Raw genomic sequence first — 69,442 nt, forward strand, 5'->3', positions numbered from 1 at the left:
AGCTTGAATGAATTTCTTCTTCTTCTTCTTCTTTAATTTTTAGGTAATAGTTTACGGTTACAAGTTGATAGCTAGTTGACTGACTTCTCTCCTTGTTATTTCAGTTACAGGTTTATTATTTACCATACTTACCTTGGCATCAAATTGAACTACACCGAACTAGAATTTGTGCACTGTGAGTATAGATTAATTGAGTTTGTTTGCTTTTTGTCGGCCAAGTTAATTGCGCTCTCCAACCAACGGTGTACATGTTTAGTTTATCAAATATGTTACTAATGTAAAAATTACTTCCATTGAATTATAAATTGTCATTATGATGTAGTTCATATTATTCATTTGCTTCTTCATTGAAATTAAAGTTTTAATTACAGATTATCACCCAAAATTATGAAAATAATTAATTGAGAAAAACAATATAAAATTATATTGAATTTAACACAGTATGTGACAAAAGCATAAGTCATCACACATTTCAAGAATAAGTGACGCCCAAAGCATCACATATTGGTTCAACTATGGAATTTGAGCTGAGAATGTGTGAGGAAAGTTGGGTCACATATAGAGATAATAAGTGACAAATGAAAATTTTGTCACATATACTTTCGGTGACGTGTCATAGGTGAGGCCTGTTGTGACGCATGATATTCGTCACATATAGGTATGTGTGACGAATTTCAGTGTATATGTGATGAAACCCGATCCTCATAGAATCCATGTTTTCTTGTAGTATATATAATATCAAATCGACTCATTAAAATACATACGACATTACATGAACAAGGGCGCAAGGACAACACACACCTAAAACGCCTAGTTTACTGTGCATATTTATTTGAGGGGAACATGGTTTTTTGATCGCGGTAGTATGATTTTCGGGCCCTTTCCTCATTCTCTCTGCTAGCCTATTGGGATGGTATAGCAATGAACATGGGGATGCTACTAGAAAATATGGTCCAAATGAATCGCATATTAGTGTGATTTGGCGAGTAGAATCACTTGTATATATTTTATATTTTTTTTATTTGACGTTATCTTTTCGTAGTTTTACTTACATAAGGTAGTTTGCTTACTTAGAGCTTTCGCTGAGGATATTTGGATTTGAAGAAAATGTTAGGTAGACCAAATTTTTAAACCAAATGATCCAAACATCAATAACCACATCATTTGGTTTACCAAAATTTGATTTAAAAATTTAACCTCTTTAACATTACTTTTTTTGTTTTTTAAAAAAAAACCTTCTCTTATTAGCCACATAACGCAATCCACAAAATTGGCTTCTTTTTTGTTTTTGTTTTTTTGTTTTTTGAACAAACAATAATATTTGTACTAAGGGGGGACGGATAGATTTAGCCTCACAATGGCTTAACAATAATATGATTCAAAATTTACCTTTGACGATAATTGAACCTAAGACCTCTCACTTACAAGTGAATAGGAATATAACTAAACCATACTAAGTGACTTGTTAAAAAGAGAGAGAGAGAGAGAGAGAGAGAGAGAGAGAGAGAAACAAAGCAGACTTTTCGTAGTCGGCGATGATTGTATTGAAATTCAAAGTCGCATTTCTTGTGATATATGTATATATACTTATTGTCTAGTCGGAGAGAGTCAAGACTCAAGAAAACCATTTGGATCGAATACCTTATATGACTATCAGTGATAATAACGTATAGGCCGTTGACATTCAAGGAGATTCAAACACCTACCTTAGTTGACAAATCATCTCCACATATGGAGAAAAAAAACCAAAGAATGGAAAAATAAATAAGGGTGTGACCATAACCATCAATTAAAGATTTTTTTTAATTTTTTTTAAGTTGCTCACCTTGTAATTTGAATAATACGGGCTTATCTTTCTTTAAAAAGAGAGAGGGGAAGCGAACCACAGTTCTTCACTCTTTTTAGATTTGAAGGAGGTTAGTTGGGAATTATATTCTACTCATGGTCACGATTTGTAAAACTTTGTTTGAATGACAATGAGATTACAACTAGACTACTTGGGTGGCACTTAACTAGTTGTACTGGTTATGTGAAACACAAGGAGTCTAAGGGCCTTAGTACGAAAAAAGTCATGGAGTTTTATATATTGCAACTGATCTATTTAAATCCTTATCGAATATATACTAGTATGTAGAGTAATGATGAGACTTAAACTTATTAAAAAGATAGAGATTATCACTCTTTCTGATAATAAGATGGACCGAGTGAATCTCTAGCCATATGTATGGTTGCATAAATAGATGAAGTCTCTACTTCCTCACATACGCTCTTTGATATCTAAAACCCTATTCACTTAGAGAGGAGTATTTTGAGTGTTGGAAGTAGAAGACTTCTTCTGTTGATTCTTCAATGGCGATACCTCTAGGTAAGTTGATCTTATAGATTACAAGTTGTTGTGAATCTGATATTCATTTGGTAATCTTAGTGTTGTGTTGGTTTTCTACATTGATGTAGTTCATATATTCATATACTGCTTACATGTGGTATCAAAGCTAACCCAACATGGCTAGGGTTCCTTTATCTGTACATGGTTAACTCTCGATAAGAATGATCTATATGTTTGGATCATGTATCATTAAATGCTTCCGTTGCATACTGACAACTAAATTTGTATGATCATTATATAATTAACTATTACCATGTATACCTCTAGTTGTGTTTGCAATCTTGTGCAGAGAACATCATTGAAAGAACAGTTACAATACTGGAAACTCAATCAAGAAGAACTTTTGGATTCATATTTTATTTGTCAAAACCAAACTGATAAATAAGATTTGAATTGTAAACAAGTATTAGGTTTTGGGAAAAGATTAGGCGTAATCTTTCCTTCTGTTTGTTGACACCTAATGACTAACAACTATGAAAATTAACATTTGGCCACTCCTCACATGACATCCCTCAATTTCAACAATATTGAGACTTTGACAGGTTCTAACTACAAGAAGTGGAAGGAGGATGTTGAAATGGTTCTTGGCCTTATGGATCTCGATTTGGCATTAAGGGAAGAAAAACCTGCAACTATTACTGCAGAGAGCACTGCAGATCATAAGGCAAAGTTTGAAAAGTGGGAAAGAACAAACCAAATGTCACTGATGATTATTAGGAAAGCTATGGCTCCATTAGTTAAAGGGGGTGTTCCAAAACAAGACAATGCGAAAGACTTCTTGGCTGCAGTTGGAGAAAAGTTTAAAGAACCTGACAAGGCTGAAATTAGGACTTTTCTCACTCAAATTACTTCCATGAAATTTGATGGTGAGGAAAGTGTCAGAGAACACATTCTCAAAATGGTTGATCTTGCACAGAAGTTGAAGGAAGTACCCATGACTGACCAGTTCTTAGTTCATATGGCTTTGAACTTCTTGCCTCCAACATATGGGCAGCTCAAGGTTTCTTATAACACTCAGCAAGATAAATAGGGCATCGATGAACTAATTACTATGTGTGCACAAGAAGAAGATTGGCTCAAGAGTGACAAATCAGTAGATGTGAATTTTTTGCAAGGAGAAAAACGCAAAAGGGACTTCACTCAAGGTTCAACCGTGGCTGCTGATAAGAAGAAAAAAGAAATTTTTTCTTCATTTAAAAATGCTAACATCACCTATAAGGGATCTCATAAAATAAAGCACGTTAACACTGAAACTGAGAAAGAAAAGTGTTATTTTTGCAAAGAAACAGGTCACTTAAGAAAGAATTGCAATGGCTTCAAGAATTGGCTTGTTAAGAAAGGTAATGAAATAAATGTTTTTGTGTGTGTTGAGTCTAATTTAGTTTACATTCCTCCTAAAAGTTGGTGGTTTGACACAGACTGTTCTATTCATATAAATAATTCTTTGCAGGGCTTTTTAAAAACATGGGTGATAAACAATGAAGTCTACAATGTCTATGTGGGGAATGGGAGCAAAGTTGATGTCAAATCCATAGGAAGTGTCAAATTAGTTCTTTCATCTAACTTTATTTTAGACTTGAGTCTAGTACTTTATGTACCTTCCATGCGAAGGAATTTAATTTCTGCATCTAAGCTAGTTAAGTCCGGCTTTACATTTGTGGGTGACAGTCAAAGTGTAAAGTTTTTCCATTCAAATAATATGAATAAATTACTTGGCGAAGCTTATCTTAAAGTTGATATGTGGCAAATTAATTGTACTTATGAGATTGAATGTTTTAGTGTTGGTTCTAAACAAGTGCTCACTCATGAAAAAACCTTAATGATTTGGCACAAAAGGTTGGGGTACATCTTTAAAGAAAGGATCATCACACTTACAAAACAAGACTTATTGCCAAAACTTGATTTCAGCAACTTTAAAGAGTGTATTGATTGTTTTAAAGGAAAACTCACCAATACTAGGAAAATATGGTCAAACTGTAGCCAATCTCTACTAGAAATTATACACACTGATATTTGTGGACCTTTTTCAATTAAAATCATATGTGGAAAGTCATATTTTATAACATTTATTGATGATTTTTCACGGTTTGCATATGTTTTCTCATTTCTGAAAAATCTGAAGCCTTGAATTGTTTTAAAACATTTCATTTGGAAGTTGAAAAACAACTAGAAAAACATATTAAAATTGTGAGATCCGATAGAGGTGGTGAGTATTTTGGCAGGTTCACTGAGGCTAGACAACACAAAGGACCTTTTGCAACTTATCTTGAACAAAATGGCATCGTGGCTTAGTATACTACCCCTAGGACTCCTCATCAAAATGGAGTTGCTGAATGAAGGAATCGAACTCTGAAGGACATGATCAGGTCTATGTTTACACAGTCAAAGCTTCCAATGTTTCTTTGGGGATAAGCGCTGAAAACTGCAAATTATATATTGAATCATATACTGATCAAGTTCGTTGACATGGTACTAAGGGTGGGCAAACGGGTCTTGGACCCGCGGATCTGGGCGGGTTCACAAAATTAACAAGGTGAGGCGAGTTCAAAAGTCTGAGAAAACGGGCCCCCAGCCTGAACCGTGCGATGGAACAAGTCTGTAAGTCTTGAATCATACTTGACCCACCAAATCTCTATCTCTCTTGTCGGTCATAAACACAAACCCACCTTTCATCTCCCAAATCCCAAACCCTCAAAATCCACCTACAAAAAAATTAATATAGACTTCCAACCAAATCTCTCCCTCTCCTTGTCGACCACAAACCCTTCCTTCATCTCCCAAATCCCAAACCCCCCAAATCCACCTATAAATTTTAATAAAGGTTGAAGCTTTCACTCTCACAGGCACTGAGAAGGAAAGGCAGTGAAAACCCACATGGATTCAAATCAGGGAAGCTTTTGGTGGGATTTAATGGGAGACATCGGAGGATAAGCTTATGAGTACTTCAGCAACTAAGACGACATTTTGTAGACGGCGGTCATGTGGTTTTGGTAAATCCTGCTGTTCTCGATAAGGTTCTTCAATTTAAGAACACCATTGATGGTAGAACAGTGAGATTCAAATTCTCATTTTTTTAATTTTTTCGATGGTAGAACGGTTTGTGGTTTCAAAACAAGGAGAAGATGGTTGGAGACTTGAAAAACAACTCGAGTCTTTGCAGAAGTCAGGCATAGTAGAAAAAGAGTTCGTTGCATAGAAGGACGAGTTCTCTGGAAAATGACCCATGTGGACCCATATGAATCGACCCGTTTCATACAGGTTGGGTTAGGTCCGGTTCGACCTCTAAATTTTTTATTACCTAATCTGACCCGCCCCGTGTTATTTTCAAGCGGGTCGAGTCCGGTTCTTGCAATTTTGGGCCCAGCTCGTGCCCACCCTTACATGGTACCATTCGAAGCTTGGATTGGAAGAAGGCCAAGTTTTAATCACTTTCGTGTATAGGATTGTAATGCCGAGGCCAGATTTTATAATCCAACTGATAAAAAGCTTGATCCAAGAACCACCAGTTGCAAGTTCATTGGGTATTCTGAGAAGTCTAAAGGGTATAAGTTATATTGCCCTAGCAATCACTCGAGGGTCATAGAAACACATAATGCAAAATTTCTCGAAGATGAGGATGAGATTGACATAAGTACATCATCAGCTTCATCCCCAAAGTTCGAAGAAATCCCACATTATAGTGAGTTACTTGATCAACAAGCATCTACTATCATTATTTCCATTGACTTGCAACCACGTCTTTCTCATGACAACTTACATATATCCCAGGAAGATGAGATAATAAATGAGGAACAAGTGCCCCATGTAGGTGCTTAAGAAAATGAAATACATGCACCTGCACAACCAATTGAAGAATATTTCACGAATGCTCCAGTCACTATAGCTTTGGAATTAAATGTTCAAAAATCATAGCAGGTATGCAAGGTAGTGATGTTGCCTGATTTTGTGTATCTTAATGAGGTTGAACATACCATAGGTGATGAAGATGATCCCTTGTCCTACAATCAAGTTATAACAAGTGCACGATCAAAGTTATGGAATTAGGCCATGCATGAAGAACTAGAGTCTATGGAGAATAACAATGTGTGGAGTCTAGTTCCAAAGCCAACTGGGATAACAAAAATTGTTGGTTGTAAGTGGGTATTCAAGACAAAACGAGACTCACATGGCAATATTGACAAACACAAAGCAAGGCTAGTGGCAAAGGGTTTTATGCAAAGGGAAGGAATCGTGTAACAACCTGTCCCGGGATTTACGAAACAAAAAGAGTATTTTTGTATTTTCACTAAGTTTGGGGATATTTTCCTTTTAAAAATGGGTTTTGGGTCTTAAATGGTGTGCCCAAGGGGCCCACCCCTGATTTATCCCCCGGTTACTTCCCCTTTTCCTTTTTTTTTTCTGAATTTTTTAACTTTCTCTCTCTCTTTCAGCTCTCTCCCCTCTTCTTTCCCTCTCGAGCTCATCTCTCTCTCTCGGACTCTTTCCCGATCGACACCCACACACACCCAGTCACCCCCACACCCAAGGAGACTTCGACGACAACACCACCCTCCGATCCCACACTTTTTCTCCTTCTCACCACGGTGTAAATATTCCCCGACGAGTTATCATCATTTTCAACGAAGGTAGGTCAAAACGCCCTTCCATCTTTCTCCCTAGTAGTCTAGAAGGATTCATGGTTACTAAAATGTGATTTTGGTGAAGGTTTGGACATGAAAACACGTCAGGGAGACTTCCCCAGATTTCCAGCGAGGAACCCGTCACATTTGAGGTAATTTTCGGCCAAACCACGGCAAGTTGGCCGGTGTGTAAGGTATCAATCTCTTCATCTCGTTGAGTACTATAAATTTCCTTTTCGTTTCACCCAATTTCGTTGAGTATTGAAGAATTTATATCCATTTGAATCTTACCCAATTTTCAGCGACCTCAGTGGATTTCGAGGCATTTTCTGGCCAAAAAATGGCGAGTTAGACATCATGTGAGATACCATTCTCTTCTTCTCGTCGAGAACTATGATTTTTTTTTTTGAATCACTCGATTTCATTGAGTATTGACCAAGTTATGAGCGTTTAAAGTTTGTCTAATTTTCGGCCGAAATTCCAGCCTTCTCCTTCAATTGGTTTTGGCGACCCACATAACAAACGGGCCAAAGAACGAACCCGAGGGAGCCCAGCCCAAACCAGCGCCGAGCCCAACCTAAACCAATTCCCTAAGCCCAAGCAAATGAAACCCAAACCTTGTTAGTTTACGCCTTTGGGCCGTAAAGGACTCGGGCCTCAAGCCCGTTAATCTCTTTAAAACCCAACCCAAATCCTTTTATTTTTATTTATTTTATTTCAAGCTCAAATCCATTAGAAACCATTTTATTTATTTATTTATTTTATTTGTTTGAAATTAAACTCAAACTCTTAAAACCCAACCCTTTTTTAAAAAGCCTAATCTAAACATTTTTAACCTAGGGCCTTAAGCACTAAATCCTTTAACCTTTCAAACCCTAAACCCTAACCGGCCCAAACCCTTTACGTGGAATATTCCGTCAAGGAATATTCTCTGGAATATTCTATGGACTTTTACAAAATTTAACCGGGACCCTTTTTAGGATAATTCAACGTCCTGAATCCGTTTTCAACGTCTGTTTTCCCAAATTCAATTGTTGTAGTAGAGTTTTATTAATTGGACCCTTTATATGCTTAGGGGAAATTATTGTGGCGTTTCTGTCTTCGCTAGTTTGCGTGGCTCTTCGGCGGCTAAGTATCTGTAAGTGGACCCCTTCTGAAAATGCATGTTTTTAATAGTAGAAATGCATACATGCAAAGCATGATTTGATGATTACGTTTTATGAAACGTTTTGTGAGATAACATGCTTACTAAGGTTATTTTGAATTATTACTATTTTTCCTATAACTCGTGTTCTTATAGAATATCTAATGGATGACGATATGATATTTAGAACATGTTTAGAACACCTCTTTATAGTATAGATGATGGATGACTTTATACAATGAAGTTGTTTTTCAATATATATATGTTCAATGGTTTTGTACTTACCTAATGGTCCCTATTCCGCTACAGGACGAAGGGATAGATTCCGATCCGTCCCGGACGACGGTTTGGTGTTGGCATAGGGCCTGGAGTGTGTTTCCTCTAGCTATTTAGCACAGGGACGGGGAGCCGGCATCGGGCCTGTAGCGTATTTTCCTGTAATTGTCTGCTCAGAGACGGGGAGCCGACATGGGGCATGGGGGTTATCGGACATTCACTAGTGATTATTATATATACAAATTATGATTTGAGACATTGCACGGCATACTAGGTTTCGAAAATCTATGTTTATCATGATATATGTGTTTTCATAAAACCTGGGGGTTAGTACGTTAATAACTGTTTTATTATATATATATATATATATATATACACACTTGGTCCACTCATGTTTGTTTTGCGCCCCCTTCAGGACTTAGAATCGAGGCATACAATCCCGGCGTCCAAACACTTCCGCATCGGCATCTTCGAGTCCTCTCGATGTAGGACCCACTCCTTTGTTAATTCAATTTTTATATTAATTCTTTTAGTGTTATAGATTAGATGTGTGCTCTGAACACATTCCTTAAATGTATATTCTTGATTCTTTTATATTTATAAGTCTTATCCATCTTTTATTCTCAGCATTTGCACTCAATAAATGCCTTTCGTCACCCTCAGGTGTCGGCCAGCACGTGCTTATCCTGGTATTCGAGGAATATCAGGATCGGGGCGTGTCACATTACCCAGGGGAGTGGATCCTGTAAGCCTTATATGTATATTCTTATCTCTACCTAACACGAGGCCTTAAGGGAGCTCACTGGCTTTAAGTTCCATTGGAACTTCAAAGTTAAGCGAGTTCGCGCTAAAGCAATCCCATGATGGGTGACCCACTGGGAAGTTTTTGTGTGAGTTCCCAGAAACAAAACTGTGAGGGCTTGGTCGGGGGCCAAAGTGGACAATATCGTGCTACGATGGAGTCAAGCCTGGGATGTGGTGGAGGCCCGGGCCGAGATGTGACAATTTAGTATCAGGGCCAATCCATGGCTGGATGTGTGCCGACGAGGACGTCGAGCCCCTAAGGGGGTGGATTGTAACATCCCACATCATCCAGGGGAGTGGATTATGTAAGCCTTATATGTATATTCTCATCTCTACCTAACATGAGGCTTTTTGGAAGCTCACTGGCATTGGGTTCTATAGAAACTTTGAAGTTAAGCGAGTTCACGCAAGAGCAATCCCAGGATGGGTGACCCATTGGGAAATTCTCGTGTGAGTTCCCAGAAACAAAACCGTGAGGACGTGGTCGGGGCCTAAAACGGACAATATGTGCTATGGTGAAGTCAAGCCCGGGATGTGGTAGGGGCCCGGGCTGGGATGTGACAAATCGACTATAATGAGACATTTTCTCCAGTCTCAACAAAAGATTCCATGAGAATAATCCTAGCTCTTACGACACACTTTGATTTAGAACTTCATCAAATGGACGTCAAGATGGCATTCCTAAATAGAGACCTTGAAAAATATATTTACATGCAACAAGCACCTGGATTTGTTGAAAGGGGGAAAGAAATGATGGTTTGTAAGTTGAATAAGTCTATATATGGCTTAAAACAAGCCTCGAGGTAATGGAACAAGAATTTTGATCAGGTAATGGCAACTTCTGGTTTTCAAGGGAACAAAATGGATGAGTGTATTTATTTGAAAGTCCTTGGCTCAAGGGTCATATTCTTAGTATTGTATGTGGACGATATATTATTAGCTAGCTCTGATATTTCTCTACTACAGTCAACTAAGAGTATGCTCACTCAAAACTTTGACATGAAGGATTTGGGGGAAGCTCGATTCGTTTTGGGAATAAAAATTATAAGAGATCGTGCTAAGAAGTCTCTTGGTCTCTCTCAAAGGTAATACATCGATGAAGTCACTAAAAGATTCAACATGGACAAGTGTTCGAATGGAGAATTGCCTATTGGTAAAGGGGACAAATTGATCATTGATCAATGTCCCAAAAATGAATTGAAGAATGAGGGAATGAAAGACAAGCCCTATGCATCTCTTGTAGGGAGTCTGATGTGTGCCCAGGTATACACAAGATCGGACTTAGCTTTTGCAGTGAGTGTACTAGGTAGGTTTCAATCAAATCCTGGTGCATCTTATTGGGTTGCAGCTAAAAAGGTACTGAGGTATCTCAAAAGAACAAGAGATTTCATGTTAACTTACAGTCATGTGGACAAGTTGGAATTGGTAGGATTCATGGATTCGGATTTGGCAGGATGTGTGGACAACAGAAAATCAACTCATGGTTATATTTTCCTGTTGGCTAATGGTGCAGTATCGTGGAAGAGTGCAAAACAAATGGGTATTACGTCTTCAACTATGGAAGCTAAGTTTATAGGGTGTTATGCAGCAACTCAACAAGCCAATTGGCTTAGAAACATGATGAAATGATTGGAAATCATTGATAGTATTGAAAGTCCCCTGAAGTTGTATTGTGACAACAAAGCTGCAGTTTTCTTTTCGAAGAATAACATGAGGTCTTATGCTAGTAGATTGATGGATATTAACTAGTTAAAAGTAAGAGATGAAGTGAAGAAAGGGATTGTCGAAATTGAGTACATCAACACAAGTTTAATGGTTGCTGGCCCAATGACAAAGGCCTTACCAGTGGGAGTCTTCAAGAAACATGTTTTCAACATGGGAGTAAGAGAGCTCTTTGATTCAGTTAATGAGTGGGAGTAAGCACTTCATGAACTGTGTTGGTTTTGTTTCAGTTGTTAGTTGCCTTGCAATTCATTATTATCGTATTGATTTGTTTAAATGGTTGACTATGTTTCTACAAAGAATTTTGGTACTGGAAGTTATTTCAGTTTATTATGTGAACTGACATTATGAATTGTTAGTTCTTGACATCATGACTTAAAGGTAACATAGTATTTTCAAGTTAAATATGTATGGGATTACAGAGTGCAAAGTGCAGATAATGCGTGCTTTGTTTTCTGTGGTCTTATATTTTACTCAAGATGACACAGTACTGAGAAGGGTAAGTTGCAAGCTTTTGTGAACTCAATGATCATCATGATCTTATAATATTGAGGCATATCATTGACATTTAAGTGGGAGAATGTAAACCTTTGTTTGAATGACAATGAGATTACAATTGGACTACTTGGGTGGCACTTAACTAGTTGTACTGGTTATGTGAAACACAAGGAGCCTGAGAGCCTTAGTACGATAAGAGTCGTGAAGTTTTATATATTGCAGTTGATCTATTTAAATCCTTATCAAATATATACTAGTATGTGGAGTCATGATGGGATTAAACTTATTAAAGAGATAGAGATTATCACTCTTTCCATATGTATGGTTGTATAAATAGATGAAGTCCATGCTTCCTCACATACGCTCTTTTGATATCTAAAACCCTATTCACTCAGAGATGAGTATTTTGGGTGTTGGAAGTAGAAGACTTCTTCTGTTAATACCTCCAGGTAAGTTGATCTTATAGATTGCAAGTTGTTGTTTTTCCAGTTATTGTGAATCTAATATTCATTTGGTAATCTTAGTGTTGTGTTGGTTTTCTACATTGTTGTAGTTCATATATTCATATACTGCTTACACGATCAAGTAGACTCACAACTTACAAATTGTCGAACCCATTACCTCTCGTTATTTTCTTTAAGGAATTGATGTTCATACTTATTCACTGGGCAATTAGCAGATTAAGTGCATAGCGTACATAACAACAATGAAGCGCATCAAGGTGGTGACTATGGAGAATGAGACTCGAGGCTCTATGGGAAGAATACCCAATCTGATACTGACATGATTTCTTTAATTTGATACATTGTCAAGTGAGTAATGCAAGATAGATTAACTTTTTAGATCATATTTGTGTGTGATGTGTCACCAATAGAAAATAAAACATGTTAATTAACAATTTAACACTTAAGTAATAATTCAATCATCAACAACTACATTATATAATTTACAAAATATTGTTTAAATAGATGATCCTTATCATTACCCTTGTCATATTGTCAATGATAAAGTAATTGGAGTATGATTCTCTCCTCTCTAAATTCTCCTTTCCTTCAATCCCCTCCAATTTAAATAGTCATGATTAAGTCACATCAACATTTTGTGTCTACTTTTTTTATAAAGAGAGAAAGATAAAAAAGAAAGTTGGAGAGGAAGAAAGAGAAGGCAAGAGGAACTGAAGGGGAGATAATCCTACTCCAAATTGATTATTAAAAAAGTGTTGAGAGGCACATCATTGGCCGACGCTATAATTGGAGTTGAACAATCAACTTAAGTAATGGAGCTTACCTTAAGGACACTATTCCGATTGCTGCTATTAATGCTTGTATTTTAAGGTGGTGTTATCCACCCTCTATTTTATCTTTCATGCACTTCCTATCAATTTTTATGTTAATTTTGATCATCTTCAATTCATTTAACTCGGCGGTTGATAATCAAGAAAAGTTTATAGAAGGTAAAAAGAAGTGTGCATATAACACCACCTATTGTTTCTTCTATAGGTGTGGGTTGTAATTGCAATTTCAGTCTAACTTTGTGTATTTAATTTTCTATATAGAAATGGTTAATCCCTTTATTACCCACAAGTTTCACAAAAATTACACTTTACTACACTTACCGTTGAGAATTAAGCTGCTAACAAGCTTGAATTCATCCTGCAGAAGACCTTTGAAGAACAGAAGCACAGATGCAAAGTTTCTAAAGATACTAGTAGCCGTTATGCTTGAATCACTAACGGCCAGTTAAGGTTTCTATTTAGTTTGGCACCACAACTGTCTTATTCCTTTTGCAGCAAATATGTTGCTGGATCTTTCCCAAGTGGAATGACTTGAATGGCTATGGATGAGTCCCTGAAATGTTGGACTTCATCAATGGACCAAACTGCTAGGGTTTTGTATAAATGTTATGTACTGCACTCCCTAATGAAAACACACAGCAGCTTTTACATCTATGTTCTCTCTCAAATTTACGCAACTTTTCTGTGAAGCTTTCAAGCTTAAAGCTTTAAACTTATTACATTATCAACGTTAAAAACCATATGCTTGGTACCATTTCAAAACTTACTTTTTTTCGTTTCACTTTCATATCTCAAGTTTAATTATTTTTGTCACTTTAATACTTTTGTTAGCTTTTCTGACAAATGTTCTATTAACTGATACCGTAGTGTAACTTTAACCCCCCTCCCCCCCCCCCCCCCCAAAAATTTGTGCGACGTAGGGGTAACAAATTCAATAAATGCTAAAAGTTAATTAGATAATTAAAAATCAAGGAAAAAAAAATTTTCACTTCTCTCTTCCCCCTCACTTCGACGGTGGCATTGCCCACCACCCCATTCCCTCATTCTCCCTATCTCTCTCATTTTTCTTCTCTCTCTCCTCGATTTGTTCAAGGTCTTGAATGAAAAAATGGATATTGCAAGTGAACTAGACGCTGATTCACGGTTTCAATAGTCATGGTTGGTCGTCGCTTTTCGTCTTCGTCATCTTTAACTTCCTCTGTTCTCGACGCTATGGGTTCGTCGGCGTCAATGTACTTGGAGGCTTGGATCTTTGGCAAGCCTGCGCGAACCCACCGATAACGTTGCCGAAGAAAGGGACTGTGGTGATGTAACTGTTGAAGGGCCAATTAGAGCAAGTCTCAAATTTTTCGACTTCAACTTATGATCTCTAGCCCCAACTTTTCTATCGGGTTGTTAACGTCAAACTCCATGTCAGTCTCTCTCTTTCTCCTACTCCGTGTGACTAGTACAGAAGCAGCCCACAGAGAAACCAGATTTCAAATCTTAATCTTTGAACTTTGATTCCGTTGTCGGCTTCCCAATCGACGCCACAACTGAGGAGGAGGATGTGAAAAGAAAAAGAGAGAGAACTTGGGGGAAGAAAGAGAGAAGACTGAAAGAAAGTTTGAAGTTCCTCCATAAAGAAAATTAGCAATATAGGAGGCAGTCCAACTACTCATAAGCACATGCAAAGTTCATCATCTCGTGAATGTATGATTTATTCTTAACACGCTCCCTCACATGTGACAAATTTTTAATCTTAACACGTGGACAATACAACTCGGACGACATGGAGCACGTGTGGCTATTGGAATTTATGTTTGGGACAACCTATTTTGATACCATGGAGAAAATTGAGGTTCTACCATAACAAATAATTGGCAATATGAGAAGTAGCCCAACTATATATAAGCACATACAAAGTTTCTCATCTCATCGTAGAATTTATTCTAACAAAGATCAGACTACAGGGGCAACGCCCACGGCGTCGATGAGATAGGGAGGATCGTGGGTGGCTGATCTGGGGTGGGCTAAATCAATTTATGGTTTTGAATGATTTTATGGGTTTTTCTAATAATATCATTTTTTTTAAAGACACTTGGCATAATTTTAGGGGCCAAAACATGTCACATTATCAGTTAACGGATCGGTTAACAGCAAGTCTAACAGAAGTATTAGAAAAATTAAACTTTAGATTTGAAAGTTTGACGAAAAAAGCTAAGTGCAGTAAAGTGCGGTTTTTGTGAAAGTTGAGGGTAGTAAAATAGAAATTACCCAAAAAAACATTGTCACATAATATTATCAATTCACTCAAATTATAATATATAGCAGCAGTGGCGGAGTCAACTTAGGGGCATTGGCTGCCAATGACCCCAATAATTTCAAATATCTCCCATTTGAATTTTTATATAACCCCTATAATAGCTAAGGCAAACAACACAAAGAGACCATTTATTAATATTTTTTAATTAAAACGTACCAAAACTACAACCTTTTCAAAATGGAGAGAGCATTTTTAGTGATCAAAGAATTCACTTCGTATAAAAAATTAATGATTGAATAATAACTTGGTTGTATACAATGAAAAATGAATGGAAATAAATGGTTTAACGATAACTTGGTTGTATAGAATGAAAAATCAATGGAAATCAATGGTTTAAATGATTACTTGGTTATGTACAATGAAAAATGTATTTGATTCTATTGATAATGATGTTGTGATACAACATTCTAAAATATGAGAATATGTAGTTACCCATTATATATGAAAGTATATTTAGTTTTGAGAAGTTTTTATTTAGTTTTGAGATGTTTCTTGTTCGTGACCTCATTAATGTAAATCGCTGGCTACGCCACTGCATAGCAGTGGTTAGTTTATTTAGAGAAATAAATTAGTTTCAAACTACAAGATTGGAACTCAAAATCTTTTACTTTCAAATGAAAAAGATACCACTAAATTATGGTACTAGATGACAATATAAAAGTCTCCTAAACATAAACATGTTACTGTCGTATGGTATTTTATTGATAACATCCATCCACGACGGTGTTAGAATTAGAGAGGAAAAATCGTCAACAACTACGGCATGCATGCTTAAATTTAACACGGCTCTTGCAAGTGATCAAGGGAGCAATGTGCGCCCACAATCACAGGGCCGGGAATATGAAACTCTGAAATAAACACCTCTCTCATCCTCAGCCTCAAAGCATTTTGGTTGGATAATCCGCTGAGACTTGAGATTTGAGAGAGAGTTGATAGTTGGTTGGCGGTCGCTTTGTGCACACGTTTGCCTCTACGTAACCTAGGCTTGGTAAACGGGTTGTGTTTGTTGTGTTTCGTGTAATACCTATTATCTTAACGGATCGTGTCGTGTTACACCTGTTATCTTAACGAGTCCTTAATAGGTCGGGTTATTTTACCCATCATGTAAAATGACCTGACTCGTTATGATCCCTTAAGAAAAATATTTTTTTTTCCCTTAAATTAGCACATACCACATTGCCACGTAAATATTACTTCAAAATATAAAAACACATTTGTCCTTAAGTATTACATCTACACTCCAAAATAAGAGCCTAATAAAAAAAACACCAATACACTACTAGTCTACTACAAAATATCAAATGTACATGTAAGGATATGCAAAATGAAGGAGTTTTTCTTTTCAAGGTTGTGATGCCTTTCTTAGAAGTTAAAACCTTGTCAATGAAACTCAAAGCTTGCATGTTATTTCTTTTACAAAATTCTTCAATTTTCATCGATCATCATGGGAAAATTTTATTGGAACTTTGGCTTGATCTATTGCCTTCAAGAGTTATGTTGATGATGTTTTCAGTAAGGTTTTCCACATCAGAACTCTCTTCTGCATCAACTAAGTATAGAAAAACCAAACATTGTAATCATTCAAATTATGAGAAGTTTACCAAAATAATTCTGGAAAGAAATAAAACAATAGTATTGTACCATATAAAAATATATTACCTAATTTTCCAAATTTTCTGAGTTTAATTTAATATATATATATATGGTTATACATATATATATATATATGGATGTGTTATCCACACACCCATTTTTACTTCTCGCACACCCCTTGTTAATTTCTATTCGTTTATCTTCTTCAATTCATCCGATCTGACGGTCAAAAACAAAAAAGGTGTGGGAGAAGTAAGAAGGGGTGTGTGGATATCACACCCCTATATATATAATTATATATATATATATATATATATAATTATTAGAGTATTTTTAGGGGTATAAAATTGTTAAATTAATATTTTGCTTATCGTGTATCTGGTTACCCACATGTATACCAGGACCAACCCGTTATCTTAACATGTGCTTATCGAGTTACCCGATTTGTTATCTTGTCGACCCAATAACCTGTTATTTTCGTGTCGAGTTAACGGGTCGTGTCAGAAATTATCAAGCCTAACGTAACCCAACCACACAACAATAAATAGTCTATTGCGACTAAATAAGAGTATATATACACACATATGGGTTAGCAATGGTTGACAATTCAATTTTTTAACACACATTTTACAGGGTTTACTTTGTAACGCATCTCAACGATCTAATCGTTTATTTTTTAGGTCTTACCTCAAAGATCATATCTATAAAAATCACTCAAATCCGAAATCATATGACTCTCGGATTAAATGAATCTAACTTTAATGTTTCTTTCATAATCGTATTCGTATATTTTTTTTTCACTACAAATGAATATCTTAATGGTTTTGGATTTGTCTCATATTTTGTAAGGATCGATAAATAATAAATTGAGATATAGACAGTTCAAATAGCTAAAAAAATTACAGAATGAGTCCTACAATTGTGTATTTAAAAATGAGATTCGTAGATGCTAACCCTATATATATATATATATATATATATATATATATAGAGAGAGAGAGAGAGAGAGAGAGAGAGAGAGAGAGAGAGAGTGTGTGTGTGTGTAATGCTAGGGACACTAAATTTCTAAACCAAATTTTGTAAATCAAATGATGTGAATGTTGGTGATTAATTATTATTTAAATGCTGATTAATGAACTTATTTTCTATTAATAGTACATCACTTAATTTGTAAATTTGGTTTAATATTTTGGTCTCTCTAACATTATCCAATATATATACGCGTATATATTTGGCAACGTGAGAGAAACATGAGATCATAGCTGACATCTTTTGGGAAAAGTCATTACTTGCGTACAATACCTTGTGGCCTAGAATCATTGCCTGCCAATTATAGATTGCATGGGTTCAAATTCAATTTAGACTCTTGTAGTAATGGTTTTTTAGGTTTAGGTTGTAAGAGAGTGTCGTGTATAGGAGGTTGGAAAGTGATTGATCCATTATTGGGGCATGCATGCATAAAGATGGATAGCTAATTAGAAATGCTCACAAATAAATAAATAAAATGTCATCACAAAAGGTTTTGAATAACGAGAAAGAATAATCATGTACGTACATATTAGGCGGATGATTATTGAGTTACCAAGTCTAAGTGGAAGATGATACATACTGAGATAGATGAAAACTGAAACTAAAATTAAAAAAAGAATAGGAAGTATGGTGGATGAGGAAGCTAGTAGATTTTAAGCTGCAGGGAAATAAGGTACGTGGATTAAATTGCATCGTACTAATTAAACTAACTGTGTAAAAAAGTAGATGACAATAGAGCAAAGTCTAAGAATAGATGTCGAAAGATAAAATGCATGACAAGAGGAAGTTAAAGTATGTTCATTACCATTATGCTTAAGATAACTGTGAAAAGATAAATTGCTAGAAAATACAAGTACTAAGAACTACGGTATACTACTAGTTTATGAAGCGTAAATTATATTTTACGCTAATTTAACATTTCCGTCAATTTTACCGTCTAACGAGATGTTAAAAGATGATCTGACGTATACTTGACCCACTTTTAAGCACTTGTTAACTGTCAATTTCAATGTTTAGACTTTACTCTTTATTCTTTTAATCCTTTTATGAAATTGATAGTCAAGTTATGCTAAAAATATGGTCTAAGTCTATACCACATCATCACTTAACATCTAATTAAACAGTGAAATTGACGAAAATGTTAAATTTATACAATTTAAAAATCGCGTGATGTAAAGTATATAAAAATTAAAACCTCATAATTCATTTTGCAAAGGACACACAAACCTTGTGGTGTGAAATATGGTCAACCCTTTATGAAATGACAAAAAATAGTAAAGTGATGTTTTGTCTGACGTTGTGTTTCTCCCTCTGCAATTCTAAAGTAATTTACTCAATTAAGCAAAAGTAATTTTCTTAATTACTACGGAAAGTGAAAGTAGTCTATAGTGGAAATACGGTAAATTTCAAATCAGTATCTTAATTTTGAGGCATTAAGTTGATAAAAATTATGTGTTATGATTTCTTTATTAGAGAATTGAATGACGTATATCATTTGACCATGATCAAAATGGACTTAGATGCCATTCGGCTTTTCAAGCCTCATTGAGAATTAATCCAACAATTCGAGATGTGGAATACTCAGGTTTTGAACTTTAAAAAAAAAAAAAGTAATGTTCTTAATTAAGCAAGGCATGCATGCAACAAAATTACTTTGCGTGTGAGTGCTGTTTGTCTACGTAGGACATGACACGATATTGTATTTTCTGACCTGATCATGTAGGATATTGTTCGAAATTTAAATCCAGTGTGTCGGTGGAGATTGAAAGAGACAAAATCTGGATATCTGGCCAGCAAACACTAGTATAATAAGAAGACTATAATATTATATTTGTGTTGGTTGGGAAATAAAAATTACATTAGTACCTTGTTGATAAGTAGCTTGTTGATAAGAAAGAAAAAGATGCTGGCTGCTGAAACAAATCCGCCCATTACCTAAAGCAATTTATATAAATAAAATAGATAAAAATTAAAAAAAAATAAAAGGGAAAACTATCCAAAACATCATGGAAAAGTTTCGTTTAACTATAAAGACATTTAATTTTGAAAATACAAGGGTTGCCCTTGAAACCCTTCAGACACAATTGAATAAGCACACAAAACATGCAGTAGCCAGGACAGTATGCAGAATATTTCACATGAATCCACATGGCCTTCATTAAAAAGCAAAAGGAAAAGACAAGTTTGGCAGATGCCGAAATAGTATCAACAATTTCAGAAACAGTGCAAGGCTGGCAGATGCAGAAACAGTATCAACAATTTCAGAAACAGTGCACTATTCAAAAAAGTTGTTTGTCGTTTAGGACTTTGGTTTTGTATATAAGGGAGCTTTTCCTCCCATACACAACACACACCTCAATATCTCAACACAACAAACACAACACACCTATACACCTTTCAACCTCAACAACACACCTCTCAACCTCAACACAAAATACCTCAGCATCTCAACACCTGAACACCCTACTCTCACTCACATACTCTCAAGCATCCGTAGTCTTCATAGCATCCTTGTAAACACTTTCTTATAAACAACTATCTTTGTAAACATTCTATATATCAATAAAAGTTCAAGTGTACATATTCAAGCAATCTTCAAGTCTTAAGTAAGCTTTCTTTTCTTTTTTTAGTGTGTTTGTTTTATTAGACTTCTAGTCCAAAACAGGGAAACACTATTGTAGTTATATTATTAACCTGTTAAATTGACGATCATACTTTGTTCGAGCACTCTGTTATAGTTGAATGTTTGTCATACAAATAACTGGACATTAACCAGGGTACCTCTAAGTTCAGTCGTTAAGGCCTTATACATATATTATAAATGGCAGTCATGCTAAAACATGTCGACTTCCATGTGCAAGGTTTTATATCTAGTTGTTATAATGGTCATCCGACTATTTAATTGGGCCTGCTGTGCGAATCTGGTATCTCAATACGACACAATAGTTCATATATAAGTGCATGACGTCAGTAATCGTATACTTTCGCATAAGCAAACATATTAAACCAAGTGATCATCGACACATGCTGACACACGAGTTCATGCAGGGTTATTCTGACATGAACAGGACTGGGTGTAATAATGATATACGCTCTAGTGCTACAACCACGAGAAGACTGGCACTATTCACGATCACATACGAGTTGGAGTTTCCTATTGCAACCTGTACGATAGGACTAACACCTACGTGGATCCAAGGCGAGCGTACAGTGTGGATGTGAACATATACGTGAAAGACTGGCCCTAGCCTTGGGTGAGCACTAACACCGGTGCAACAAACGATGAGCATAAAACATAAATATAGTCATGCCATAGTGGTTCGATAGTTCTAATCAACATAATATCATTCATAGCTATAGGTATAATCATGGCATCAATAAACATATGCATACCTATGCATCCTGTAGGATTTATGATCACTTCGTAATTTTTTGTTATTTCGCTAATTCTTGTAAGCATTAGTCTAAGCTAGGCATAAGTAGTAAATTCTCTTTCAATGTATAAATGGAAACTAACAAATATGTATATATTATATAAAAGAAAGGACTCACTCACCTGAAATTCGCGTTCCAACTCCCTAGCACGAATATCAAGGAGTCACGAACGATCGTCGCCTAGAACAAATATCAAATCACGTCTCATAATTCTTATCGATAGAACACGTAACTTACATAAAACACATCCCCAAGGAAGTTCTAGAATGATTTGTAACCCATTGACCAAAAGTCAACCGTCGGTCAAAGGTCGACGGTAGGGTCCACAACCCTACGTAACTCGATCCAGAAGATCCGCACCTCAGATTTCCTATCCGTAACTTCACAAGAGTTTCAATAAGTATCTAGAACAACAACCTAAAGTTTCAGAATGATCCAACAGTTGGATCTCAACCAATAGCTAAAATTAAGTTGCAGCCGACGTTTAGATTTACAAACTTAGAAAACCCATCTGGGAAGATCCGTACGTTAGATTCCTGATCCGTCAGTTCCTAATATCCTTAAATACTATGTACTATTACGTATTAAAGTTTGGTAACGATCCAATATTTGGATCGTCGAATCATATATTAACTAAGTGGCGGCCCTTAACGGAAATATAACCAAACAACGGAATTTCATCAATCGGATGTCTAATATGAAATCGGGGAACCCATTTTAGCCTAGGAAGGTCAAGTGGTGTCTCTGCCCACGCGCCACCGCACGCGGTGGACGGCCACCTCTACTCGCCAGAAAATTCAACTATTTTAAAAAGTTCTGAAATTTTACAAGAATGAAGATCTCAATGAGAGGATACTTAGGCCGAAGTCCAATTCGGTCGAGAAGTGGCCTGAAAATGCCTCGATACCGCCCAAACCCTAGAAATGGGTGGGCTTCAATTCACCCTCTATGATGCTCCGCCATGCCAACCAAAGCTTAGGGCTTGTTCCTGGGTTCAAGAGAAGTCGACCCATGGTGGTGGTCAACAAAGTTTGCTTCAGGAATGGCAGATCGCCGCCGTGGGTACCCTCGAAGTTGTTGGTGTAAACTCACGAACCCTAGGCCTAAAATCCACTAATTAATGGATGAAAATGGAAGAGGGGAGGTCGTGGGATGGTTTCCAGGTGGTGGCGATGATCAATTAGTCGGGAAAACCGACGGAAAACGCAGCGGGAAGTCACGATACAGGTAGGGTCTCGCGAGAAGGAACCGGGTTAGGGTGATCCAATACTCTCTCTCTCTCTCTCTTTTCCCCTCCTTTCTCTCCTCTCCTATTGGTCATCTCCTCACCTCCTTCTTCTGGTTGGTCCATCCCCCTCCCTATTCTCCTTTCCTGATTGGGCAACAGCCCCTCCTCTTTCCTCTCCTTTCTCCTTTCTTTCCTCTGTCTTTTCTTCTCTTTTCCCTCAACTAAAATTAAAATAATAATATAATAATTATGAGAAATATATAAAATAATAAATAGTAATCTTTACAAAGTACTTTTCGGATTTGTAGTTCTGTAAAATTTTAACCGTAACTCCAAATTCGCTTCCGCTTGCGCCTACGCATCCGTATCGTCGAGTACTTCAGGAATACGATAAAATAATAGCCCATACGATTCACAAAATGACGGTCAATGAAAGTCAACAATCTCGCCTCTAAGGGTATTTTTGTCAATTCACTCATTTAAAATTTATAAAAACATAAAATTAGGGACGGGTTATCACAAAAATGGCAATCATCTATGACAAGGTCATAAGACCTCCTAAATCGAGAGACTCGAACCTACAAAATGTTACCATGCAATCTAATGTGGGACATTGTTGGTTTGACGGGTAAAGTATTGATATACTTTTCTACTCTAAGCTAGAAGTAGGGAATCTGAACTTAGGTGCGCTGGAGCATACTACTGTAATCAACTTAATTATCCCCATGTATGTAGTTTTCAATATGATTTATATTTAAACTAGTTTATGGAGTTGTATTCCACAATTTATCATAATCAATAATTTTTTATAGAACTTCCTTCTTTTCTGATGAATTTAGATTTTTTAGGATTTGACGATCATAGATTATATAGTGACAATAATATAATGCTCCAAGGCAATGTGGTTTTTTAATTAATCCAAATTATATACATGTGGTGAACAACGAATTCATGCTTTTAACTAAAATCTATACAATACAAATTTGCTACTGATATTATTGTCACACCGCCGTGATATAATCGGCCAATAACACATTTAAACGAATTTAACTAAACTAAATTCAAACTGATTTTTTTCCTATTCTTTTGTAATAAAGTTCGATTGACACGATTTTTTTTTCTTCATGTTGTTTTAGTTTTAAAATTTAAAACAGAATCTAGCCGTTATTAGTTACTTAGTTCCGACCAAAAAAAAAGTTACTTAGTTATCTTTAGCTTTTACCATTTGTAGGAATGTGGGCAAAATCATTGTGAATGCATGAATGAAACCCTCCTTTATTTACTTTCATCATGAAATGTAATGATAGATTGACTTTGACAACTCACGTACTTCACATACTTATCAAAGCGGCCGAATTTTCTTCCATGTGCCAAAATTTAAACAAAAAGAAAAAGACTATTTTGTTAGTCAGAACTGAAAAGATTTAGAGAAAAAAAAAAAAAAAAAAAAAAAAAAGTGTGGCGAGTCACAACAACCCAAAATTTGTCAAAGTAACCAAATGGAGTTCGGGCATTGGCTGCAGCAATCAAGAAAGTGCGCCAACGCCATACGTCCCCACAACTATTACCTTTTTGTCGGCAAGAAGACAATGCAGACATTAAACACGCACGAGATATAAACCTCAAGATGGAGAAAATGATTATTCCAAAGTCAAAAGGAATATGCAATTTTCCCCAAATTTTGTATGTATTTGCATGTTCATTTCACCTTGTGCAACTTTAATGACCAGGTTAAGTTCGTCAATCTTGAGCCTTTCAATAACTTGGAAAAGTCTTCACCCTCTTCGGTTCTTCCTCTCTCTCTCTACTCTCTCTCAACGCTCCTATTTCCCGTGTTTTGACTTTTTTAATTTGAAAATCTCACTTTCCTCCCCACCTGTACATATATAAAAAAACTCAACTCCTTTCTCATGTATCCTCATAGCGTTTCAAAGTTCAAACCAATTCACAACTACATCAAAAACCTTCGTATCAATCATCAGCTCTCACCTTTAATCAAAACTTTGTTTGTCAACCAAAAGTATCCTTTGTTACCTCTCAATCTCCCCAGGTTTTCTCATTTGGGTTTTGAATTTTTCGATTAGATGGACCAAGAAATCGACGTTCCCTCGTTTTTTCTCTGCCCCATTTCTCTAGAAATCATGAGGGATCCCGTCACAATCTCTACCGGGATCACATACGATCGGGAGAGCATAGAGAAATGGTTGTTCTCGAGCAAGAACAAGACTTGTCCCGTTACCAAACAAGTGGTTTCGGAGGATTCCGACATAACTCCAAATCACACTCTTCGCCGGTTGCTCCAAGCTTGGTGCACAATGAACGCTTCTCATGGCATCGAAAGGATCCCAACTCCAAAGCCGCCCGTCAACAAATCCCAGATCGCTAAGCTCCTCCGAGACGCCAAAAAGTCTCCAACCGGTCTGGCAAAATGCCTCCGCGAGCTTCGATCCATTTCGTCCGACAGCGAAGCCAACAAGAAAAGCATCGAAGCCGCCGGTGCAGGCGAGTTCCTTGCTTCAACGATAATCAACAACATCAAGAACGACAGAGAAAATGTCGAAAACGAAGAAGCTTTGAGCATCCTCCATAACCTAAATCTCAGCGAAGATGTTCTCAAAACCCTAATAGGCAAAGAGGGTGAGTTTGTTGAGGCCTTGATCAAACTCATGCAACGTGGGAGCTACGAGTCTCGAGCGTACGCTGTGATGTTGTTGAGATCAATTTTTGAGGTTGCTGATTCGACGAGGATGGCAAACGTAAAACCCGAAATTTTCGCCGAAGTTGTTCAGGTCTTAAATGATCAGATCTCACAACAGGCCTCAAAAGCCACATTGCAACTGTTGATCCAGCTCTGTCCGTGGGGACGTAACAGAATCAAAGCCGTTGAAGCAGGGGCGGTTATGGTCTTGATTGAGCTTCTTTTGGATACTTCATCTGATAGGAGAACCTTGGAAATGACACTCATGGTGCTTGACATGATATGCGGCTGCGCAGAAGGCCGCGCAGAGCTGCTGAACCACGGCGCAGGGCTCGCTGTGGTGTCTAAGAAGATAATGAGGGTCTCGAAGGTGGCCAGCGAGAGGGCAGTAAGGATTTTGTTCTCCATTTGCAAGTTTTCAGCGACGTCGAGTGTTTTGCAGGAGATGATGCAATTGGGTGTTGTGGCGAAGCTGTGCTTAGTTCTTCAAGTGGATAGTGGGAGCAAGACCAAGGATAAGGCTAGAGAGGTCTTAAAATTGCATGGAAGGACATGGAAGAATTCTACTTGTATACCAAGCAATTTGGTTTCTTCTTATCCATCTTGAAAGAGAGAGTTGTGACTTTCTCTATTTTTAGTAATTTTCCATTTTTGTGTACATAATTGATTTGTGGTTGGTTTTACAACAAAGAGATACAGACTAATGGACTGGATTACAGTTCCATATATAAATGTTTGATTGCGTTCATATGAATTTCTTTTCTGGTTCTGCCTTTTTGGGAAATCAGAATATCATTAATTTTCTCAATACCTTTGGAACTTTAAGGATGACTATATCTAGATCAATTTCTTGTTTTCGAAATTTTATTTAAGTCGTTTTGGTAAAGAGAAATCCAAATATAATAATTAATCCCCCATATTTTTAGCTGTTCTGGATCATCTTGTTCATGCAACTTGAAATTGATTGAGAGCTGGTCCAGCGCCGGAACCAACTGAAAATGAAGGGAGTAAGTAAAATAAAGAGGTTCTAGACTTGCTCAAAAAAGCCAGCCGGACAGAAAAAATAATCATATCTTCTTGCAAGTGCATTACACAATTAATTATTTGCCCATCTTTGTGGACTGATGTACTCATACTTTAATTCTTTATTCTTTCATTGATACCTTTATCCTAATGAATTCTAAATCTAGACTTAGCTAAATTAGTTAGAGTAGCGTGCTCCTCTTTCTGCATTCACGTAAGAATTCATTCCCGATCATTTTAATAAAGATAATGTATAATATCATATAGTTTGTAAAAAGAAAATATGTCCATGTAATGGATTAGCAGTGAGATTATTTCTATTTTGTTGTTTCCATTTCTTTCATTCTTTTGCAATAAGCGATAGCTATATTCTATTTTGTTTTTGAAAAGACACGGTAGAGTTTTATGGATACATATTCTTTAGTGATTAATTATTCGATCTAGAGGTAATTTGCACAAATAAATATAAACTTTTTTTGTCAGAACACAAACGAACATATAAGTGGTAATCCCTGAACGGCTAACATGCACAAACACCATCGGTACAGCTTCCTTCTTAGCAAAACAAAGTACAACCCATCTTGTATTTGACTTTCCATTATAAAAGAAACATTATGTGTGTGTGTGTGTGTATACACATATATATTATATATAATTTATAACGTGAATACTTGTAAACGTATAAGTTAAACCAACATATAATTTAGTTTATACTTAAGAAAACAAAAATCCAACATATAAGTTAAATCTACCTTTTAAACACGTAACGTTGCCTGAAACCAAATTGTAGAACACCAAATCACAAGTCAAACATTAATAGTATACATTAACATAACATTGTACGTTTTGCGTGTAATTCATCATTTACAGTGTGGGGAATAGATATTGCTAAGACATTGATGCATTTTCTTTTTTTCTTTTTGAAGAAAAAGTATGATATTAATTGATTAAAAGGATCATGCGCATACATGGGCCTCGATAAGAATCTTGTCGAGAATTTCAACCCAGTCGAAGGGACAAAAAGCGACCCACACAAACAGCTTGAAGGGCTATCTATCCTCAATAACCAATTGGTTCACAAATTTGCTAAAACTTAACTCAAGCAATTCTTCCATCTGGCAAAGTGCTTTCTTCAATCAACATGTCCAATATAAGGTCAGGTGGCTCCCCTATCCAATATTAGATGCACTTCCTTTATCTGATAGATATGTACAAACCCTATGATTTTTCCATCCGCTTCCAAAGTATATATAAAAGATAAGCACAAGAAAGAGGAAACTTTACCTTCCATCCATAAAGCGGTTGAGACCTGCAGTCTACACGTCATGGGTGGTGCAATACACACATACTTCCTTTTTATAATTTTTCTTCGCTACTTTCCTTTGTTTGTCTTCATTTCTTACTTTCGGCATTGTATTTCTTAAATTTTTTTTCACTTTCCATGCATGTTTCTTTTCTGCAACAAGCTTTCACATTAAGTAAGTCCCCTGCATCATGCATATACATATATACATATATAGGTATCCAGTTGTTAATGGTCATTGGAGATCAATCGAATATCTAATCCAATTAATTTTGTTAGCCATTAAATTATAGTTTGTAATCGAATCCAATGCCCCTTAATAATATGAGGATATTTGACTACCCAGAACAAAGTGTTTTGATTATACAATTTGCCGATTGTATCAAAGATTATAATATCTATAATTTTAAATGCATATAAGATCAAAAGAATTATGAAACGATCCATAAAAAAGTATGAAACCAACGGCTTGAATTAGATTGGAATATTTTAAAACAAAAAATATACTGAAAACTTAGATACAATGAGGATCCCCTTGTGTTAAGAATGAATTTCACATTGATGGGATGAATGACCTTATATGGGCTTATAAGTAAGTTGATCTACTCCCCATATTGTCAATTGATTTTATGATGGAACCTCAACTTTCTTCATGTTATCAGAGTAGGTTGTTCGACGTGTAAATCTCAACGGCTATGCTCCTCGTCACCTGATTATATTGTCCATGTGTTAGGCTTGAAATTTTGTCACACGTGAGGGAGCGTGTTGAGAATAAATCACACATTTCTCAAAGGCTACACTTGCTCCACATCACCTATTGTATTGTTCATGTGTTAGGCTTGAAAATTCGTCATATGTGAGGGAGCGTGTTGAAAATGAATCACACATTGATGGGGGGAAAGAACTTTACATGAGCTTATAAGTAAGTTAGGTTATTTTCTATATTATCAATTAGTTTAATACTGAAATCTCAACTTATTTCACCTAAAGACCCCTAAGAGCCTCATATCAAACTTACCTTTGCAAGCCACAACAGACGGAAGATGAGAAAAAGCAAATAAAAACATTACGCTTCACATGACCAAGGGTAGCTAATTCATCCACTACCAATATTGACTTCACGATAGACATGGTTGAAGCTGAACACCTGTAGATTAATTAAATTGGATTGTATGTATGTACAAGACATTTCCTTTTTACAAAACCTCAAGTATTATAGAAAACTGTTATAATTAAGAGTATAAATCTCACTATAAATAAAGAAAAGAAATTTTGCATGTGCTTATACATATTGAATTACCCTCTATATAGTTAATCAGTTTTATAATTAAACTTCAACTTTCTTAAAAACAAAAGTGTAATTCTGCTCGTAAATTATTTTATTCTTTCATTACAATGAACGGCGGCCATATATTCAGTTCCATGATAGGTGGGATGTCTTTCCAGCTGGGACTTTGACTAATACCATGAGATGTACTTGTGTTGGTATGGAAAAAATCCTCGCAGGATCCATGTTTTGAGGATCTCGTAATCGTAACCGTTCATCGTATATCGTGCGATCAGTTTTCGTTAGGTACTATTTATATTTAATTTAAAATTTAAAATTTAAAATGATTTCTGACCGTACGATATACGATGAACTGTCACGATCACGGGATCCTTAGGAAAAGAATCTGGCGAGAATCCTTTTCCGTGTTGTTATTGGTCTTATTGCCAACGGCATCCTCTTCGGATCCTTTTGATGAGGATCTTGGGGATCCGTGAATCGTGTACATTCATCATACATCATACGGTCAGTTTTTATTAGGTATTGTTTGTTTTTAATTTGAAATAAAAATATTTGAAATGATTTCTGACCACACGATGTATAATAAATGGACACGATTTACGAATCTTCGGAATCCTCACAAAGAGAATCCAAAGAGGATCCGGATTCGTCTTTTTGTAGTTTATGCTGTGTTGTAAAGCACATATAGCTGAGGAAGACACGATCAGCTTTTTTTGGTGCATCCATGTTTACGAGTGTTGTTATGTGTACTTCTTGTGATTTCTCCAATGCTTCATGATAGTGCATTCAGCTCAGGTTAAATTTTTATTTTTATTTATATATTGTCATAGTTAATTGTTTAGGGCATATAATTGATGACCCTTTAGAGTTATTGTTTTAGGTTTTAAGTATCCTAAAATCCAATATTTACAAAATTTGAAATTTAAGGTCAAAATAGTGATTATGCCTAGGAAATTTGATAAAGTGCTATTTTTTCGAGGCTCAAACATAAATTTTCTTTTCAAAATTTTGAAAAAAAAAAATTGTTTAAAAGACTTAAATATCCTTATAATTTTAATTGCATTATATTCAAGTCATTTGCCTATTTTTCATTTCTCGAGACCCTTTGAGAACATTTTGAGTGCTAGTCAAATCATCTCTTATCCCGAATATATATTTACTTGGTGCTAGGCGTCCAGATGAGCTCGAGTTGCTCTTGAGAGGGTCTGAAAAATAGGAACTAGACAAAGTTTTCCAATGTAGTTAGGTTTAGTTAAGTCCTTTGACACGTAAAAAAGGAGAAAAAAATTGTAAGAGTTTGAAAAAAAAGAGGGAAAAGGTCTTTTAACTGTTTTATAGACAACATTGTGGTTTGTCAATCCAATTCTTTTCAATTTGAGTGAATTGTTGCAGTGGTGAATATGCAAGTAGCATGTATCTCAGTTGGTTAAAAGTATTTGCCTATGCATTCAAGGTTCCATGTACGAATTGCTCACCCCGCTCCACGCTTTCTCAGTAAACTTCTAGGTATATCTTGTCCGCCAACCTGCACTATTCGAGGTCTGTCAGTCCAATTCTATCCACAAGAGAAAGTGCATTATCATACGATATTTAGTCAATCAAGTGGAAGTTTTGTAGCATGGTTGGTAGCCATTCTCTCAATCAAGGAAGCAAGCCAATAGCAATCCTCTCTCATGTCTATGACAGTTATTTAAATAAACTTAGTGTAGATTATCTTATCGTTTCTATAAAAAAAAAAAGTTATGGAGTGATCCCACAGGTAGAGGTGAATCTGCTATTTCACATCAAGGGGACATTTCAGAAATATGAAGCTTTATTTTCTTAATTTCTAATATGCATCATGTAGATTGATCATATTTTTCTATTTTTTATAAAGTGATATATTTACACCGAGGGGTGGCCATTTATGTGCTAATTTACGTAATGAGCTAATAATAATAAATTTTTATCAAACTCATCAACCACATAAGTCGAATCTAAGACCTTCAACTTTTAAGTGAAGATAAACAGTACTAGACTATAATACTAAGAGTAAGATAAAGAGAAATTATAAGCTATAGAGTAAAATAAAGATGGTTAGAAGATGATATTACGAACCGCAGTCACGACTCACTTAATTCGACTAAGAGTTGAGAGTAGAAATTAAGAAAATAGATGAGGAATGGTGGAGTATAAGTTCAAACCAACAAAACATAGATTTTTAATGAGAATCATTGCAAAATAACCAAACATGTAGACATGTCCTTAATTTTTTTTTTTCAAAAAGAGATTGCACAAGGTACTCAGGATTACTCTGGTCCCCTAATGGCTTCACCACTACACATAGATGCTTACTTTTGTGTAAATTACTAACTAGTTAACGCTTGAACGTTCAGTTTAAATATGACCATACATCGTCTTTTTAAAGTTTTTTTTTTAATTTTCTAGGCCCATAATAACATATATGTGGATACATGATTGATAAATTATTTAGAAAACTTCATTTTAATCCTTAAAAAAGATGAGTTTTAGATTATAACCATATGTAAGATTAAAATCCAATTTTAGTCCCTAGCACATTTAATCATATCATTTATTAGTTGTATTTTGATGTTTTATTTTATCCTTTTATTTTTATTTTAATGTATTAATTACATTTAAATTTAATTTTTAATTCATTCATCATAATATATTTTAATGTCTACATTTAGGCAACTAATTTTTTTATAATATATATTCCGATAACAATTTTGTATGTTCTTTATTTAGGTACATTAATACATTTGAATATTTTGGTATATCCATCGGTACAAACATGTAGTTAAATTGATTCAGTATAATGCATTTCGGTCAATATAATGTATTACGTTACGTACACTTTGGTACACACATTTGAGTATTGACTTTTAGGTACATTAATTGAATTATTATATTTCGGTAAATACATTTAGGTACATACATTTTGGTATTGATATTTAGGTACATACATTTTTGGTATTGACATTTAGGTACATACATTTCGGTATTGACATTTAAGTACATTAATTCAATATAATACATTTCGGTACATACATTTAGGTTCATTATAATATATTTCGGTACAATCATGTAGGTACAAATATTTCGGTACAAAAAACTCAATTTTAAATATTTTGGCACAATCATTTCTGAACACTTATGTATTTATATATTTTTGTATCACAAATTTTTTTAAATATTTTCTCATTTACATTCATTTCTAATTAAAAAAAAACTAAATATGTGCATATTAATAAAATTAAAATTTAATATGGAGAGGTTAAATAAAAATACACATTAAATAACAAAAATTGAATGTAAATTTTGATAAAAGTACACTCAAGGGATTAAATTGAATATTTAATCTAGCACCAGGTTTTTTTTTAATTTTAATCTTTTGCAAGGATTAATGTTCAAAAATCCCAATAATTCCCATTGCTGAAAAATTATATGTATATAATTATTAGGATGATTTCCTTACCTTCACAGACACAAAAGAAAAAAGTGCATGAATTATATGACCAGTTTACACCTAATTAAGACGATCATTTCCTTACCTTACCTTTCCACAGACACAAAAGAAAAAGTGCATGAATTATATGACAAGTTTGCACCTACCATGAATGCTGTTTGAACATGGTACGTAGAATAATGAACCCAACATATTATGTGATGCAAATTAAATAGGAAAGTCAATTTCGTTACTTACTATGTTGCAAGTTCAATTCTAAAAAAAATTAACACCAAGTCCTAGTCAACTAATAATATGTGATAATAATCCCATGCAAATCTTGAGCCTCTCATTCTCAGGGACCTAAAACAGCTTGCACATGGTAAAGTCTTCATTAACTGACTTTTGTAGATATCATGATGCGAGGATGTCATCCAAGTAAGTTCGATCGCCCGACATTTTATGTGCCATGAATATGATTAGACAAGTAGAACCATGCCGTCTACATAATTTTTCAAATTGCAATCCACTACTTAATTACGATCAGGTCAGCATTTGCAACGTACAAATGCATCCATGGAAAAGTTGGAAATTAAACAAATTAAGTTTCACGTCGTTCACCAAAGATTGTATGATTGATTAAATGATTGCGTGGTGGATGAGCAATCTAAAAAATAACCTAGTACATTCCAACATGGCAACATAAAAGGCATAAAATATTAAATGAAAACATTGGTACTGGTTAGCATGCATTTGACTAGGTGATGTTTTAATTTTCTCCGTGAAATAATTTGTCAAATATATCTGTATTATTTGTTATTCGACTATTCGTTGAGGAGCTTTTTTTTGGTTCATGGTGGAGAACATCCATTATACGAAGTCTAAACGGGCGGATTACAAAATACAAAGCTCTAGAACCAGCATATAGAAAGAAGACGTTACTTATGCAAACAAAACATGAGTAATAGTTCTTCACTGTTGCAATTACAAAATAGTACATAAAGGAAAAAACATAAAAGGGTTTCAACCCAAAAAGAAAAACCCTCTATAGAGGCCCAAACAGTAGAGACCTAAACATAGCTAGTAGATAAAATCCTAGAAGCCTAGGTGAGAGATAACCCCTTGCAGCTGCCCGAAAGCTAGAATCAGCCAACAACCCACATTGCCAAATCCGCACCACAAAATAATAGTTGTTCGCCTTAACATCGTACCATATACAGACCTTCAAAAAGTCCTTGATAATCAACAAAACTAAACCACAAACAAACAACATCAAAATACCCAAAACAAAGCTGAATTTTATCACTAATTAACCTACAAACCGAAAGGAACAACCAAACCTCACATCTACATCCACCGCCCAGAGACCAAAACACAGTTCCAATGTTGCCGAAGTAAGACATAAATTCATAAACAAAGAAGGAAGCCGGGCAGAGCTCCACGCCGAAACCAATGACTTGGTATCACACACCTTCAATTGAATGAGCAATGTTCGCTCTTAGAGTGGACAGCGGACACAAGCGCTTGGTCAAAGTTCAATTGAGGAGCTTCTAGTTGCCCTAGAATCACTGATTAGTTACTTGTGGATCATGGACTGCGAGGATGTATTTAATTGGATGATTTCATTTATATGGTTGTAACATCATAAGTTTTTGAGCTACAAGTATTACAATTTGAACTCGTTTAGAAGTTCTTTACAATTTAACCAGACATGGCCATGTTACTAATCCACTCAAATTATACATAACCAAATGAACGTCATGTTTGGCCACAAAAGGTGGTATTTGGAATTTAGGGTTTCTTGTGATCATTTTGGAAGATTGATCAAGGATTCAGCGTGGAATTCTTTAACCACAAACCCACAACAAGCATGGTGTATGGGATTTGGAGTTTCTTGTGCTCAATTTGGAAAAATTGCTCAAGGTGGAGCTAGTGGACTCATTTACAATGTTAATGTTCGGAGAGTTGGCAAGTTTAGATCAAGGTGGGGCTAGGGGACGACTCATCCATCCGATTATAAGCATTTTTTATCATATATCGTTGAGATTGTCAATGAAGTAAAATCATATTTGAATGTGTACTTTTAATCATGATTTGATCAAACTTTCCAGGCACTTTATACTAGATGTTTGTCGGCTGGAAGATGGTTGTGGAGTCGTTAAATTCTTGGATCATGGGAATTTTCTGGGATTATGTGTTGCACTAAATTTCATGAAATCCTCTAAAATATTTAACTAACCTTGGCAACCTCCAGTAATACACTCATCAATATATATTTTAGATTATAATTAGGGAATCATTCCAAGTGTCAATCCTCTATTTTCAAACTTGCGTATGCTGCATGGGTTTCATGTCTACCCACAACATGCTTTCAATAAATTTGAAAGTTTCATATCTTTTTAATTCGAAGGACAATTATAAACGGCACAAGAGTAACTGTTTTCCTATCAAAAGAAGCAGAGACACCATTTGGAATATATCAACCTACAGTCCTGGATGCATCTTGACCAAGTACTTTCCATTATTGTAGGACACTAATAATTTTCCTCGTTGAAAATTCAATGAGTAGAATTTTAGTGAGTAGGGGAACAATTAAACAACAGTAGCCTGATTAATTAATATATGGAATAGATCATGAATGAATTTCTAGATTTTTTTACATGAGCCCTAACCTTAATTAACACAGAAGCTTCTGTGGGAGCTTTTAATTAATAATAGAAACGTGTATTTACTTACAAATTGAAGAAACTTCTATATAGGAGCTTCATTTGGCCAATGCATGAATTTTGGAAAAGATATCCTATTGTAACTAAGAAACTAGATAGCTATAAACAATCCACTCTTAAATTGATAAAGATACATCGATCGAGAAATGCCTTTCGTTAGTTTAATTGAATAATCTGCATTACATATGTGCTTCACTCACTAAAATTGAAATGGAAATTGTTGGTTGGGTTTTAAATGGTGAAACCACAAATTTCAATTGATGGAATGATCGCTCTTTTAGATTTCGGTAATATGTTGTACGTCATTTGAACAATATATATATATATATTGTCGTTATTTGATTTCGGCATTTGAAATATTAAAATCCTCTTATCATCTATTTTTCTTGAATGAAACACGTACATAATTAGTACTACCACATTATTGTGAATAGAGTTTATAATTCAAAAAATTAAGTAAAAGGATCATATTTATATTTATAGATTATTCATGGTGTGATGCTTAATTTCTAATATATTCTATACATAATTAATCATATCCATAGTATATTAAAACAAAACGAACACAATGAACATCATTTCTTCTCTCGTCATGTACTCCTGGCGAAAGTTTCATTACATGGCAATTCAAACGGGCTCCAACCACCCATTAACAAGTTTGGATCATGAGGTTCTGGTCCTAATAGCGATGTAGGAGCCTGCATTGTATGACTACCACTATCCATCATTTGATAAGTAGTAGACCACAATGCCTCTTGGCCTGGCAATGGCGGCAACCCGAAATCGCTTGCATATTGTACTACTTCACTTGTATCTTGATGATGACGATGCTTCTCTGGATGATGAATTAATGGGTCTAATCCACCAAAGTACATGAGGTCATTGATCCTACAATTTTCAGTGGATAAGTGATCTTGAGATAGAGTAGTGTGACATCCAAGTGACCCAACAAGACCATTTTGATGATGATGATCACCCATTAACTGAGTACTAGTGTTGCCTGAGCTTGCATTGTTCATGTTCAACGCCATGCTTGAAAAATCTAAAGCCGCCGGGCTGAATTCGCTAGGCAAATCTGGTAGTTGATGATCAGATCCAGTAGTACTATCTGAATTATCTGGCTTCTGGTTCAAGAAATTTGCATAAACAAGTGCAAGATCAATATGTGACCCATCTTGAGTCATCGAGGAACTTGTGGAATCACCCAACACGTTGGTGCCATAGGAATTATGAGCACCCTCATAAGTATTGGCACTACTCTTATTAGCGTTGTGCTGTGCGTGACCTTGTGTGGTGGTGGTGGTGGTGGTGGTGGATAGCCTTAAAGACTTGGACCCTCTTCTATTCTTGCGGCAGCCGCCTCCGACAGGGACGTTCCTGAGGGATCCACCTTTGGTCCAGTACCTCCTACAGCCCTTGCAAAAGTACCTTGGCTGAGTTAAACTATAGTTGTTGTGGTAACAAAATTTGGTGTTGGAACAACCACACCTGGGACAATTGGGAGATATGTGATGATGATCATCGTTTAGTTTCCATCCTGCTCTCTCCATCACCAATAACCCAATTCTTCATAGGCTTCATCAAAATTTCCCACACACCCTCTTCCTTGCAGAGTTGGGGAGAGAGAGAGAGAGAGAGAAGGCTCAGTTGGGTTGCATGTAAATGAAATAGTACAGTCTATACGCTTATATGGGATATAGTAATATAATTAAGAAAGCAGTTGTGTAGAGTACACAACCCCGTGCATATTGCACACTAGTGTGTTGAGAGATTTTCTCACATTGATAATGTAAATTCTGATATTTCAACATATAATTATGGTCTTAAACGATTGCTAATTGACTTTAGATCAGAAGTACGTTCTAGTTCTATCAAAGTATCAAAATAGGCCTAATTTGTATTGTGTAATTATGTGGTTTAAGCCACGCCAAGTATGAGGGTGTGTATTAATTGTCAAATGATCTTTTTTTTCAGTAACATCATTTATGAGATTTGAACAGAATCCCCTTCTAATAAAATTAAGATCAACCATCGGCAATAAACCAAATATATAGTCAATAGCAAATTCCAATTAATTTTGAGTTAAATACTCTAAGGCAATTAGTATAAGGGTAATGCTAGAGAGACTAAATTTGTAAACTAAATTTTATAAATTAAATGACATGAAAGTTGATGATTGGATTATTACTTAAGTGTTGATTAACGTGTTTATTTCTTATTACTGACACATTATTTAGTTTGTAAATTTTACAAATTTAGTTTACCTAACACTACTCTCGGTATAAAGTAAGAGGGAAGTTTGTTATATAGAAATGTTGACTGTGGTATGCGCCCAGGGTGCGTTTGGTACGCAGACGGGACGGAACGGGACAGGACGGGACGGGACGGAACGGGACGGGATGGGACGGAACGGGACGGGACGGGACGGAACGAAGGTGTAATTTTTGAAAAAGACATGGGGTATATTTGTCTTAAAATGGTAAAACATTGTGTTCCACAGACGTGGAACAAACCCGATCCAGGGGGGAGGTGGGACGCAAAAACATCCAAAATCTGTCCCGTGGAACAGCCCGTTCCACCCATTTTTGGCGCACCAAACGCGGGACGGAACGCCTCGTCCCGTTCCGTCTCGTCCCGTCCCACGTACCAAACGCACCCCCAGGGAACAGTAACTTCCTTTAATGAACAGTAATTGCATTTTGCATCTCCACCCCTAAACTGAATAGTCATGGTAATAGTCAATAAAATATTAGTATTTTTTATTTTATAAAATAATTTTATTTCAAATTTTGGATATGATTTTTAATCGGTCTCGTTGTACCACGTTTCATTAAATAAGGAATTACAACCCAAAGTATTTGAGAAAATATAAAATTGTGGTGTAAGGTGGAAGATAATGATAAGATATTTATAGAGAAATTTATTTATTTTTTTTTAATTTCGGATTTTTTATTAATTGTTTACATTTTTTTAATTTTTTATATTCTTTATTAATTTTATAATGTGTCTAACGTCAACCTTACATCATTTGGCCTTAGGCTCTCGGGCCACCAATTCAAGCCGAGCCTCTCACTCGAGCCTCCCCCGAGCCTCATTGCCTGCATGGGCTGGAGCAGATTGCTGAGGCTATTGGGTCATTTCTGTCGCCGGTCCATCGAATTCCAGCTCCCGCCGGAGATACGAGTGAGTGTAAGTGTGTCACTGTCACATCACCGTAGGCTGATAGCGGGTGTCGGTCTTTGCCACACGTAGCACGAGGTTATTGGGGCCATGATCATGCATACTCGTGACTCACGAGTCGTGACGGAGATGAAGGAAGCAAAACCCTCGAAACGGGTAATGGTTCCCTTGAGAACCAGACAGCCTTCTATATTATATGTTTAATTTTAACTAAGAACTCCAATTTTACTACTAATTGAGAATTCTCAATTAATCTGCAGCTTAATTAGTTAAAAATATCTATTTTTGCACTCTGAGTTTTGAGTTCGTTTCTTCTCTTTCCCATCTTCATTTGAAATTTTGAGTTTGATTTCCCCTTCTTTATCATCGCTTGTATCCTCCACAATCCATATGCATGCAACCATGCAAGTGAAACTAAAACCCCTTCTCGTTAAATGGTGACTCTTTCATCAGTTTAACATACACATCTTTATTGGTATATTTTGAAGTAGTTTTGTCTTCATTTTATTTCATTTATGATTTTCCGATTCAAATAAATTTTTTAGGTTTGTTGTCATCTCACTCAAGTTTTTTTACGGTAAGGATAATGCTTGTATTCCTCTCTTGGGGGATAAACTCATTTTCTCACTTACAAATAATGTATCCTTATCGTAGACTTTTATAATCGAAACCGTTTAATCTTTTAATCTTCATTTGAAAATCATACCTACAAAAATCATTTAAATCGTTTTCGTTTAGTAATACAAATAGATCAAAATAAATCAACCGTGGAGAGAATCTCTTGAACCTATAATTTCTTAAAGTGGGAATGTCCCTTGGGTCGGTGCTGAGTTACACATATACAATTATACTTTGGACGGATCATGGGATTCTTGGATCCATAAGCTTGTGAATTTTCTATTAGTCTTTTGGGAAGGAAACCAGTACCAAGTTTGGAAATTTACTCCGCATTTGGTTTTTTTTTTTCTTTCATAAATCTCAACCGTTCTTTTTTACCCCTTCATGCGCAGGTGAGCAAAAAGCTCATACCAAACTTATCAACAATTTTAGAGTTTGTTTGGTACTTTACTTGAATTTAACTTTTTAAACTCAAACACTTTATGTTTTAGGCCTTAAAAACTTGTATGGTAAAACCATTTTTAAAAAAATGAACTCAAGACTAACTTAAGAAAATAGCCTACGACCACCTCACTTTGAATCTCTTTGTCTAGTTTAAGTTTTAAGATTTAAAACAATTTTATATCTCATACTATACCAGTGTTGAAGCCTTTAAGAAAATTGTTTTCAAGAGACGTTCTTAAAAAAATGTATTGAAAAATGATGAATTTTTTTTAATAGACTACCAAACAAACCCTCCTAAAGCGAATCTCTCAAAACCAAGTAACACAGCCTTAGAAAGGCAACGGATGAAAACATTCGCTGATATATCGATATTTTCATGAAGGAATTACACTAATATTACACCTTTTCTTATAATGTTGAATGACATTATCAAGGTGGGAAAATAATAATGTACAGTTTTATAGTACATAATCGATACAAAATTTCAGGGGACCAAAATTAAATGATTGATCAAAGGTTAACTCCTAGATGCTTTGGGGTTGCAAGCCTTTGATCGTCACTCGATAGCTCCGAGTATACCCTAAAAGGAAGCATGAGAGACTCTTCCGACTCTTGGTCATTCTGTTATATCTGGCCCAACTTCTCCTGTTAATTCACATGAAACAAAACAAATCTAGAGCGTTGGAACGGCATAGTATCCGAGAAGAGAGAACAAATAAGAAATATGCCATTCTCCTCCAGAGGCAGAAACATACAAGGAGAGAACAAATAAAGCAAACCGAAAACGCATACAGGGATGAGTCTCGACTCGGTTATTAAAATTTACAAAGACAAGTTCGGAGCAAACAAGGACAAGACATCGTTTTTAAGCCATAAAAAGAAATTTGCAAACAATCCAGAGGAAAGAAGCTTTTAGCCATAACTGGGATCACAAAAGCCAAAATAAAAAACAGAAGATAAAAATGAAGGGGAAAACATGAGCATATTAACTAAGGACCTACATGGGAGGAGAGAATTCAAGCATGGGCATTTTGTTCTATGTTTTAGATTACTTGGGGTTCGTTTGGAAATGCTTTTAAAATTACTAAAAGCGCTTTTAGCAAAAATGTTTTTGGCCTCCAAAAGCACTTTAAGTGCTTTTCCAAAGATTCACTAGCATTTTTCCTAAGGATTGGTACCATAAACATTTTCACCAAAAGCGTTTTCATCCATTTTGAAAGCACTTCCAAACGAGCCCTTAATCAGATTATCCATGCATACCAAGACTGAATTAGAAGACAATTTTCAAAACACGTGATTACAAGAATTCCTATACGGTTCTTTCAAACCCATTCGTACACTAGTTATTTCAAAGTATCTAATGTTGTATGGCTTTTTTTTTCATAACCATTTTAGCCTCAATTGTATAAACCCTATACATTTGGTGATTCAATACAGATTCCCCATTATTCCAGATTAAGAAAACCAATATTAATAAGTGGAAACATGAACTCGCAGGCTGATAGAGGGGGCCTAAGACAATAAGAAAAAATACCTGAAGCATCTGCATTAACTTTGGATGCTGCTCCAAAAGCTGACAAAGCTTATCTCTGTCACTCAATAAAGACTGCCATAGAAGGAAAACGAATAATCAGAAGAGACCAAAGGCCACACCGGTCAAACAAATCTAAAAGCTTTAGGCAGAAAGTATTCCCCCCACCCAAACAATTTAAAAAGATCTATTTGAAGAAGCTCCAAAACTGAAGTTCTTTGCAGAAAGATGCCACAAAAGGGTCTGAAGGAAAATTCAAAACTCATGAAAAGGTCTTTTCACTCTGCAAGGATCCTAAGTAACAAATACCTGAATAGCTTCTGGAGACTTGAAGTATTCATGTAATGACATTGCTGGATCTTGTTGCGATATACCATCCCCTGATTGATGCATTGCTTGCTGTTGCGAATGGTCAACTTGCTGTTGCTGCTGTGCATGAGCAAACTCCTGCTGTTGGGGTTGATAGTAGGCATGCATAGGTGAAACATGTGGCTGTTGCAGAATCTGTAGTGAATGCATTTGAACTTGGTTCTGCATAGATACACCTTGCTCCAACTGTTGTGAAGCTTGCATAGGTGGCCTAAGATGTTGGGGTGGTTGTGGAGGACGTGGAATCTGTGGTGGCTGCAACGGCTGCAACTGACCAAGGGAATGAATTGCTTGAATGGAAGACTGAGCGATAGAGAGATTCTGCAAAATAGTTGCATTGTCGCCTTGCAGCTGAGTTGGGATGCTTCCATAAAGACCCATAGAATTAGAACCAGGCCGGAAAACCATGTGTGGCGATGGCGAGTAGGTATTCACTCTGGCCCCTGAAGGTGTGGTAGAACTCTGAGGAAGTTCAGTTGTTCCCGCACTAGTCTGATTATACATTGAAGACTGGTTAATAGTTCTATTGGGTGTTAAATTATATGGACTAGATGAAAAAGGAGGTGGTGTAGGAGGAAGTGGTGGAGGTGGTCTGACAGTCCCACTAGGAGAAGAGATGGAATTTCTTGAAGATGTGGAACCATTATTGAATGCAGAAAGATAATCTGAACGAATCTGCAATGAAGCACAGCAAAGGGTTATATAAATGCAGATAAACCAGCAAGAGACAGGTGAAGAAAAATGTCTATAGAACTTACCTGAAAGGGTGTTGGAAGTGGCTGCTGTACATCAGTCATAGAGTTCATAAAAGGGGATGATTGACTTGGAACAGAATCAGAAGTCTGCGATATCACAGCTGTTGAGGGAAGTGGCATGGGAGTTGAGGGAGGTGGCATGGGAGGTAAAGGAGGTTGATTTGGAAGAAATCTCTGGTCATAAAATCCTGGAGGCACATTGTTAGCATTGCCAGCACGTTGTGGACTATTCTTCGGAAAGAAATTCTGTGGAGTCATCCTAGAACCCACTGGTATCTGTATGGAAGATGCTGAAGAGTTATTATAAGCAAAGACAGGGAATCTAAGATTATTTGCTGCCGTTGCAGAGTCAAAACTACTAGAGGCCTTGTGTAATGTAGCATTCTTCGTGTCATCGGAATGCTCAAAGTACTTTTTATCTGAAGAAATACTTGGTTCACGGGTCAATGGAATTTCAGGACGCGAAACTGACATCCTAGAAGAAAATTCACTTTGTGTGTTCTCATCCATATTAGATGCTACTGGAGTCACCAAGTCACTCTCTGTCTCTTCAACAATAGAGTGGGGAGAATTTTGCTCAACAATGACAGGAGCAGGCTGTTGCAGGTTATCATCCGGCTGAGGAAAGGGCAATTGGTCATCAGGTTCAGACTCCTCACCGTCAAATACTATGTCAATGCCCTGAAGATCATCATCGAGATCCGCTTTCAATTGTTTAGGTTTGTTGAACTTCTCCGTAGCTGTGTCATTCACAGGAGTTGTACTCTTCATTGGTACAGCCGCATCTGCAACTACTGGTGACACTATATTCTGACGTTCCCTTTGCCTGGCCATAAATTCATCGACATGAATTGACGGAGGTCTCCCACCAGTAGATCCCACCCGCTGGACTGCTATTACATTAGAATTAGAAACGCCATCATTCCTTTCTCTTGCAACATAGTCATCAACATGCATGGAAGGAGGCCGGCTGGTATTTGGTTTGCGCTGCCGAAAGGTATCCCTACGAGTAGGACCCGATGACGCAATAGTTGAACCCAGTCCTCGTGAAAACACATTTTGATTTGTGGTCTCAGCCGTGGAGTTTTCTCCTCTCGCGCGCCTATTTGGGCCATCAAGTGATTGCGGCTGTTTCCTCTTAAGATTTGATTCTGACGATTTATCGGGACAATCCCACTGAAACTTGTCTCCAAGTGATCCTTGGTAAAGATAATCGTCAGCCATTTCAGCACCACCATCTGGCATTATATGGATATTTGAAGAAACTAGAATATTTGGCGGCAGAGGAATGGAATCAGCAGAAAAGACATCATCCACCTTTAACAACGAACTAGGTTTCTGCAACAGCAGTGTTAATGATTTCGCAGATTCTAGAACCTGTGCATGGATGAAGACGATGTCAGATATTAATACTATGCAAAAACAATTGGAGATTACAAAGAATTCTATGAAAGAATAAATCAAAACCAGTTATACCTGATACAAAGGGGTTTGAGTATCAGAGTCAGCAATATGGTTAGCCTCCATTGTCTTCAATAGAGAGGTCAATTCATAAATATAGCTCAAGTTTTCATCAGGCACACCATCTGCTTCAGCTATATCATCATCAGAAACTCCGAACAGGAGTTTTACCGCAACAACCATGTCTGGATTCAATCTAACAAAGAAGTAAGCCATAAGTCTAACCAGTGACGTGGATATTAAAAAAAAACCATTCAAAAGCTTAAAGAATGCAGATACCGAACAGAATAAATCAAAACCAATAAATATAGCACATGTGCATAGAGACACCCCAAAATACATCAGAACTCAAGGACAGAAAGGAACAGCCGGTAGCACAAACCTTGTTCAAGTAAGGTCATACAATTGAAAAGCAAAGTTACTTCAGGTGATCAAATAGAATTCTAATATAATGGTTCTAAATAAAAAGCTAAGTTTACTTAAGAAATAATATTTTAGTGAAACCTAAAGTAAATGCATATTTGGAAACCAATGCCAAAATCACTATCCTCAAAATTGACTTGCAAGCATTTCAAAATCTGTTTGAGGACAGCCCCAGTACTCCTAATTCTAGCCAATGTGCCTCATTGCACGACAAAAGGCCCATTGGAAAAATAAAATATATGGCACCATCTTGGCCTCAGTGAGCAACAAAATCCCTACAAATGAAAAAAAAAAAAAAAACACTAACTTTAAGGGAGTGTCATCTTTTATAGCTCTGAAGTTTGCCAATTATGTGAAACAAAACAAGTAGAAGGAGAAAGAATACGGTTCAACAACACAATACTGTGAAACCTTAATGGTTTTTAGGCAAACAAATTGACAGTGTTAAACAACTCAAAACATACAACAATTAACAAGCCTACACTAAAAATGTGATTTCGTAAAGTAGCCAATAAGGCAAGAGTAATCACCTTTCCCCATCAAGGCAGAAGCGGAAAGATCCCAGAGACAATGCATTGACAGTCTCAATTCCATAACTTGACAACCCTTCTTTCAAGTCAACTGATCTTAACAAGCTTTTACAGCAACATAACAATGGGGGACTCTTTCTCCATTCATGATCCTCAACAGAGAGGGCAGGATACAAAGTGGCTGCTAAAGCTTTTTTACCTTCACTACAAGCACCCAGTTCTTTAAAAGCAATAAGACAGGCAAGTAATTCTTTTCCAACTGGTAGAACCTGGAAAGCAAGGAGCATCAACGGATCAAATAAGAAGTTCCAAATCTTTTACTGGTTTCTTCCATTTGGTACAGGTTTTGGATATTACAGCTATATCTTTAGTTGTCTGATTCTGATGGACCCCTTGTCCATCATGCTTTAGGCTTCTCTATCTCTCCCCAATTACTTTCTTATAAGAAAAAGATAAAACTAAGAACTCTTTCCTCGTCTAGATATTAGTTATCTTATCTGAGTGAATATTTTACTATGTGAAGTTGATTTAGTCACTTGTCATATTAATAATTCCATAACAGCTCAAAATCATCGTAAGTCCCAGAAAATTATTATCTCCAATACTCAATTTTCCCAAATATCTTCAGAATGCCGAGCATTTGCTTATTTTGTGTTCAAGCGCAATTCTTAATTACTCTTTCAGACCCAGTAGAAAACAAAAACTAGCTCCTGTAGGAACATCACATTGACCAACATACACTAATCCAACTTCAGGTACAGAGGAAGGAGGGAGTTACCTGACAAAACCTGAGGAGATACTTTAAAAAGATTTTGCAATCGTCAGTAGTCAACTTTTCAAATTCGTTCCTATTAAACCAGAAGTAGTTTAGCATACACAAGGTCAAATTGTATCATCCAATTAAAAAGAAAAGAAATAATGGTAATATAAATATGTATCTTATCTACTTACAAATCATTTTTCCCCGCATGGTGCAGAGATGCTTGAGAATTAAAAATCAATGAGAAGGACTTGAATACAGGGAGGCACCAATTGAGCAAACCGAATCCAAATGCAGCTGAACTTCTACCATCGAGATTCTGTATTCCACCTGTCTCAATGCCAATTAAACACCTATTCAACACTCTAGTGAGCAACTGAAATGCACCCTCCTTTAATAATGGTCCCTACGAAACGAAAAGCAGAGTTAAAAATCCAATGATTTTTTTATAGATAAAGGGAAGGTAACAAAATAAATCAAAAATTAAAATGCAAACCTCGGCACGTGGATGCTCCAATAAGCTAGCAATGAAATCAAGATATCTGTAAACCTGGTGTGGGAGAGAGAGAGAAGAGGGGACACTTAAACATACAACAATACACAAACTATTAAACTTTTATCAGTGGCAAGAAACTTGCCTTATAAGCATCCGAATCTGATGGAGAAGGCGAGTCATAAGCATGATCACGAATCCATGAGAATATGGGTCGTAAAAGTACGGGAAAACTTTCTGCTCTTTGGCAAGCAATACGAATAATAAAGACTCGAAGCATGTCTTGAATGACCACCAGTGCCTGTTTAAAGTGATCTCATTAGTCGTGCAAGATGACAAAAGCGGCAAGTATTCATTAAGAATGGGTCCACTGCCTACTCTTTTCTCTCAGAAGTATGAAAAAGAAAACAAAAAGTAAAATAACAGGCAACTTCACTGAAAGAAATCACATACGGAAATAGCATAATGTTGGATAATCTGAGCAACTTTGTCAAGATGTGGGGTCAACTGGCTGAGCAGCTTCTCCAGATGCTCATGATGCAAATACCAATTGACCTGTCTCTCCTTCTGAGGACCCAAAACAGTCCCCACAGACAACTTTCTAAGGGCACTCAACAAGGGCATCCCATTTTTCCAGAGCCAGACCCCTTCATCAGGTAATAAATCATTCTTGCATTCCCAGAAAGGAAGAAAACACAAGAGGAAACATGTTAAAACCACGTGTCACACATCGTTTGGTAGTCCATTAAGGTGGAAATTATAACATATCTGATGGTTTAGGCAAAGTATGCCAGGTTTACCAACTCAATAAACAAAAATTTATCAGAAAAGAAAACTAGATGTGGTCAATAATCGTTGATTATATCCAAATAACAATTTAGACTTAAACCCAACGAATTGAGGACGGCTAAGAAAAGAATGACTGCGAAATTTACAAAGTGAATAATCAGCATAACATGATGCTCTTTGGTGCATCAAGTGCACAATAAACAGAAACCAAGAATGGAGGAAGCGCCACTAATTACAGATACATGAGGGTTATTAAAGAGCACATTGAACACTCTAGGCATGCTAAACCACTGCTGTTTTAAATGATCCTGAGACTAGGAAAGGCTTAAGACAGCTCTATGTCAAGCTCCATTTGAAACATATCTTAAATTTTTCAGTAAATCGATTACAAAGAACATGATATTCCCACAAAACAAAAGAGAGGGAACAAGAGAAGAAATGCATACCAGAAGACAAAGCAAACTACATGTTTCCTTTGGACCCAAGGCCAGCAAGGAAGGAACTTGAACATTTGCAAGGAGGGAGTGGAAAAGACCAGGAGTCCAGCCATAGACTGGCCAACAAGCAAGTGCCGACGCAAGAAGGTGACAGATAGCTCCAAAACCAAGCGCAGAATCAGGATAAGGAGAGGATAAGTCCGCTGCACATGCGGCTAATTTTGGACTGCAATTGAATAAGTTCGGTCAAATTATATGAATAAAACTAAAATACCTAGGGAAGAGGAAAATGAGGATGACGCAGCTACCTTACTTCTCGGTGCAATCGTAGAAGGGCATTCAATAACTTGGTATTTCTGTGCTGCTCTTGTACTTCCTACAGATACCAGTCCAAAGACCACATTTTAACAGACAACTGGTGAGAGCATACAGTGGTTAAGTCCCAAACAAACTCAAAATTAAAAGGTGGCAGCAAGTTCATGCAATCCCCAAATCTTAAAACAGAAGCATGGAACATCAAACATTTTCTCTTTACAGATCAGTAGGATGTAATGAAATTTCCATTTAACAGTTTGTTAATAGTGTGAGGTAGTGAAAGCATCCTTTCTCAAAAATGAGATATATTCATGGACAAATTACTCTATCCAAACACAGCTATTCTCTGCCCAAAATAGAAGGAAAAGTTTTCCCTCTTTTCTACAAGTCATGGGGTAAAATAAAATGAAAATTCCATTTAGTTAGATTCATAGCCAATCAATCCTATGATATAACATGACCAAAACTACAGCTTCAAATGTCTACACAATACACATCTAAGAACCCTAGTCCGAGTATCCTTTCTCAAAATTTAGTTAGATTCTAGCCAATCAAAAATATGATATAACATGACCAAAACCGTAGCTGCTAACGTCAACACATCTACACTATGCCCTAGATAAAAGGTTGTTCTATCCAATGAGAGTACCAACATTTCAAAATCTCTAACATGAATCATGTGAGCATCCAGATTAGATAATAACCATTTTACATACACAACTTTGCTACAATATGAACTGCTGCTTCTCTCAATCAAACAAAAGTTCCCATATAGAAATCAATCATAAAGAAGCTAGAAACAAAATGTAGCAAACCTGCAATTTCTGCAACAAATTGATCAACAACATAATTGTAGGAATCAGAAGATCAACTAAACTCTGCTCACGATTACGTTCTGACAATAAATCTGATGTAGTATTGCACTCCTCATCAACAAGGTAATCTGTTCAAGACAAAATAAGAGCAAATTTTTCAAAAGTCCAACAAAATGGACCTATTAAAATATCAGAATATTGTATAATAGGAAGTGTCGGATTTGAGAAGAAGGTTCTCAAAGAAATGAAAGGAATCTGTAACTGCAACAAAGTTAAAAGCAAGAGGAAGAAAAGTTGGGGAAGCCAAATTGAATACAGCACAAAACATAATAAACAGAGCAAGGACTTAGAAATATACAGATAACTCTTAACACTGAAAAGTTGAAGTGGACATGAAATCACCTCTTCCCCCCAAGTCTAAAGTGTAAAAATATTTGGATTTTGATGGGACAAGTTTGGTTGCAAACTTTTTAGGGGAACACTTTTAGTGGTTATACATACAAATCAACTATTCCAATCAACATACCATAACTGTTCGAGGACCTCTCAAGCATACCCCTACAATTGACCAGAACTGCATATATTATTGGCACAACACCTTCATCGTACAGAGTAGCAGCAACAGTCTACATCAACAAGACAAACATGAGCAACATGAGCAACATAAAAAATTCACTATAATGGTAAATACAAAAGTAGAAAATCACATACTGAGTTCTCTGAAATGAACGCTAAAATGCGAAATGCTGTTGTCAACTGTGCTACGGAAGAGTCACGAAGATTAACACCATCAAAAGTCTTGTCAGATATAAACTTTCCAAGATTTTCCATAACATTAACATCAGAACCACCAAAGGTATCTCCAACAGCATTTTCTACATCAGCCAAATCTGACACCAGTGGGATGTTTGAAGTCAAGTGGGCATCTCCTCCAGAAGACAACCCAGCAGCATACTGTATAAGACCTGTTGCCCCATTTTTATGATATACTACACCAGCATCTATCCATTCCAACAGCCGTGTGGGGGCATCTTTTCTATTTGACCCAGGAGAAGAGGAATGTAACGCCCTATGGAGCTCCATAACATGTCCAATCCATGATCCAAGAGAAGATGCAGTGGAATCAGAAACAATAACTTCAAAAATCTCAGCAGCTGAGTGAAATATGGCAATATTTAACGGCGAGGCTCCTGAATATCCAGAACATCAACTGTGTAAATGAATAACTAAAAGTACATAATTGTCAAACTTTCAGATTTAGTCTTTAGATGAAGGTCAAGTGTAGAACCACTATTTTTAGCAACTGGCTCTGGTTCCTTGGCAGAATGTAAAGCTTCAATCAAAATTTTAACAGCCTACAAAATGGATATGCATTCATTTGTCAATAAACTGAAATATGTATCTATAAAGAATAATAGGATTACCAAGAACAACAAACAGAACTATTGTCCAGACACCACAGATACTACCTCGTTAGATTTTGATATTTGTAAAGGCATCATACACATCCACATTTGTGATCAGAATTGTATACCAGAATAAAGTTGCATATAATACTGCTTAAGTTAGTTGGTAAACCCTCTTTGGCTTGTATCTTATACCTAAGTTCAAACACTTTGTACCAGTCAAATAAAATAAAACAGAACTTCAAAGTTATAATATGTGATGCAGATGAAAACTTTAGAATTCAATATAAGAAAATGAGTTACCAATAGTAGATCATTAATATATAAGAAATATTTCCAAAAGCCAAGATAAGTTCCACATAGATGATAGGGTTGCTAGTTTAAATTGGTTGGAAGAAGACTTGTGCATTAGTTATTACTATATGGTTTCAGATAGCATATTCATCAGTACCTCCGGAAAATATCCCAGAGCCAACAATGCTTGGCGTCCACAGTCAGACCTGCAAATCATAACAGAAAAGTGGTTAAAGACCATGTATAAACAACGCACAATCAACAAGATGAATTCCATTCCACCTTGCAAGAGCACATAGTTCCCACAACACCCATAAAAATTCTTCGGAGTTTGGTGCTGCAGTAAGCAAACGGTCTACAGCAGTAACCTGCACCAAAGCATTAGAAGGTTGCTAATCTTAGCTGAAGGTCTGTAATATTTTGAAACCAAAAGGAGACAAAGGACTAACCACCCTCAAATGGACCCCAACAATAATTCCAACATCCTGCGGAGCACAAAAGAATCCTTTGGATAATGAAACAGATGCATATCGAAGAGGAAGACACGCATCCTTATTCACATCATCAGCACCCCTTAGGGCATGTATTATTGTTGCAGAAAGTTCAGGGTGGTGCAGAAGAAAAATTAAGCCTGAGTAAGAAAACATGCAATGTCATAATTATCATTAACATGATCTGGATTTGACAGATAGGAGGCTTGAAAATAGGACAGCATTAGAGAGACCTGAGCGACAAAAAAGAAAGGAAAGAATTATGGCCTCAACTGATGACACAACATCCACAAATATGTCAATTGCACGTCCGACTTCTAAACGCAATATGGATGACGACAATATTGCAACTGATAGAGGTAGAAATCCCTTGTCCTGCTACCAATGTATTTTAAACATTGCTTAGTAAATAATTAATATGGTTGTATTGTATAAACATTGAGCAAAAAAGAAAAAAGTTAAAATATCAGTGCCAAATTGCAATATAAATTCCAATACATAAACTAAACAAGAACAAATATCAAAATTTAAACTATGATGTGGAATAAAGAGAAAGTGAGAACACACAGGAAAATGATACGAAAGTTGGAATTATGGACTTGATTGCAAAACTTCATCTGATTAAGGGAGTGAGCAGATCAGAGAAATTTCAATTTAACTTGATTCTGGATAATGAAGTTAACGGTATTATAGTTAATTTGATCATGCAGTTGAATAAGCAATTTTAGTTTGAAGTGATTAGATAGACTGTCATCAACAATTTGGATATAGAGTTGAGCTAATAAAATATTGAAACTCTACCCCTGTGTTAGTCAGGTCTATCCAAAAACTATATTTCTCCACCACATCCCTCCTACCAGACACTTAGTTTCCTTGCAAATGCTACTTCTACTCTCTATTTGGTCTGCCAATGTTCTGAAGTGTATGGTTTTCAAATCTAGCAAAGTTGGTCCCAAGCCTAGACTTTCACTCCTTTAAAATTAATGACAGAAGGTAACAGGCCGTACAACATAGAGACTATACAAATAAACCATATAATTAACCATATTTCAGTTTTTGAGGAAGTAGCTGAAAGAGCAAATAGGGAAATTTACCTTGAGAAGAGCCAGCAAATGCATGTCGATATCCCAATTTGAGAAACAACAATTTGAAGAAGCAATTAAGTTGTTGGATGCTTTATATGACGACAAACCTTCTGTCTGACCAAGAATCAAGGATTTGGTGGCTCGGGCAACCAGAGAAGGATCTTCAATTGGACCACGTGAATTTATCAATTTCTGCATAAACACTTGTCAATAAGTATGAACAAAAAAACTGCAATGCAGGTTTCTGGGACATCAAAAGTGGAAAAAATATACCCAAAGGTTTTACATAGCTAAAACCAAAAGCAACAAAATGACAACTGACCAACAGCTTTTTAAGTTGTGACTTTGCACAGATAAGCATGTCCAGAGTACCACTTGTGACCCTACCAAAAGTAGATAGACCACCCAATACCGACAAAGCTGCACACTGCAAAGAATGGAATTACCATAAGAAACCACTAATATTATAGTTCGCACAAACACAAGTAAAACCACAAACAGGGTCACCAAAGTGGAAGTATACCTCAAATGTTGAAGCAACCTCATAAAATCTTAACCGATGAAGAATGTAAGTTGCACAAGAAGCAATATCATGACGCTGTTTTTGCAATAACAGATTTAACAATCTACTATAACCATCACTGGCACCAGATAGGATTTTTTCATCTTCACGTGGCCACCAACCTAAAAATCCTTCACACCCAAAAGAATGCTGAGTAGCCTTCTCAACAACTCCTAGTAGCAGTAATGTAGTAGCAGCAGAATTCTGATTGCCACAACAAAAAGCATGAACAAGCTGCTCCATTCCCCCACCAGTAACAAAATGAAAGCAGCTTTCTCTTCCAGAGCACAAAAGAAAAGCCACACTCAACCCCAGCATGACATTTGTATTCTGAAAACAAATATACAACTTTAAAAAATCGATCACATTCAATGTGGGCACACAGGTGTAGAGAGAGAGAGAGAGAGAGAGAGAGAGAGAGAGAGCACATGCACTTTCATCTGTTGTATATTGAAAATATGAAGTACAGAAATGAAAGAAGTTGTAATTTAATCACCTGTGGAAGTTGGTGATGTACAACACTCAAGAAGTCCCTACTAAACCGAAAGTACTGACTTAACACATCCACCAACTGTTTAGAATTTGCTAATTCAACCTCAAACTCAAAAAGTCCGTTGTCTTCAAGTGATTCAGCTAAATCATTCCCTGATTCGCGTTTAAAGACCTTATAGAGCTCCATAAGCTCTGTTCTGGCCTTGCTAAGAACATTGCGCAACTCTTCACACTCACTGGATCTTCCCCAAGAAGAGGTGACATAAGAAGTGGCAGCTGATACTACAATGCCGACAATTTTATGCAATGCATCACCTAGATTGGGCAACTCACAGACCTTCAACATCAGTTGTAATAAATGCTTAGCTTCAACAGATATATCCGATGCCGCAACAGGTAGAGATAGAGTATTAAGAGTTGATATGGATTCCTCAATTTTCAGATTAGTTGAATGTAAAGCATGAGGGAGGTCTTCAAGCTTTCCCTCAGTAGAGCTAACAAGATTAGTTATGGAGCTATCATCAAATTCAATGTTGAATTGCCCTAGATCTTCTGCCGTGTTTCCATATATGACTAAACTCAGACTGCGGTAGCTGCCCCTTACAACGAGATGATTAGTTACAACAGCCTGCAGATAAGCAATGACTCCTGTGAGAATAGTAAATAAAGAAAAACAACGATGTACCCATGAATGTTGTGTGTGTGAGAGACAGGAGACAGTTCATCAATAATAACAACTAGGTTCACCTATAGCTAAGAAAAGGAGAAGGGAACAGAAACAAAATGTCACCAACTCTTTTTCCTCTAAGTGCATTCGTCGACCTATTAAATTATGATTTTTTAGTATAATGCTAGGCTAGAAATTTATTTCCTCCATAAAGAAGTAATTACACATAAGAAGTTTAAGATGACCTAAAATCATTACTTACGGAGGGAATTGGCAAATTTTAAAAAGCTAAAAAATATATATATCTATAAACAGGAACATACTCATCAGCTCAACATTGACAGTCAACCATCAAAAGATAATAAAAAAAAGCAGTAGAACTTTGCAGAATACAGGATGTAACATTATCATGTGCCAATATGATAATTACCTCTACTTCTAGCACATTTGAAGAAGAAGGAGAATATAGGAAAGGCAGACAGAGGCGCCTGAACCTTGTCTCCCCCTCACATTGAACAAAAACCTCCAAAGCAAATGAAGGAGGTGAAGTGGCCCTGTAAACAACAATAGCACTTCAGAACATATGCAATATCTATCAAGCATAATCTGGCATAACAAGAAAACCAAATTTCAGGGGTAAAAGCCCAGAATTTCATTGATTTTTGGTATAAGAATGGAAACCTTTATTTTTAAAATTCAGAAAGAGAACAATATTTTAAAGAGAACAAATAAAGGCTAAGTATGGGTGAGCGGCTTCCAAGTTCCAATGGCTTGAGGCTAAGTGAGGAAGAAATAGACTACAAAGGGGACTAGAGATGCACTACATAATCATGACAAAGGCATGTAAGAGGGATTTGTTAGTGACTCCGAGTAGTTATTTGCAAATCCCTCTCACATTCCTTAATCAAGTAACTGTAGCACCCCCATAAGGCATGCAGAAGAACAAAGAAAGGGGTATCTCTAAAAACTCTGCAGCTAAAACCCACAAAGAAGCCCAAAACATGACTCTATGATCTATCCCCAAATTCTGACACCTCCTCCATCTTTTTTTCAAAGCTTCTTGTCATTCCAAGCAAAACAGCAACAAAGCATTTTCTCACTAAGGGCTGGTTTGGTATTGCTGTGCTTTCAAAAAAAACTGCTGTGAGAATAAGTGGCTGTGCTGTGAGAATAAGCGACTGCGAAATAAATCAGCAGAGTGTTTGGTAAATTTTTTTTGTAAAAGTGCTTTTGGAAAAGAAAAAAAAACAGTCTGATAGTGGGTCTTTTCATTAAAGGAGCACTGCAGCTTCGTGTGCTTTGAAAAAAAGCCAATTTTCCAAAGCTGCAAATAGCAGCTTCAGCTTTTTCCTTTGATTTCAGCTTATTCTCACAGTAGCTTCCAAAATAAGCCCTTTTTTTTCAATTTACCAAACGCCTAAAACCCTCACAGTTTTTTTTCATGGGTGCTTTTTTTTTTAAGCACCTCACTCCCAAACCACCCCTAAGTGGGGTCGGCTGTATGAATCCTAGAACTTCTTGTCAAAACTTCTTGTCATTCCAAGCCAAACAAATGAAAAAAAAATGCCAATACACAACACTTCCCCCAAAAGTTTTCCAAAGTAACAATGCTTCTCCACAATAATGACCAGTATCCTCTGCTTCAAGTTTGCACATAATAGACCTTGAAAGTGAAAGAGATATATCAGACCCCCTACAGTCAACATTGTTGCACGTGTTGACCGTCCCATGAGCAATTCTCCATACAAGCACTTGTACCTCACTACATATCCTAGCATTCCAAATCATTCGGGTTGGGTCGGGTTGGGTTTTGAGAATATAGGTAAACACAATATATTAATCAACCAATTAAAACAAGATTTGTAAGTAAGTCTTAGGAAATTCTAATTGAAAGCCCTCCCATCAACCTGGCCTAATAAAAGTAAACATTTTCAATCAATAAACTTTGATAAATTGATAATGGGGAAGAAAGCCTTCGTTAATTTCAATCACATTTAGGCTCCTTCAGAGGTTAAAGTTCCAACCCAATAGGCAAGAGGATGAGTGACAAATTGTGAGTATAAGCCACCTATCCCCACCCTATTTATCTTCAGAAATTTAATCCTATCCTATCCCAACGCAAAGATTTTGAGTAAAAGAATTAATTCCCAGTGAAATGTTTCTTCAAAGGTTCTACAAGAGCCTCTGAACACCAAAGTGAAATGATAAACACAAAGGGAACCCCGCCTGCTAGCACCATGGCAATACCTATTTCAGATGACAACATGCTAATTACTTCTCCACAATAAATGTGCATCCCTCTTAATCAAAACTTCAACACCTAAACCTCTTTTTCCTTAGATCTTGAAACAGATTCCCCTTCACTAAAGAATTCACGTTTTATCCCTTATCCTTGGTTACCACATAAAAGTCTCATTAAATTTCTGACACTGAATTTTTTAATGGAGAGAAAAAGATTAACTAAGTTCCTAAACTTTGCAATACCAACTGGACTAATGTTTTTCTTTTCTTTTCTAATAAGAAATAGAAATATTCTTTAAAAGAACATGTGGTGCGGTACAAAATTAGTGAACGAGGAGTCCACTTTAGAAGAACACTAAACATGTAACCTGCAGCAACAACTTATACCGAGGGGAGATACATCAAGATAAACAGAATTCCCAAAGACCTAGAAAACCTATATGTTTTCACATCTGACAAAATAAAAAGAATTCCCAGAGAATGATAGCTCCCAAACCTCTGCAGCTGAAGATATGGTATTTGTAAGATATAAAAAAAAAATACTTTGTCAGATGTGAAAGCATTTCGGGCCGGATCTAAGCTACGGTATTTGTAACAAGCTTAAGTGAATGCTGAATATAATGACCAGCATGTTCATGTTCAGGCTTAATCTAAAAGATCGAATCACAATATTCTGAAATACACAAACAAAGGTAAAGGCTGAAAAAACTCCGAAATCAGTAAAGCCGCTTACCCAAGAAGTGTTACTGACTGAGAAGCAAAAGACACGTTCTGTTCAAGGAACTCGCAAGCAGTGATGACAATGGGCTCAGCAAATAATACCTAAAACCCACAATTCGCTTCGAATGAGTAACATTTAAATAATGGAAAGAAAAAGCAAGCATAAATTCAAAAAAAAAATTAGTACTTTATGCACACGTGCAGTAATGCATTGGCAATACAGAATTCATAGAAAGTAAGAGTAACTAACAAATCAAAATTCGTAAGCTAATTGCAGAACAGGGACTAAATTAACCGAATGGCAGACAATTGAAAATTCAGAAATTGCGGAAGAGAGAGAGGAACCTCGTCGACGTATTCATCGAGATGGGGGTGAACGAAGGTCTGGGCGAACAACACACAAGGCTCGGGGCGACCCATTCTCTGTGATTTTCGAGTGCCTGTCAAGAAAACATGGAATTTGAGCCGTTGAATTTGAATTTCAAGGGTTTTGGAGGTTCTTCCCCGGAGGAAAAGGTGGGGGTTTTGAGAGTAAGAAGGCAAGAGGTTTTTTTTCAGGTTTGTCGCAGTGTCGCCGACCTGAATGAGAGATAAAATACGTCTTACCCAATAAATATAAAAGAAAGAAAAGTTTGGGAGATTTTAGAAAGAAAAGTTTGGGCTGATTTGGTATCGCTGCTTTGAAAAAAAATTGTTTCTGCTATGTTGTAAGAATAAGAATTGTAAAATAAAATGTTTGGTAAATTTTTTTGTAAAAATGCTTTTGGAAAAAAAAAACAATATGATAGTGTATGGTAAATTTTTATGTAAAACAGTTATAACTATGTGAAATGATCAAAAATTGTATAATACTAGATATTCCATTAATTTAATTTTCTTAACAAAGTGAATTACTATATATACTCTTTTTTTAAATAAAAATATTTATAAACTTTATCTTAAATATTTATAATTAAGAAATTTAAAAAAAAAAATTCACATGTGAGGATAAGATGATCATTTCATCCCCTCCATTTCATCTCTTCCGTAGTCACTCCCCCATTCATAGACAAAGACATCACGAACTGAAATCGAATCCGGGTGCGTAGCTGAATTCTTTGATTGAACTGTTCTTTCTTCTTGATTGATGGTGCTCCTTCCATCTTTTCGTTTCGGTTTTAGATTTGGTTTTTGTTTTGGATTTTGATTTTAGATTGGTGCTGCTCATCGTTTATCTTGTAGTTTAGGAACAGAGGTTGAAGTGTTGGATTTGTGATGCGTATTGGATTAGCAATTCTTAATTTAAGGACCTAGATGGATAATGCTTATCCTCTTTCAACCAACAAATTGAGAAATATGGGAGATAGAAAGGTTTCGCAATATATAAGTAACCCAACAAAACCAAAGGAGCCTCAACATAGTTTCACAATAATATATATCTCTCTCTTCATTTTAACAACAATCGACAAACAGACAATCCCCCTCCTGAAATTTCTCTGTCCTCACCCACCTTCGTACCCTTCCCCTCTCTCGCGTTTCATCCCTTGTATCGAAACTCACATCTCATTTGAGGACGAGATCACCTCGCAGCTCAGAACGTTTGCAATTGACTCACTCTCGTCCGGCATTTCGATCCTACAAAACAATTTGAATGTCGTTTTGTTATTTCTGGATCGAAGAAAAACGTTTATTTGTCTCACTGTGTCTTCGATATTGTATATTTGAATCAAAGGATCAGTGTTTGTTTGGTGCGATGGTCAGGGTCAGATCGCCATCGTCAATCAGATTGAAGTTTGCAACCCGACGTATGACCAAGTTCATTTATTTTTTACTGTTCATCCATGTTTTACCAAAATAAGTTGTTTTGTTGAAGCTGCTATTTCCAACTTATGGTTTTCAGTTTTTTTTTCACCCATAACTTTGAAAAAAAAGTTGATTTAAAGTGTTTACCAAACACTTAAAATGCTCCAACTTTTTTCATACCCACTTTTTAAAAGTTAAGCTAAGCCAAACCTAGGCTTAATTTTGTATCGATATTGCCCAAGGCTCTTAAATAGTCAATTTTAGAAAGACATTAATAGTCAATTTTAGCTGGGGCTGGAGAACGGGTAGACAAGGTTTGGGGCGGCTATCCTCTGTTTTGTACGATTTCTTCCAAATATCATACTTCTTCTAAAAAAATCAAAAATAAAAACACTTGCACCTCACAAAAACCTTTATTCTTGTTGTTAATTACATTAGAGGAAATTAAGCTATAAATATATCTTAAATAATGATAACCCATTATCTCTCCCCTTCTCACCATTTGACTAATCTTTATGGCTTCGAAACTCTACATTTGATACTTTAAATGTCATCATCCTTAAGAGCTATAAAGTGAGATCCATATGAAATAAGACATGTCTTTCCCTAATACAATCCAATACTAGTTAGTCTAGTTGATTGTTACTTTGTTTTAAATTTTGTATATAGATATAAGAGCATTTTCATCCTTAAACAGCTCCCTAGGCAATAGGCAATTCAATCCCCCAAGTAAATAGTAAATGTCTTTAGTGAACAATAACTGCTTAAGTGCATATCATTCTCCACCCCTAAACTGGATAGCCTAGACAATTCGTATTAAAATATTATTATTGTTGTGACATATGTTCTTATCAATATGTGATTGTGTAAATCCTAAGTAGAGATAAAGTAGGAATCCTTTGGGATCTAGAAGATATTTCCTAATATACTTTGTATTACTTGGAGAGCAAGTTTCTCTCCTCCTTATTACTATAAATAAAGGCACAAGGACTGAGGAATTAACACACAATCCCTCAAGTCTATACTCCAATCTCTCTCTCTTCCTTTTGCTGAACTTTTCTACTAAATATAGGCCACAACACATTATCAACACACTCTTCACGTTGGGCTAAAGAGAATTTATTCGTCTTCAATCAAGAGAGTATTACGTTTCAATTATTTTTAATTGATTAAATTTTGATTTTATTGAATTCATATACTTCTATTGATTCAATTCATATTTTTCTTATGTTGAACGTGATACAAGCTTTGGAGATGGAAAGCCAAAATTGAAGCAATAATTTTCAGCATTAAACCAGTTCATCAATATCATCATGCAATCAGCTTCTTCTAAAACAACGATTTTTAACTCAATATTTTTACAGCCCTGATAGCATGAACATTCACCATAATGTATGACCTAACTTTACGTTTTTCGAATTTTAGATTCTACATAAATTGTGTATGCATTATAATCATAATCCTACGGAATTATGTGAATTGATATTGTGATATTACTATGAATTATTATATGTAATTGAATCTAATTGAATTAGAAAAAAAAGTTAAGGTTTGTTGGAAATCCACCGAGCCCCAGCACCAAAGTCGTTGAGCTCCCATATGTGCCGTGAGCTGTGAGCCAAGAGGGCATGCAGCCCTCCGTTAAACCCAGAAACACGATGTCGCACAGCGTTGTCCCTGTCCTTCGACTCAGCCTAGTGAACCACCGTCTCGAGCACTAATTTGGTGTAGCCCAAGCTAACTCTGATGACCTACAATCATCGTCGATGGAGTTTGTGGCCGAGATTTCTTTGAAATCTCACCTAAAGTTCGAAATTTCGATTTCAATCCCATGGAGTTCTTCGTTTGGGGACGTTGAAGCTATCCATCAGCTACCAAACAATGGTTCTCACATGAACCACCGTCTCACGCACCACTCCCTGACCATAACATGGATGCCTGAAGCGGCAGTGTCGGTCCCCAAATCCTGGTGAACACCCAGCGTTGCTGGGATATTTTTTGGTCCAGAGCCTAGCCCTACTGGGCTCGCTTTCCTTCAACCCATCACAAGCCTGTCATGGCCTTGCTTGTTATGGCCCGCAGCAAAACAATTTTTGTTTTTGTTATTTTTTTTAGGCCTGTATGTAGCAGCCCACTGTCTTTCCATGCTCGGCCCACATGACACAGGCCCGTAGGGCCATGGTGTCTCAGTGCACTGGGAAACACTGGATTAACGCCTCTATATGGACTCTTGTTAATTTGGGCTTGCAACCCCCGTTTTAATTTTTGGTCCAATTTTTCTTGGGCCACCCGTTTTTCATTGCCTATTTTTTAGGCCTTATGTTTTTTCGTCCAACTTTTAATTTTGGCCCGAAATCCAAATAATTAAATTATAAACTCTATACATATTTGCATATTTTCTTATTACATATTTTGTATATTTTGCGTTTGTTTGCAGGTATTATGAACTTGAAGTTCATACTTCTGAACCCGAAGTTTTGGAAAAGTGCCATAGAAACCTGAAGTTTTTTAACGCGCAACACTCATGTTGACACCCGAAATTCTCCATGCTTAAATCTGTTTAAGCCAAACCATGTCTTAGAACCTGAATGTTCTAACTCTGATGTTTATGGAATTTTATTTCCTAAAACACCGATCACATTCTTGTTTCCGCCATTCAGCGTATTGTCGAACCGTAACAAGTTCGATTTCACTGATTTGGAAGTTTTGAATAAAAAACTACTTTATGTGGATACAAGATGTGACACCCCGCTTGACTACGACTAGTTGCGAAATCATTGTAGCCAGTTCTGGTGTGGAATAGCTGAATAAGTCTCTGCCATGATCTTTATTCAAAGATTTATGCCTAAAGCATATCAAATGGAAGTATCTCATTGCCGAGGACTCCATGACTCTTTGACTCGCTATAGATTGTTTCAAATCATGCAAAGATGAATTATTGCCCAAAGCAAAACATGATTGAAACTTTTACATCCATGAATAGGTATAATTATGAAGTTTATATCCAATCGAATTTTGACTGAAAGAAAATCTTTCTAGTCCTTCTATATCTAAATTGCTCATGAAGTAGCAGTATAGAGAGCAAAAGTTTATCAAATTCTCGGATTTGATTACTACTACACTTGTGAGAGAAATACCGCTCCAACTTCGGCTGGAGCCTACCGAACCCAAGTCTGGGTCTATCTCTCTCTCTTTCAGAATCTCATTTCGAGTTTGTTTTACAACATATGGTAGAATCAGGCCTGCCAAGAGGTGGTATCACGCCTGAAGCATGATCATTGGCACCTAACACTTCAAGAATAAAGGATAGTAGTCCCGAACCTCAACCCTACAGAATCTACCTTCGTTTTGACGAAATAGATCATTGGTTATGCACTTGTATGTGCCTCTACCAACGTTGTTGAGGAGTAACATTCCCCGTAGTCAATCTGTGAGACTAATTTTGCTCCACCTAACACACTTGGAATAGCGAAATTTGACATGGAATGTCGTATTGGCCGAACCCCCTTGTATGTTTGGTTTAATTTATGAATAATTTATTTTATTCTCAGATTTAAGATTGGTGCTTGGATGTCACTATTATTCTCGAATAAGAGTTAATTAACGAAACTACCACATGTGACTACAATTAACTCATGCTTAGGTATATTTTGTAGGGAAGTTAGCTTCTTTGGCTCTATGCTAACTTCATACCTAATCATCCCCTGACAACCCTTCAGGCTTATCCAACCTGTTTGTGGGGCATGACATTGTCCTATATTGTCAAATGGTACTAATTTTACCATAAAGGGAAGCCTTATACTCATTTGTTCCGGAAGAACGCCCTTTTTGAGTTTTAAGGATATTCGAGAGCCCTATTACCATATTGAAACCAATTTAGAAAAATGGAGTAAAATTCCTTAGCATATTACCATATTGCACTTCTTACGAATTTAGTCAAATGCATATTCTAGAGAAGATGGAACACTTAACGAGTGGATTACACCCATTCAGGCCCATTATGTGGCCGGCCAGAAGCCTGCGATTCCTAAGGAATTTTCGCTATGGATGTTCGTTTGGGATATCTAGGATGATCCGTGATGTGCCGTTTTGGACATCCTTTTACCAGAAGTAAAGACATCATACCTGGACGCTTATCATACCTTAACACCCTTCATCTTTCTACAAATGATTTAAAAATGGGACATTAGTGGACTGATTCAACCACCCTACGAACCATTTAGATATTTTATAGTATTGGTTGATGCTTCTACACGTTGGTCACACATGTGGCTGTTGTCCACAAACTGCATTCTTCATACTAGTAGCTTAGATTAACAAGCTCAGGGATCACCACCCTGATTATCTAATCAAATTTATTTGATTTGATAAGTTGGAGAATTTACATCGAAAACGTTAACTTTATATGGATATTGCATGTCGGTTGTATTTTGAAGTTGAACATCAAGTCCCATGTTCATACCCAGAACGACCCTGCAGAAGCATTCATTAAATGCCTTCAAATGATTGCGCGATCAATTGGGCATATGTACCAAAGTTCCCGATCTCTGCTTGGGGCCATGCAATATTGCAAGCAACCATGTTGGTCTGCCTGAGGGCCATCATGACCCAACCTTATAAAGCGCCTAGTAGTTGGTTACCAGATACGAACCCAACATATTGCATATGCGCGTTTTTGGTTGTGTGGTCTATGTGCCATTTTACACCGCCCTTACGTACAAAAGAACAAAGCGGTCTTCAGGGAAAGATGGAAATCTATTTCGGTTATGATTCTCCTTCTAATATTCATTACTAAAGAACTTTTGCCAGGCGATCTCTTCACCGCTCGTTTTGCGGATTGTCACTTTTATAAGACAGTCTTCTCGCCGTTAGGGGGAGATAAGAACATTAACGTTCCTAAAAGAATGACGCGAATTATCGTGGACGTCCTCACTACGTCTCATCTCAATCCTAATCTAGATTGTCAAAGCATAACCATACACTTCCTCTATCTTGCAAAACTAACGAGATCACATATACCAGCTGCAAATGTGCTTGCAAAGATGTGTACCAAATGTACGACGGATATTCGTTCTAAAAGCAGGAACGCCATTACTGTGGCCGACCCTCGTACATTAGCGGCTAGCCAATCAATCTGTCATATGCCAGAAGCTTGATAGATTACTCGGTTTGATGATTCCCTTCCCCAAAAAGTGAAGGAATGTGGCACAAACATATTCGTCCCTCGATCGCTGTCTCAAACCGTTTCATCTCATCGAATTACTCTCGAGACCTAAAGTTCTTGGTCCAGTATACTAGTTTGGATGAAATATGGAATTTGAATGAGATTATCATAGATGATATTTCATTTATATGGTAACTACCGACATAAATGAAAAACGACGATAACGAATCGTATTCCGTTGATTAATGTCAACGTAGAACTGATTAATCAACTAGAAAAATCAATTGATGGCGTAAGGTTTCTCTCATACGCCATGTGATTAATTGCAGCATTACAAACGTGGTTGTAGTATCTTTGGGATCGCAATACGAACCCTACATAGAGTTTCCAAATGACTTACATGTACTGATTCAAATAGTTTTAGACCACAAGAACATCCTCTCGGTTCTCAAGAGGCCTTCACTTTGCGGATGCAGAATTATCTGGGCGGATGTGGTATACTTATCTAAGTGAATATTTAATCAATTAGGGATATATGCCCCTGCGTATACAAAATCCAAAATTGCTAAAGTTGAGAAAATTAACTCGAATGTCGGACTTTAAGATGAATGATCTTGGGAAAACTCGACATTACCTCGACCTGAAAGTTTCGATCTAGTTCTAATGGTATTCTGGTCCACCACTTGAACTAGACCCAAAAGGTGTTGTGTCCAAGTATACCATGATCGTTTGTATGCTAGATGCAAATAAGACCTTTACGGAAGGTATGAAGCATAAGGTTCTATATTGGAACATGAGGCAGCCATATCTAAGTACCATGGGCGTTTGTTGTACTTAGCTCAAATGCACTAGATCGGACATCTTATGTGCTGATAATCTTTTGGCATAAAGCAGCACTGTACCTAACACGCCACCATCCAATTTGGTGTTAAAGATGTTTTTCCGTTACTACGGGTTTGAGCTTATCTATCCCTATGCATCTTAGAATAGATCACACCCCCTTGAACTTCGGAATGATGCCTACCTTGGGGGGTTCACTGAATCAGACCATTGTTCTGACTGCACAAGGTACGTTTCCAAATGGTTATGTCTTTACCATTAAGGAACACCGCAATGTCTTAGAAGTCAACTAGATCGACCTTTTTGTTGCGAAACCTTTGAATCATTCCAAGACTCACTGCATCTCATCACGTGAGAGATGTAGTTGAGAACTTTTGTTGAACATATTCAAAATCCTTGCGATTTTCATCAATCATTGAGTCCCAACAACGATTCATGAAGACAACGTCGTACGTATCAACTAGATTATGATACATCCAACAAGTCAACACCAAGCATATTGTGTTTATATCAGCATGAGCATCAAAAGATTGAAGTCAAGCAGTCTGATCCTTTACAACCTTGTCGACCTCTACACTGAGTAACTACCAAAATCTACCTTCCAGAAGCTTTTCCAAGAAATTGGTATGCGTAACTTTCTCATTTGTGATGCTTGTGGTTTCATTTGGAAGTTTGGTCAAACTCAGGGGACTATCTAGAAGTATACTCATTGGCCTTAATGTACTCTGTTTCCCTACTATTATGAGCATTTTTCCCACTGGGTTTTTGCTACCTAACTAGGTTTTAACGAGGCACCCATCTTGGGCTAGTCATACACATGTGAGCTTTTCTACTTGCATTCAGAAGACGTATAGTTTTGACTTAATGCAACTTCTCACTTTTTTCCTTAGCTTATGAGCTTTTGACTCACCTTGGGTTTTGCCATAGCGATGTTTTGTGAGTTTTACCACCTATGCATTCTTTCGCTTGTTTTGAGACTTGTATTTTCTACTTGTGCCGACTAGACGAGACGACTTCATCAATTGCTTCAACATTTGCCTGAAGATCTGATACACCATCGACTTGAGTATTTGCACACTCAAGGGGGAGTGTTGTGATATATGTTCTTATCAATATGTGATTGTGTAAATCCTAAGTAGAGATAAAGTAGGAATCATTTGGGATATAGAAGATCTTTCCTATTATACTTTGTATTACTTGGAGAGCAAGTTTCTCTCCTCTTTATTACTATAAATAAAGTCACAAGGATTGAGGAATTAACACACAATCCCTCAAGTCTATTCTCCAATCTCTCTCTCTTCCCTTTGCCGCATCTCTCTGCTAAATATAGGCCATAACAATTATTTTTTTATTATAAAATAGTAAAATAATTTTTTTAAAATTTCGGATGGTAGTAAAAGATTGGTTGGAAGTATTTGAAAATGTTAAAATATGGTGTAAGGTGGAAGAATATGGTTAGGTATTTAGAGAAAAAAAATTATTATTTTTCTATATTTTTGTATTTTTTATTATTTTTATGATTTTTTCTAATTTTTGTGTTTTCAATTAATTTTTTAATTGTAGCTAACGTCAATCTTTCACCACATGGCCTAGAGGCTAAGTTAGTCAATTTTAGCCTAGGTGAGCAACTAGGCTCCCCCAACCCAGTGAATAGGAATGGAGTGGAGGAGTTTTGGGGGGAGGGAGGAGATATCATTTGCAACATTGACCTTCGAAATTTTGCTCCACATCGATTGCATGAATCTTTTGAGCGTGTGAGAAAATTTTACAACTTGCTGCAATGAAAATTTTGTACACTGGGGGACATTTATAAGGTTAATAGTTACGTTATACCTTTTAATTTAAATTGATGATTTATATTTTAATACTAGTAAGAAGTTGGTTGGCTTGCAAAATCATTGGTCTAGCCCCATGTCAAGTGATTTTATTTATGTTCTATTTATTTTTTATTGCATGCTAGAGGGAATGTACACGATCACCTAGGCATCATAGTTTTTCTTTAGGTATTTTGACACTTCTGTTAATTTTGGTTTTGGATTTTGTTGATGCACAAAATCAGTGAGGATTTTGGTACAATAAAAAATGTTAAGTTTGTGACCTTCGCTAGATTGCTCCGGTCACTAGTGTGGATAAGTATGTAAATGGATAGGGACAGGGAAGCAAACACAAGATGTACATGGTTCACCCAGATTGGTTACGTCTACGGAGTAGATAAGTTATCATAAATTGTGAAGGGTTTACACAAGTACATAGGTTCAAGCTCTCCTTTAGTGAGTACAAGTGAATGATTTAGTACAAATGACATTAGGAAATATTGTGGGAGAATGATCTCCTTTTATAGAAAAGAGTTTATAGCTTTGTTTTGACATTGACACGTGTCGTGTTGTGATTGGCTTCTGATGTTGACACATGTTGCGCTATGATTGGCTTCTAATGTCGACACGTGTTGCGCTGTGATTGGCCTCCTGGTTGGAAGGAAACTCTTCTGGGTCCTTTACGGGTGCTCAGTAGTTTCGGGATCGGTCAAGTATGGTACAAATAGATTTAATGGAAAGTCTCATTACTGATCAATTTTATTTATGTCCGTTTTTCTTTTTGATACTTCTTTTAATTCCCCTTTTTTGTGTCGATTAAATTGTTTAGGTTTTATGTCTTGCAATTCAATAAATGCTACCAAAGTGTAGAACTGAAGTTTGCAAGGCAGTTGATATGGAAGAGGAGCAATGTGAGCTGTCAATGGGCATGTTTGATGACTTTGAGCAAGCAATATGAAATTCCCTGTATCGTTGAATTTCAAGGAAACAACAAAAAACTTATACGTTTATGTTGATAAGAGTGTATTAAATCATGTATTCATTCTTAAGTAAATTGTAGCTAAATGACAAAAAATTTGGAATTAAAGTTTGAAAAGTATATGTGGATTTAGAAAAAGAAAACAATTATCATCATTTTTTTTTCATGATTATGTTTAGGAAGAAACTATAACACATTTTCTAAAACGATGCTTTCTGTATGGTTAAAAAATTTAAGTCTTCAAGTCCCTTAGTATCAGGTATAAGTCTTTTATGTAGGTGTCTAACTTTTTATTTTATGTTCTAGTTTTAACAAGATGAAAATAGCAATAAATTTAAAATTTATTAATAAACCCACTAATAATATTGTGGCTCTTGAAAATGATTAAAATTTGTTTGATAGATATGTTATATTTTAGATAAAAAACAACACAACTATATTGCACTTGCAGAAATAGACTTAATGCACCGCACATTCATTAGAGAGAGCCAAGAACTTGCAGGCTGCAGTAATGAAAACTAAAGTTCAATCAAGATTGAACAAAATATTTGGGTAAAATAGAAACAAAAAGTAGTTTGATTAGTGATCGGGCATGCTTACAACAGAAAAACAATAAACCAAGAATCATAATTTGCGAAGATCAATCCCAGCTTTCTTCGCAGCAACATCGATTGAACAGCAAGGAGAGGTTGAGAATAGATTGGACATCAGGGAAGGGTTGCTCAATCAATCGTTGACAGGAGAATTTAGTATCGAGTTACACAAACCTACTTTGCATTAAGATTGAATGAGTTGCATAACATTCAGGAATGAAATGTAATTGGAGAGAGAGACTACAATATGTGAGTGATGAATTAGTTAAATAAGTCGATGAGTCAATTACCCCTTTTGAATGATCACTCACGTATTGTTGTAAACCTCATTGATTTGATTGCTAAGCCTTGAATGAATTGCAAGACATGATCTTAGAGAAATAGAATTGGAGTTGGGTTTGTGTAGCAAATGGAAGAGCGTGCTACAAGTAGAGTTCATCGAAATTGTGAGTGAAGAGAGAAAGATGAGGGACGGTTAAGGTTGAGAGAAATTTGAATGGCTAGGGTGTTTTTTTTATATATATTTTTTTTTGTTTTGGAGAGAAGATGAAATGAAAAGAAAGAGAAAGCTGATGAGAGAGGAAGAAATCCACTTCGGATCAAAAGTAGTAGCTTGGTAAAATCTTAAATATTTTGAAATTTATTCAGAGACAAAATTACCCTCCTAACCTTTATCAATTACCGTCCAACCTAGCCCATATCAGTTGGCTTTCTTGCAAATAAGGTGAAATCGAGTGACAAAGATTTGACTATAGCTAAGCTACAATCAATCCCTCCTCAATTTTAGGGGGTGTAGTCAAACTCGAATTTGAGAGAATTTTAAAAGACTTTAAAATCATAGTGTAGTCAATTAAAAGATTTTAAAGGATTTTAAAATCCATCCAAATCTAAGTGTATTCAAAAGATTAAGATTTTGGAGGATTTCTATAATTTGTGTATTTTGTGGGATTTGAGAGTAAAAAGTATATATAACCAAGACTAAAAAGAATCCAATCTCACCCCCTAGGATTTTAAAATCCTTCTTCCCCTTCTTCCCTCTTTGCTCTTGTCCATATTCCGAAAGGTAGGCCATCACTCCTCGAGTGCAGTTCTTTACAATCAGAGCTTTATGATTAGGGTTCTTGATCCACTAAATCATCGTTTTGTTAATCTGGATTTGAATCTGTATTTGATTAGTAAATCATATTTTTTGTTTGATGGTTAGGGTTTTCGCATAAATTTATGTTCTCAATTTGATCGAATTTTGTTTCTTTTCTTATTAGAGTTCCAGTTTCAAACCATACATGCTTTCATTTTCTTTGTTCAATTTTTGAATTGAGCTGCAATCTAATAAGTTAATGATAGTGATGATTGGCTTGAGGCCTGATATTTATTTGAGTTTTTCGAATTTAGCTCAAAATTTCATAAGGGTTTGTTGTTTCTTTATCGAATTTTATACCTTTAGGGCAATATGAAAGATTTTTTTTTTCAATAAAAAAATTATATGAAAATCCACTACAATCCACCAAAATCCATATGAAAAAATCCATTCAAATTCTTTAATCCATACGAATTTTATAGGAATCTTAAATCCTCCTAAATCCTATCAAATCTATCACTTTTAAAATCCTTTAAAATCTTAGTTTGACTACACCCCTAGAATAGATAATAAGGTTGTACTTGAAATGTACCCTCTTTCGATGGTTCCATTTAGTTTATGTATCACGACATCTAATTTAATTATATTACATGATGTCGATGATTGTCCTGAATTAGGCCAATGCACTTTTTGGTTTCAACCAACCAAATCACCAAAACTAAACGGATTGTAGAAGGGTTGGTCATTTCACACAATGCCCTAGGTTGAACATGCAAAACTTCACTATCAATTCTAAAGTTGAGAAAATATTTGATTTTAGCTACAGTCCTGGAATTGCCCTTCGATTTCAACTTATTTACAACAAAGCCGTTAGATTTGGGCTGGTAGGGTTAAAGCCTGCAAGTGAATTTACATTTTGTCATTTCTACATTCCAAATCCAATGACCACAATTGGAAATGGTAGGGGTTTTTTTGTCATTTAGGATTTGGGAGGCTGGGTGAATTAATATCATCAACAATTTTTTTTTAATATGGAGAATCATCCGTCAATAAGAAAGTCATCTCCTATCTTATTTTGATGTTTACTTTTAACAATATTTATTGATAAAAACACTCGCTCAATGACTGTAGTAGAAACCGGAAGAGTGCACTAAGCAAAACAATCAATAAATAAAAGGGTAGTATGTTGACTTTCTTGTTACAACATAAATCAAACTTATAAGTAATATGCTAAAAACTGTGATGGCTACACACATGTTCCCAAATGATTTCATTCTTAAGTATCTTGTGGCTTCAAAATACTAAAAACTATCGATGGTTTATATAATTACATAATAAGTAAAAAAATAAATATATTTTTGCAAAACTCAAGTTCTTTGTGCTCAGATAGATTTCATTGTCCTATGCTCATCCTAAAAACCATTTCTCTAAATTGAAGCCATAACATCAATTTGGTTCGTCTTATGCTGTCCTATAGTTATTTAATTAAAATAGT

At 36.2% G+C, this 69,442-nt stretch overlaps 5 protein-coding genes and 1 long non-coding RNA gene across 6 annotated transcripts in view; 4 read left to right on the forward strand and 2 right to left on the reverse strand.

Moving 5' to 3' along the window:
* The window catches only part of LOC126600815 (uncharacterized), a 1,572-nt gene extending 1,239 nt beyond the window's left edge, over window positions 1-333 (forward strand). The window contains exon 2 of the long non-coding RNA XR_007615604.1: window positions 105-333. This is a non-coding gene — a long non-coding RNA (uncharacterized LOC126600815). The remainder of the gene's footprint in view (window positions 1-104) is intronic.
* A 2,555-nt stretch (window positions 334-2,888) lies between these two features.
* Window positions 2,889-3,416, forward strand: LOC126600431 (uncharacterized). Its single transcript, XM_050267004.1, has one exon. The coding sequence runs from the start codon at window positions 2,889-2,891 to the stop codon at window positions 3,414-3,416; it is 528 nt and encodes a 175-aa protein (XP_050122961.1).
* A 6,932-nt stretch (window positions 3,417-10,348) lies between these two features.
* LOC126600432 (secreted RxLR effector protein 161-like) lies at window positions 10,349-10,858 on the forward strand. The gene has a single exon (XM_050267005.1). The coding sequence runs from the start codon at window positions 10,349-10,351 to the stop codon at window positions 10,856-10,858; it is 510 nt and encodes a 169-aa protein (XP_050122962.1).
* A 13,374-nt stretch (window positions 10,859-24,232) lies between these two features.
* LOC126600816 (E3 ubiquitin-protein ligase PUB23-like) lies at window positions 24,233-25,779 on the forward strand. The gene has a single exon (XM_050267469.1). It carries the CDS (start codon window positions 24,418-24,420, stop codon window positions 25,636-25,638), a length of 1,221 nt encoding a protein of 406 aa, XP_050123426.1. The 5' UTR covers window positions 24,233-24,417; the 3' UTR covers window positions 25,639-25,779.
* A 9,492-nt stretch (window positions 25,780-35,271) lies between these two features.
* LOC126600817 (dof zinc finger protein DOF3.5-like) lies at window positions 35,272-36,452 on the reverse strand. Its single transcript, XM_050267470.1, has one exon. The coding sequence runs from the start codon at window positions 36,367-36,369 to the stop codon at window positions 35,410-35,412; it is 960 nt and encodes a 319-aa protein (XP_050123427.1). The 5' UTR covers window positions 36,370-36,452; the 3' UTR covers window positions 35,272-35,409.
* Window positions 36,453-39,404: 2,952 nt separating this feature from the next.
* On the reverse strand, window positions 39,405-56,295 carry LOC126600818 (protein virilizer homolog). Its single transcript, XM_050267472.1, has 28 exons — window positions 56,043-56,295; window positions 55,711-55,799; window positions 53,167-53,290; window positions 52,074-52,697; window positions 51,539-51,907; window positions 51,338-51,442; window positions 51,025-51,207; window positions 50,164-50,305; window positions 49,889-50,070; window positions 49,722-49,807; window positions 49,597-49,645; window positions 49,028-49,094; window positions 48,451-48,929; window positions 48,266-48,365; window positions 47,740-47,867; window positions 46,918-46,985; window positions 46,619-46,835; window positions 45,837-46,052; window positions 45,529-45,684; window positions 45,387-45,440; window positions 45,082-45,296; window positions 44,909-44,978; window positions 44,131-44,399; window positions 43,193-43,373; window positions 41,720-43,093; window positions 40,902-41,636; window positions 40,596-40,667; window positions 39,405-39,706 (listed from the first exon to the last, which is right to left on the reverse strand). The coding sequence occupies exons 1-28, from the start codon at window positions 56,115-56,117 to the stop codon at window positions 39,686-39,688; spliced, it is 6,450 nt and encodes a 2,149-aa protein (XP_050123429.1). The 5' UTR covers window positions 56,118-56,295; the 3' UTR covers window positions 39,405-39,685.
* Window positions 56,296-69,442: the final 13,147 nt, after the last annotated feature.

The sequence above is a fragment of the Malus sylvestris genome, chromosome 14, assembly GCF_916048215.2.
Source record: "Malus sylvestris chromosome 14, drMalSylv7.2, whole genome shotgun sequence".
Lineage (NCBI taxonomy): Eukaryota > Viridiplantae > Streptophyta > Magnoliopsida > Rosales > Rosaceae > Malus > Malus sylvestris.

Bases quoted from the DNA above. Each gene is read 5' to 3' on its own strand.
- LOC126600818 (XM_050267472.1), bottom strand. From the start codon at position 56,117: ATGGGTCGCCCCGAGCCTTGTGTGTTGTTCGCCCAGACCTTCGTTCAC. The intron at 51,908-52,073 runs GTGATTAAATTA...ATTTGTTTTCAG, and splicing joins TACATCACCAACTTCCACAG to AATACAAATGTCATGCTGGG. The intron at 44,400-44,908 runs GTAACTCCCTCC...CTTGCTTTCCAG, and splicing joins ATCTCCTCAGGTTTTGTCAG to GTTCTACCAGTTGGAAAAGA.
- LOC126600431 (XM_050267004.1), top strand. From the start codon at position 2,889: ATGACATCCCTCAATTTCAACAATATTGAGACTTTGACAGGTTCTAAC.
- LOC126600816 (XM_050267469.1), top strand. From the start codon at position 24,418: ATGGACCAAGAAATCGACGTTCCCTCGTTTTTTCTCTGCCCCATTTCT.
- LOC126600817 (XM_050267470.1), bottom strand. From the start codon at position 36,369: ATGGAGAGAGCAGGATGGAAACTAAACGATGATCATCATCACATATCT.
- LOC126600432 (XM_050267005.1), top strand. From the start codon at position 10,349: ATGGACAAGTGTTCGAATGGAGAATTGCCTATTGGTAAAGGGGACAAA.